This window comes from Mastacembelus armatus, chromosome 3 (genome assembly GCF_900324485.2).
Source record: "Mastacembelus armatus chromosome 3, fMasArm1.2, whole genome shotgun sequence".
NCBI lineage: Eukaryota > Metazoa > Chordata > Actinopteri > Synbranchiformes > Mastacembelidae > Mastacembelus > Mastacembelus armatus.
This window is the reverse complement of record NC_046635.1, coordinates 22,227,716-22,288,663: the sequence shown is the minus strand read 5'-3', so window position 1 is coordinate 22,288,663 and position 60,948 is coordinate 22,227,716. Positions and strand designations below refer to the sequence as shown.

General features: G+C 40.7%; 3 protein-coding genes across 8 annotated transcripts in view; all 3 read left to right on the top strand.

The window, feature by feature from the left end:
- The first annotated feature begins 12,654 nt into the window (after positions 1–12,654).
- Positions 12,655–43,332, top strand: nkd1 (NKD inhibitor of WNT signaling pathway 1). Its single transcript, XM_026293316.1, has 10 exons — positions 12,655–12,816; positions 12,932–12,964; positions 13,164–13,303; positions 31,230–31,287; positions 34,836–34,939; positions 35,066–35,161; positions 36,765–36,912; positions 37,783–37,864; positions 38,307–38,434; positions 39,018–43,332. Exons 1-10 carry the CDS (start codon positions 12,792–12,794, stop codon positions 39,548–39,550), a joined length of 1,347 nt encoding a protein of 448 aa, XP_026149101.1. The 5' UTR covers positions 12,655–12,791; the 3' UTR covers positions 39,551–43,332.
- Positions 43,333–52,780: 9,448 nt separating this feature from the next.
- nod2 (nucleotide-binding oligomerization domain containing 2) lies at positions 52,781–58,089 on the top strand. Of its 2 annotated transcripts, XM_026294262.1 has the most exons (12): positions 52,781–52,903; positions 53,175–53,393; positions 53,529–53,725; positions 54,264–54,390; positions 54,652–56,431; positions 56,547–56,630; positions 56,722–56,805; positions 56,925–57,008; positions 57,088–57,171; positions 57,319–57,402; positions 57,503–57,586; positions 57,852–58,089. In XM_026294262.1, exons 2-12 carry the CDS (start codon positions 53,192–53,194, stop codon positions 57,922–57,924), a joined length of 2,883 nt encoding a protein of 960 aa, XP_026150047.1. In that variant the 5' UTR covers positions 52,781–52,903; positions 53,175–53,191; the 3' UTR covers positions 57,925–58,089. The 2 variants fall into 2 exon arrangements, with proteins under 2 accessions (XP_026150047.1, XP_026150046.1); XM_026294261.1 differs by having other exon boundaries at positions 53,175–53,725.
- A 755-nt stretch (positions 58,090–58,844) lies between these two features.
- cyld (cylindromatosis (turban tumor syndrome)) overlaps positions 58,845–60,948 on the top strand; it is an 18,920-nt gene continuing 16,816 nt past the window's right edge. For 3 of the 5 annotated variants that reach the window (XM_026293584.1, XM_026293583.1, XM_026293579.1), the window contains exons 1-2: positions 58,845–59,176; positions 60,588–60,948. The exon at positions 60,588–60,948 is cut by the window's right edge and continues 199 nt beyond it. In XM_026293584.1, the coding sequence (XP_026149369.1) occupies positions 60,656–60,948 (293 nt within the window). In that variant the 5' untranslated portion in view covers positions 58,845–59,176; positions 60,588–60,655. The remainder of the gene's footprint in view (positions 59,177–60,587) is intronic. The other 2 variants (XM_026293581.1, XM_026293580.1) reach the window with 2 other exon arrangements.

The window sequence follows — 60,948 nt, the reverse complement described above, 5'->3', positions numbered from 1 at the left end:
TTCAACTATGCTGGCTGTCAACAACTCTGGCAGCTTGGAAGAGCTTTAGCTTTGACTCCAAATCTTAGCAGAGGGGCTGTGGTCGGCAGTGACAAAATCAGTTTGAACTCCTGTGTGGAAAAAGGGGTTTTGGATCAAAGCAGGCTAAGTGGGTCAAAATTACCTTGACCATCTGAGAACAGTCACATTTTGAAGGGGGAGGAGGGTAATGCAATGTAGAGGTTAGATTAACATTTTGCAGAGAAGATTCCTCCAACAGACGTCGGATCAAAGCAAAGTGAAGATTTTATTTCTTCTCTTTCTACATTCCCCTGACTCAGGCTTAATTTGGTAATTTGGCTGGTGCATTACAACAAGGTGAAAACGTGTTTACCTTTTCAGTGTTTGGATAAATGTGTGGGGCCTCGTTTGCTTTGCTTTCATTATGAAATAGAACGAAGAATCAAATATTTATTTAGGTCTTTAAGAATATAAATGTGCTCAATACCATCTCCAGTATCTGGCGCTGTAAACTTTTCAGAGTCAGAAATGCTTTACTGTACACTTCTGAGAGGAATTACTTCTCATTGGACACAACATGCTTTCATTTGGAAGATATACTGATCTGCAGAATTACAAACAATAGGCAGATGGGTGCAGTTGGCACACGAATGTTTGTAGAAGTAATGCAGTTTTTATATTTATGTTTTGTTATTTTTGTCTTTTTATCCATGCTACCTGCATGACTAACACTGGTCAGACTGTAGTATGGCAACAATTATTGGATGAATTGTGAAATTTTAAATAGGCATTTGTAGTGGTAGGATGTATCCTAATCACTGGGGTGATCTTTTCCTCTGATGCCACCATTTGTGGTTTTAAATGAAATATATTTAAACAATTTCTCACAGACATTCATTACATGTAGTTCAAATGACTTACTGTACACTGAAGTCTTTTTAAAGTAACTTTTAAATCAGAATTCTTTCTTTTTTTCCACTTTTTTTTGGTTATCTAATCCTAGGTTTGATTTAAAACTAATCTAACGGGTTTTTTGTTATTGGTCTCACATTACTTATAAAAGTCTGGATCAGTGCTTTCTCTTCTACCACCAGTGTGTGCTTTCGCGGAAAAGAAGCGAGCTCCTACTGCCTGTGCAGGCAAAAATGGTTTGGAATTGAGGCAGTAATGAGCCATGTCGGTTACTCAATGGGAGCTCTGCATGAGCAAATGGACAAGAGGAGAGGCGCCATAATAGATTAAAATCAGACAGAAGCTTGTATTGACAACTCACTGTAGCTCTTCCTGTGCTTTCAGCAAAATCACCAGGAGGGAACAAATACCTGTTTGCCTTCAATCCCTCCTGCTCCCGAGGACCTGTCAGCTCCATTTAGACCACCTTTAACTATACTGTAGTTGTGGTGTGTTCTTTTAACTCTTGGATTTGTATGAAAATTTGTTGAGTGTATATAAATGCACCCCCCCCCCCCCACGTGTATTATATATACACACGTGTATATATAATACATTCTTAAGAAAATGTTATGTAACCCAGACAAAATATTTTACTTTAGTGGAGGAATTACTGAAATCATCTTGCCTCCGTTCATTAGTAGTGGTTATTTCTGTTTTAACCTAGGCCGTGCTAATTCAGGCTTGGCCTTTGGTACATGCAAGGCAGTCCTTTAAAGACGGCTTGCTTTTGAAGCCTGCTGGTCGAGCTGTTCAAAGCTGCAGCTGTTTTTGGTGGTGTTTGACAGCTTTAATTGATGTTTATTTTGGCATCCAGTTCCATTCCTTTCATGCAAATGTCCTGCATGCAGTGAAATGGGTCAGGGCAGCACTAGGTGGGCACAGTTTGTGTGTACCCGTATAAGAGCAAAGTGCTTAACGAATTTACATTTTAGATCACAGAAGCTCAACAAGCAGAGCACAACAAAAAGCAGCCACACTAACGCTCAAACTGAAAAATTTGCTTCCTAAGTGTCTCTTTGATTAGATAATGGATGGGGAAAACACTACAGCATATTGATACATATTCTATTACAATGAAGCCTTTTCTTCAGTTTCCAGATCCAGATAACAGTGTTATAATTCTCAATTTCATCTTAATGTTTGTGAGCAAAATATCTCTCCTATGTGTTTCTTCCTTAAGATATTTTTATGAGGGTTTTTTAAAGGAAAATGTTTCTCCATGTTTGCTTTCTGTGTGAGCTCTCTTTTACTGCCAGTCTGCCCACCTGTATTCCTACAGAGAGGCGGTTGCCTCTCAGACAGTCTGGCTCACCGCATAAACCCTCTCCTCCTCCATCTCTCACTCCATCCCACCATGCTTTTCCCTACACCAGGACTGACATCACCATGGAGGCACGCAGGGGCCTCCTCATCTGCTCCCAATTACACCCTTGCAAACTCCTCCACGGAAAAGCCTTCAAACTGTTATGAAACTGAGAGGAACAACCTGAGACCTTAAGAAAACAAACTGATGACAAGTCTTGCCTGGCAAGGTGTGGATGTGTGTGACACTTTGCTTCAAGTTAAGGCATCAGAAAGGCTTAGATATATTATTAGAGGCAGTATTATGTATGTGGATGTGAAAATATAAAATGTTTTGACACAGTAAGTGAGGCCTGAATGAGCAGGCAGCGCAGGGAGAAAGAATGATGCTGTTTGTGGTTCTGTTGCCACTGAATCTGTGTGAGAATAAACAGGACAGTCCGACTGACTTGTATTTGAACCCCAGTATTGTACTTTGCCAAGTACATCGGAGACCGTAAAAATCCAGAGAGGTCAAAAATGAAATGACACAAATAGCCTTCTTATACTTGTTGCTGTTTTTGGTTGAACATCAACATCTTTTATCCTCTCAGATTTATCCTGAGCCATTTTTCAATTTTTCAAAAGCATTTCAGCTTTGATAGATTGAGGGAGATTTGTACTTTGTACTGAGAAAACATGCCTAATCTTGGATTAAACTGCACTACCATTTTAAAGTCAGGGGTCTGCGAGCAGTCATTATGCATCAAAGTCAGATACAGTAGAATGGAAACAACACAGATACCATAGAAGCCCCTTTTTAGTCTCATGTGGTTACAATTGCTTTTACATGTAGCTATTTTCATATTGTATTACTAACCTACAAAATTAAGTAGATATGTATTTTATCTTTCGTCATTAGTTGAAGTGAAGCCACTGTAAGTCTGTCAAGTGCTTGTTGGATCATAGACTCTGCCCACATAGACTCACACCCACATGTTAGCAGATGGGACAAAACTAAATAACTGTGTATACATTTGTGTATTTGGGATGACTGACAGTTTTGATTGGTGACCTGATACTCCATTTCTGGTCACTACTGCACAAAATGCTTCACAAAAGCAAGATGGTAGCAACTGTATCTTCGATACTTTGTCTTCACTTTTGCATTGTGACGTTGGTCTTTATAGTCTGTGGTTGGGTTATTTTCCTAATGCTGCACAATACTTAACCTGTGCCTAGCAGCTATTAACAACTAAGAATTATTTTTGGTAACTAATAACCATTTTGATGTGGCGTGCTCTGTGCAAGTGCAACCCGTATTTCAGTCGGCACCAATGAGTCTCACTGGTAACAAATATGTATGAAGTTGTTGGCACACAACTGTTGAGAAACAGATGAGGGTCATTGACATTGATAATCTTGCTGTGAGTGATTGTGCTGTGACCCATATTTTCTCCAGCTGTTTTCCAACATGCAAAGGGAGACAGACTTGAGCGGGCTCTATTTACCAATACAGTCCAAGTGCAGTGCAGCATTAGGCTGTCGGCATGTGTTCCATGGGTAAGAAATTTTACGTTATGGAAGAATGAATTTAAGCTAAAGGCACTTTTCTGGAGACGTGTATTTTGAACATTAACAAGTTTATTGTGGTCTTTGACAACAAAGTGGACAACTTTTAGCATAAACTGCAAGACCTAGTATAGCAAACAACATACAATTACATAGGTTGTTGTCAAATACTGTCTCTACCCTTTATGCCCCTGTCCCCACTGTTGCCAAGTAATGTCTTTCATTCTGTCCTGTTGGCATTATTTCATGCTTTAATTCGAACACATTATAAATTCATTTCAATTAATTTGAACTAGAATTTTTTTAAAAGGTCAAAGCCCTAACACAGAGGCAGACAGTCACAGACAGACAGTCAGTTAAATGCAGTTGTACGTGATAATGCAATATATAATGTTTCAAACGCAGTTGATTCTGTTTCATACCACATCACTTGTGTATTAATGGCCTATTGGTTTGGGTGGGTATTATGTAGTATGTTTTAAAGTGCTTGTACGCTGTGTCACTATACTCTTGTATTACTCATGTTCTCAATTTGTCTGTGCATCTGATCAACTTTGACAAATTCCAGTTCCTGCTCCAGTCCAAATTTTTCCCTGTACCAGTAGTGAACAAAAGGCACAACAGGATGACATCACTGGCCTCTATGGACCCTCTACACCCTATCCCCTTTCCTCTACCCCACCTTCAGAGTTGGTAGTTGGACCACCAGCCATCCAACAGGCCAACCTTTCTCTCTCTGGGAACACGACTTCATTACAGAGATGAATTGTCTTATTGTGAAGACTGAACTGGCCCCACTTGCAGGAGAGGCTGGAGCCTTGCCGGACATCGGGGCATAATGCGGTGACCTGGCTTCAGGGGTCAGTTCACCCACTGTTTGAAAAGCATCTCACATAACGCATCACTGGATGACTTCCCTCTTTTCTCAGCTGAGGGTCCTCTCATAGCCACAACAAGCACTGCTGCACAAAACACAAAAAGAAGTTTAGAATTTCTTCTGTTGATTTTTTTTTATTTTTTATTTTTATTTGATATTTTCCCATCCTTGTGCTCTCACTTACAGTACCTATACTGGAGCAATATTTCAGTGCTTGCCAGTACTTAGTATTACATTTCTGCACTTTTCAGCATGATTCTGAAGGTACAACCTCTTCTCATGATGTTTCATTAAGTGAAGAACCACATTTACTGGCCCTGACCAGTGTTGATGATGGAAGTCTGTTGGAAGACTAATGGCAATGTATATGAAAGAGTTTGTCCCAAGTCATGTGCAATGTCAGGTCCAACCAGCTCTATCAACTGGAAAACCGGTCATTTATTGTAAAGTAGACTGTGGCAGGTAATTGAAGGCTTGTTAGGGAGTCATCTCCTGGATGAAGCAGCAGTTCTCAGCTGTGGAGGACACAGTCTATGTATACAGGACAGTAATTCTTAAAATTGCAAGTTAAAAAAAAAAAGGCATATATGCTTTTTGTGGTTATGGCCTGGTTTACTTGTCTGTAGCTGTGTCAGCACTGTTGTTTGTGCTTTGCGCTAAAGTAAAGTAAATAAAGTGTTAGCACACTAACACATTATTTAAGATGGTGAACATGCTAAACATTATACCTGTGAAACACAATTACGTGCTTGTTGCTTTGCTGACATTAGCATTACAATTTATAGCTCTGTGCTGCTTCAGAGCTGGTGGTTTGGCTGTAGCCTTGTCTTAATAAACCTTTGTTTTAGCTGTGTTTTGTTTCCAAAACACAGCGTCGTTAATGTGTCATATTCATCAAGTGACACACACTGGTGAAGCTGTCTATTGCAAACACAGGTTCCATAAAAAGGAAAAAAATGGACTCTTGCTATAATTAATATGTCCATCCATCATCTCTACTCGTTTATTCCTATTTAGGGTCACAGGGATCTGCTGGAGCCTATCCCAGCCCTCTTTGGGTGAAAGGCAGGGGTACACCCTGCACAGTCCATCACAGAAAATTAATAGATGTAATATTTAAAAGCCTTCCGTAAAGAGTGGACCACATTCAAGTATTGAGACTGACACTTTAGCTAGTTTGGCTTGTGCCAGAAATACTGCTACAGGAGGAACTGGTATACAACAGTATATTATTTATTTATTCATTGTAACATACAGTCATTTTATACAGGTAGAAATCAGCCAGAAATTCAAATTGTTTTGTTGTTACAGTCCACACAGCTACAGTCAGAATTCTGTGGGAATGGATGTGAGCCAGCTCAGAAATGTTTTATTGTTGTGGCAAAATTATTTTAAGTGGTTGCTTTAGAAAGCAGCTTGAGGCATGCCTGTTTCCGTCGACAGCACTCTGTAGCCTTTGTCTGGTTAAATGATAAGCTTCACAAGATTTTTTTTTAAAGTAAACATGTAAAAAGAGCAATGTCAAAATACTTTCCCTGTTGTGAAATGTTTTTTGGAACAGTTCTGTTCAGACAACACTTCAGATAATACTGCATTTTTCTGTTAAGCAAGATCATTGACCACGTGTCTGCCAATGTACTTGCTGCCTTCTCATGAAAAGCTTAAAACAGGGTTGTGTTTCAAATTGTGTTCCAGTCACCCAGCAATTGCTCACCAGTCACACAGTGTAGATAAAGAATTGTTGCCACTACACTGATTCAGGGCTGAAGAACAGGGCTGCAGTGGCCATAGCAGTATTGATGTGATAGGCAACTTTGATGATGATGCTTTTTTTTTATCTACATAAAGATCCTTAAGGGTTTCCAACTTGGGATTGACTTATCACATTCTCAGCGTCAAACTCTATAGGAGCGATTAGATTACAGTCTTATTAGGATATGTTTTGACTTCTGTCAGTAGAGGTCTACATTGTGGTTTTTCATTTTTGTAAAAAAAGATAAACTGCCCTGCATTCCTGTGGCTCTAAAGATAAAATTGCAGAGGTCTGTGGACAGGAAGCCTTTTTGCAACAAGAACTGTGAAGCTGTCTCTGTCGGTCCGTGATTCTGAAACTGGCCTCTTTGCTGTGAAACATGCTCCTAAATATTTGGGTATTAGCTTGTCTCCTGTGTGGACCTCAGCCTCACGTCCGTCGCCAGATGCCCTGAAAATGATATAACACTATGTGCAATTTGATCGTTAATCGAACCCAAGCACAGAGTGCGATTTCAAAGCCTACTGAAACTATTCAAAACACCAGCAGCCTGCTAATGGCCCAGCGTAATGAATTCCATGGCAGTGCAGGCCTCAGTGTGTGGGAGACTCAGAGCTTAGCTAAACAAACCTTGTCTGGCTGAGTGGCCCCACTGGTGCCCGGCCCTATGGGGATGAGAGCAGCCTGGTCTGTCACAGGTCACTGGACGGGCTCAGTGTTAATGACAGCCTCATTTATCCTAGACTCACCATGACATCCACAAGCAACATCCCCCACGTAACACCTCTTCTCTGTCACAAAGGATAGGCTACTTTTGGCAAGGCCATTGTTAGTGGCTTAATTTGAATTGACAAACTGCATCTACATAGGAGGTTCATAGGAGTTGTGCTGGTTGAAGCTGATAGCAGAGATCACTACTCTTCCTGTGGTGGAAGTGACAGGCTCTGATTTTTTTTCTTCTCACTTCATTAACTATTCACATTTGCACCTTATGTGCAGATCACCATTGCCACTCGACATGAGTCCAAGCAGTTCAAAGGCAGCATTGCTTGGAAGTGTTCACGCCACCCCAGGAGTCGCCGGGCCTCAGACACCTGCGGAGTGGTGGGTGCTGAGAGCTTGGGCGTGTTTGGATCAGGGACTGAATTTTCCTCTGAAGATGAGGAAAAGGTTTATGGCACGCTCCCATGAGAGTGTCTCCTGCTCTTTGAAGCTCCTGTCTTGGTGGCGGCTCTTATCTTGGGAAAGGATTATTTTATCTCCTCTCGTTCCTTTCTTTCTCTTCTTCTTTTTCTTCTTCTCTGACTTTCCATCAACTCAGGTTTTTTGACTGATCTCTTAGGAGATCTTCTCCTTGGCCTTTCTCTTTCACTGCTCATTTCCAATATCCCCCTTTCAGAGTACGCCCTGCCCTCTTTTTACCACCACCCCCACTCTCTTCCCTCTCCTTCCTCTGTTGCACCCCACTCTCTTTTTCTTTTTCTCTATCTCTTCTATTCTACCCTTCCAACACATGACAGACTGTGTAATTAATGAGCATCATAAACCTCTCTTTCTATTAGCTACCCATTAGTAAACCTGGCAAGCCTGTCATTTTGGACAAAAACACACAGCTCCTTCATTTGATCCCCACATCAAAGGGGGAACCCCACTGTTTTCGGCTGAATACACTAATTGTGCCCTCGTTCTGGATGGGGCTACACCCCCACCGCTTCAAAAAAGTAGCTAGTGCTGAGTGCAGATAGTAAAGAGAAGTACAGAAGCAGAAAGCATTGATTATACAAGCTAAATTTGGAGAGTTTTGACACTGAAAAAATTACCAGTCATTCAGTGGCACAACTTAGTGTGTGTATTTATTTACACACCTTAGTAATGTAAGACACATTTTTAAAAAAAAAAAAGAAAAGTAGTAGGCTTAAGGCCATATTATGAGTGATTTTTGTGTTCTTTTTATGCTCTGAAGATAAAAGGGAATTTTTAAACGGGACAGTAAGGATTCCCCCATTTTACACCACAAACCAGTAATATAAGAGCTAAGATCAGCGATCTTATTAATATATGTCTTAGAATTTTGTGTTTCCGTCCTTTGGTTTTCTGTGCATATATTAAAATTTCACTACCTTCATTGAAATTTTGCAGCTTAATGAAACTTTGTGCTAATAGGACATAATTAAGAACCAAAAAAGCTGTGTGATTTTGAATTGCAAATGCAGTTCTTCAGTATTTGTCTGATGGATATGTATAGACTTAATGTTATTGAAACCACACTGATTTACACAAAATAATTCGAAAAATCAATAATTAGGTGTTTTTCTTTAATATTTGGATATTTAGAATAAAGACTCAAAGACTCAAACGTAAAAAGTAAGTAAGTAGCTGCCTCCTGCCAACTGCAGTAGTTCATATAAGGTGTTACCCAGAGTATATGTTTGAATTTTACTCCACTAGGAAAGTGTTTATGTAAAGAAGGGTTATTACGATAACAATTTACCATTGTTTCCAGGAATATTGTGAATCAAATATGCAGAAAGGCAAATGCATGCCAGGCTGTCTTTCCATCCTGGCAGACCCTTCGCCTGACACATCACATGCTGGGCCACCACAATAGGTTGAGTCACCACCGCTGCAGGAACCAACACTGTATTTCAGTCCCGATTGTCTTCTGCCCTTTACAACATCTATGGCCTTTTGTTCCTCAGCATAAAGGCAACAGTGACATGTCTGAGCTTTAAGTGCCCATGCAGCAGCTGCTCTTCTCTCTCTCTATATACTTCACATCCCCCTTCTCACCACCAGGCAACATTCCCTCCGGTGGACTCTCCAGGCATCAGACTCCTAACATTGTTACAAGGACATAAACACAGACAAACCATTACATCCTTCTGACACTGGCCGTCTGAATGCCCCCCATTATGTCTGTTTCCAGGGAGGAATTCTGGGTTTTATGGTGGTGGCAAGCCAGTGTTGGCCACCAAGGTAGGTGCTTCCCTGGGTCAATAAATACCTACATCAATCGGGCAGGTGTCTAGAGAATTTAGCTTTTGTTCTATGAAAGCTTTCCACCACAAAAAAAAAAAAAAAAAAAAAAAAAAAAACACAGCAGAGGCCAGAAGACACAATTCCACTGGATTTAACAAATGCTTCAAGAACAGCTGAATATTTACCTCATTTATTCTATGATTTAATGGTGTATCAAACATCCCATGATTATGTAGATTGATTGGAGGTTTGGGGGTTCATATCCCTGAGATGGAACTCTGGCTTTAAAGCCCTGCCACCTCTTCTCTCACAGGCATCAAAGGCAAAGTTTGGAAATGGGGCCTGCAAAACCATCTCTCCGTTGGCCTCTTCAAAGGACAGGAAGTGTGTCAGAGGGACAGCCTCCTTTCCCAGCAAATTCGGGCGAGTTGCTATAATAACAAGCTCATCTGTGTGTCTGTGGCAGAGTAGTTCAAAGGGTAGCCTGATTCCGCTTGGTACAACGTGTGATGATAGAGTCAGGGTCCAGTAACCAATGTTTAGTCAAAATGCAACTGGAGGGCTGCATTAAAGACATGTGTCTAGTGTACTGTGATATCCCTAAAGATATGTGAAATCCTTTCCTGAAAATTGTGGCCAGATTACATTTTTGATCTGACCTTTCCCAGAAATCATTCCAATGCATTTATTTCCATATGTAACCTTTGGCTATTAGCTGTTTATCTATGAACTCTATAGGCCTTTATGTGCAAGGGGTTGGCGTATTCTGACACGTGTGCCCTCTACGGAGGCTAAAACTGAATTTACAGTTGTGCATTATGCTATCCCTATCACAACTATGCACAAAAATGGTTACATAGCCTATGACATCAATACAGTAGATGACAGTGTAGCTGATATGTACCTTTTCAAAAATCCAACTTCGTGTTGCGGCTATGGAGACACCATGTGGGGGACACTAGAACTGTGACTGGTTAGATTGGGCTGGCAAGGTTTCCAATGCAACTGGAGATGGCTGAGGTTTTCAGTAACACAAATCCAACAAAGAACTGGTGCTCATCACCATCACTGCTCTCATAATGTGATAATGAATGTTGTGGAAATTATAATTAAAGCACTACACAAACCAATCATACCCAGTACAGCCTTCTTGTGTTGAGATGGTGCTGTCACTGGGTGAAATATGGCAATATGGCACCACATATCCTGATTCCCACTTGAGTTGCTTCAGTGCTTTTGCAATTAATACCTACAGCAAAGGAACATGCATATATCAAATAAGGTAACGTGTCACACTGAAACAATTCTGCCTTTAGACTTGTGAGGTGTGAAAAGAAACACAGAAAAATAACACAAATGAGCAACTTTGTTAGCAACTTTCTACTTTCCACATGTACTAAAAGGGATCTCTATCCCTAGTGTACTGGTATTTCCAGACAAAGAGTCACTTTCAAGAATTTCATGTGGGAATATTAACTTGGCACAAGGGAAGATTTCTGGAAATCATAAATTGGAAAATTGTTGCATTGACAAACCTTATGTGATCGTTACATGTGTTTCAATTCTGCAAAACCGCTTAAGGTGCATGTTGTAAATTGAACAAAATGTAAAACTGTAAACTAGTTTAATTTAATAATCTAGACACTTTGGTGTATTGGAAACATATGGCTATAGGTAGAAAAAACAGGTTAGTGAAAACACTATTTTGACTTCTAGATCGCAAAGGGCATTTCTAATTTAGAGTCCATAAAGGTCCCCCATTGTGTGGGCCATCTACTAAAATCCTTTCTTTGCTTTTACAGACATTTAATTTTAAGATTATTTCATAAATCTGAGTCCCCCTGAGATTTAAAATTTCTGTTTTTAGATGCAGCAACAAGAGTTGCTCTAAAATTAGAAAAATGTGTCTGTGGAATATTATTAAAATGTTTTAAATGTAGCATTTTTGAAGATGGACTTTGTAAAAACCGAACAAGACTTTCTGAAGATGCTGCAATAACAAGAAAAAAGCATAGCAAATCCTCATTATCTTTAAATTTAACACCACTGTGCATTAAGCTTCTTTTGGTAGAAATAATCAAGGAAACAGAACGAATTAATTTGATCTCCAGGAATTATTATTTGTTGAGATGATTTCCAAATAATCTCTAATATTTCGACTATTCCATGCAACAATATAAAATTTCATTTTATATTGATTATGACTCTGTGTGTTTTCCCCTTCTCATCAGATGATGCACAGCGTGTGTGTGTGCGTGCGTGCGTGCGTGCGTGTGTGTGTGTGTGTGTTGCTGTTACACTGGCAGGCTGGCATGAAATGGCACAGTGGCTTCTGTCTTTTATTATATATTTGAAGACTTCAAAAGAATCTTAGCCTGCTTTCATCTGCTGCCTCAGCCCAATAAGAAAAACCTTATTCTTATGTCAAAGACCCCAAACAGACAGACACATGCTGACCACAGAGCCCAATATGATATGATTCTGACCCGTCTGAAGGGGATTATTGCTGATATACTGTTTATTATTAAACTGAACAACTTTATATATCAAGAGATTTGATAAATGCCCTTGCTTTATCAAGGATGTTAATTCCTTCTAAATTATGGAAAAGACCTTACAGGTGAACCACTGACAATAATGGAGAGACGCCAAGTGCGTTGCGTGCACTTGCTTGCAGCCCGAGCTGAGGTGAATGGTTTGGCTCTTCTGCGCTCTGAAGAGGCAGGGAAAGCCTAACGGGCTCCGTCAAATAAGCCAGAAAAAGTCAACTAACACAGGAAGTTATGCCATTTAGTCCAGTTTTCATAATAAAAATATGACTGAAACATACGAAATTAATAGGACGTGGTCTTTTCTAAATGGCTGGGTTCGTTGTTTCAGTCTATCATCATTATCATCGTCTATATTAAGCTACCCTATTTACAGTAGGCATAAATTAAAATTAGCAAATTTCAAAATTGCAGGCTGAACAATCTTTGTGAACATGATATAAGATAGACTTTTATATTATAAAGTTATCATGGGCCCAGTGTTATACATGTTTATTTTTTTCTTTTACAATACAGTATAGCCAAACGTGTGTCGTCTTTATTTTCGATTTGATAATCAACATTTTGTTAAAATACTAATGCGCCTTATCAATGAGGTCTTTTATACTGAAAGCATTCACAGGAAGTCGTGCGTTTCGTTGTGTGTGTGTGTTTTCGGCGCACTGGATCAGAGGCTGGTCTGGCTCTCCAGTCGCGCAGTCCTGTACTGAGCGCAGTCTGCTCTCGGTCTCCACGGACGCTCCTCAGTCTGGATATCGTTCAGGTTTCTTTATTTCTTTGGATTATATTCCTCTAATGGTTTTTAACTCCATCTCGATGCACAGAAATGGGTAAACTGCACTCGAAGCATGGTAAGGTTTCTTATTCCTGACAACTGAAAACTGTGGCTGTTCTTCTGGGGCTGCGATACTTTCGAGTAACAGTATTAATTGACTCGTCTTTCTTTCTTTCTTTCGCTCTCTCAAGCCGCTATTTGTAAACCGAGGGAGAGCCCCGAAGGTAAGCGCACTTTCCTCCCCCCTCTCTCTCTAATTACTACTCCTGTTGTGTGGTTGTGATATTTCTCTGAGCATTTCGGTCAGTTTGCGAGCAAGCAGAGCAGTTTTCAGGCTCTGAGCTCATTAGAGTCCGACTCATTAGAGTCCGACTCTCTTCCCAATGAGTTTGTAGGTGCTGTTAACGCGCTTGTGTGTTCCAGGCGACAGTTTTGTAGTCAACGCCTGTTTGGCCAGGAAGGGACTCGACGACTGGCTCGTGAAGCAGAAATACTACTGCACGAGCTCTCGCCTCGAGCAACAGGACTGTCACCACAAGAATAACTGCGGTCTGTCTGCACGGGTGAGTACGACGCTGCCCACGAGGTTTTTATATTTGTGGCAAAGCTTGTTAATTATTTTTTAAAGTATATTTCTAGATTCCTCACCGAGCCTGTACGCATTTCACGTATTTACAACGTTTTTTTTATTATTGCGGTTTTTTTTTTAACTGCGCGCTTCAAAGCTTATTAGCACTCACATTATTACATTGAGGTCATGGCTAGGCTCCAGCTTAAGGTGTGTCCTTTGCTGAGGCAAACTCCAGCGAACCCAAAGTTCTGACACATTTTCCTCAAAACTTGGTGTTGGTGAAGAAGCTTGTAACACCGGTGGCGGGAGTAGGTCTGCGTGTACACTTTGTGATGCCAGTTGAAAATTTACGCATACCTGCAAAAGTAAATAGATAAAGCTCAAGCTCAAGCTGACACTCCTAAGTAAACCGTCAAAATTGTCAGTTCTGAGTGTATCGCAGTTTTCACACTCCTTTGGTAGAGCTCTCTTCTGATCATGTAGGGAACAAATGTTGGTGTCGTCTTATGCGCGGATCAGAGGGATTTTTTTTTAAGGTAACAATAGATCAAGCCTGAGTTGAAAGCATTGCAGTGTGACAGTTTGGTGACAAGTGTGGATTGTAAAGGCTGGGGAGAAATGTTGGAGGTCATGCCTGTTGTGTATTTTGGCATTGCTGTAAACATTGCTGTTGTTGTCAAGTGGGGAGATCCTTTGGAATTACTTCAGAGGAGCCTTAAGCCTCTTTGGTTAGCAGTCCCTTCCTCAAAGGCAGCGTGTTTGAGGAATTGGAGCCCATCAAGAAAAAGGAAAATCAGTTCCTCCACCCACGATCCTCACACTTTGAGCAGAAATGCATCTTTCTATTGGATGCTGTCCTGAATTTGAGAGCTGCTGAATTTTATACAAACGTAATGTGCCTATTGTAGTAATAATAATGTTGTTGTTGTAGTATAAATTTTGTGATGTTGTGTGTGTATGATTTTTGCATTATACTATATATATATATGACAGTTTCTTTAGTGGGTCATCATTTTGGAAAAACTAGAATCCGTCTTCCTTATTTGCTTTTTATGATGATAAAGCTTTTGCTCTTTTATATGCAGCAGTTCTTGTGGATAAGTTTAAACTTATTACCATGCAAGGAAGCCACAACTGCACATGCTGGGTTGGATTCTTGGAAACTGTGCCTTTGTTCTGAGGATTTATCACATGCCTGTTAGAGAAGGCAAACATAAAACATGAGGAAGTCTAAGGCAATGATTCCCTTTAAGTCAGGTCTAAAGTCCACCATTGTCTTGTCTTCTTGCGTGAGGTGTCTTTGATACCTCGGCTTTGCCTGAAGGGCCGCCATGGTGTTACACGGTGAGTCAGTGAAGAAATAAGCAGTGGTCCTATTACAATTGTCCCAATCTGTGGTGGCGTGTGAGTGTTTAAATCTAGTGCAGGAGTGTTGGAAGGTTATTGCCCATACATGTTGCCCCCATAAGATGTCAAAGTTGCTAATTCTGAGATGTTCTCAAAGTTGGAAAATATTTCTTCATATAGTAACAGGGTCCCACTTATAGCAGATGCTGCGTGTACAGGATGTTTTTTTTTTTTTTGGACTGGATGTATGAGAAACACCTGAAACTGTTTATTATCTAAATCATGTTGATGCTGCTGCAGCAGAAAAGCCATACCAGGGTACAAGGTTATTTGTGTGTTAAGTAGGGTGTGTATGCTTTGAACAAGTTAAGCATTTAAAACCCCATTATTATTCCAACACAATTAGCATACATTATTACGAGAAAAAGCAAGCATTTTTTGCTTACTTACTGAAACTGTTCATATGATTCTTTTGCCAACAAACAGTGGCGTGTGAAGTCTTGGGGCAGATGGAACAAGAGTCCCTGCTGAAAGGTTTGAATGTTTTTGAACAAGTCGGGGTGCCTAATGGCTTTTGTAGTGCAGAAGGAAAATTAATAGAAGAAGAAAGGTTTTTCCACCATGAGTTTTTTTGAGTGTTTTTCGTTTATGACAGTGAAGTGAATCCAAATTTATAATGTAATAATAATATATCATCTAACTTTAAAGTTTAAGCAATTTGTTTGATCATGTTTTTAAACATTTATAAAGTCAAAGTTTGTAGAAGAAATTTGTAGAGTAGAAAAATCATTGTTGACTGCTGAAGTGACACACATTGAATCAATCTAATATCCAAGACTTTCTTCATTCAGATTCAGCTTTCTCAATGGGGCAGTTGCACAATGATCTTGCCACAGATGTATTCACATTCTCATCAAGGTGGCACCAATTCTCCAGGGCAGTGTTGAGCTGTAATACGAGCTGTCAGTTCTCACACATGGTTCCTCGAGTTGACTCCATTTATTTTGTAGCTGGATAATCTCACCAGTAGGATTGAACTTGCATGTATTTGTGGTCCCATGAATTTTCACTGCATCCTAAATAAATGTCTTTATCACTTAGACACAAGAGTTTTTAGATGTGTGTTTTAACACTGTTGCCCTGCACAAAACCAGTGGTAGCTTTAAGTAGTTGTCAGCAAAGAGAGAGTAAAAAAATCAGAATTAAAACTGATTAAAATTAGTTTAAATCACGAATTATGAATCATTCTTTAAAATCAAGCTATAGTTGTCTGTGAAAAAAAAAACTTTACTATATTGTGTATCATATTGCTCTGTGACGTGAGTGCTTTCAGAGTTAAACAGACGCTAATCTATTCAGTGAAACAATACAAGTTAACTTGCTTTAAAAGCTGGCTATATTGTATGGGATACCTGGAGAGACAGTTATTTTTAGCCCGTTCTTTGAGCCCTCTTCCCAGCTGAATCAGGGTCAAGGAGAGTGTGGTTGGGTGTTGGCTGTGGGCAGTGTTTCAAAAACAAAAATCCATAGTAACAATAACAATTTTGCAGAAGTCACTGGTTTTTGGAGGTGCTCAAATTATCAGTTTGTTGACATTAATGTCTTTGTATTGCGATTGTGACAGACTAAGACTTGAATAAAGATCTACTTAATGATGTCTATGTGTGGACCCTGTAATCATTTGTAAGTTGAATGGAGTATTAGTTCAGTGAAGCAGACAGTGAGTGAGCAGTGTGGGCAGGTGGATCTGTGGGTCTCGACACATAAGATCCAGGTCATGTGAGCCTTGGCACACTTTCTCCCCTGTGGACAGCATGGTGTCTACACCTACCAAGAAATCTGATATGCGATGTGCACCCTGAAAAATTATGTCGTTGACATAGACATTGATAGCGATGAGGGCTTTAACAACTTATGACTTATGAAGTTCAAATTTCCGATGGCGGATTTATCAGATGGTTTCTCTTGTCATCAGAGGAGTCTGATGTGTTTGTCTTTATGTCCATTATGAAGTGAAACTAAAAAAGTAATTTATTTTAATAATTATTTGTCACAAAGTTACCCCATTATTGTTTTGAAATTCCCCTCCCCCTCTTCTGGTTCTCCCTTCTCCTCTCTCCGCCCTCCTAGCCTCCATCTGTTTCTTGCATTTACCCTGTGGCCCTGTGTTGGTGTGGCTGATGAAATGAGAGTGCATTTGAAGTGGGCCGCTCAGGGACGTGTTTGTAGATACACTGATGGCTCCTCCTCTGCAGTGAAGCCCAACCCTCTGTGTAGTAAAAACAGTCCCTCCACTTTACCTTCCCAAGTCACTGCTCTTAGAATTTTATGGGTCTTATTTTTTTTGTCAGCTGAACTTCCATCAGCTTGTCTGGAACGTAGACAAAAAGCAAAGGTACATCTGATGACAGAATGCAACTCAAAAGTGGATCACGGTGAAACTTCTATCCCAAACCCCCTTGTCTCACTGTTGGTTGCCAGCTCTTTGATTTTTTTTTTTTTTTAAGTAGAAAGGTGTTTTTGGAAGTAGGCCTAAAGCTTTTAAACACATTCACTCAGCCTCCAAGTCTGATAAAAGACATGACAGGTTTTGTGACCCCTTCATTTTTCGCTTCTGCTGTTGTGATTTTTCTCCGCTTGTCATTTTTATGAAGCAAAGGCCCTTGTTTAGAACCTGAAAGCACTGTTAAGATGCAGACTTCTCTTCCTCCTCTTTCTCTTCTTCTTTCTGTGTTTTCCCTGTGCATTTTCTTTTCCCACCGGCTGGCCTCTTGTTCATGCTGTGTGACGTATGCCCCACTCCCATCGGGCTCTACCCCCTCTGTGCTCCCAAGGGACAGGGAGCCTGTTGTTGCTCTTTGAAGAGGCTGAGAGAAAAGTTTGGAGCCACGCTCTAAAGAGAAGAAAAGCTTAGTCTTTGGGGAGGAGGGGTAGCACCTGGCCATAGTGGGCTCTGTGATTTTTTACCCCCTTTTTTTAAAATTTTCCCATGAGAAGGTGGGAAGTCTTGGGCTGATGTCAACATAGCTGGGGGAATGGGAGGTTCGAGGACCTGCAGGTGGCTTTAATGTCACATCCGGCATCATATATCACATAGATTACTAAAAGCTGGAAGAGTTTCTCCTGTGTGACAAAGCAGAGTGGAAAGAATTTCTGTGAAAGAATGATATTGGTTTAGAGTCAGGTAAATCTCAAACGGCATGTCGACATTTTGGTTTCCACCACGTTTTGGTGGATAAATTTGGGGGGTTGGGGTACTGTTTGAACGCTTACTTCTCTGTTTTCAGCAGAGATGGATGTGTTTATATTAGTCCTCTGCATTAACACAAGGAGCAGTACTGTGCTGTGCTGTTCCAACTCTTTCTTTTTTCTGTTACTGGTTTTAAGACATCTGCTCTGCTGTGTAGTTTTACATAAGGTCGTCAAAGTTATTATTAGGCTAATTATGTGTATTTTGATGCTGATAAGTGCCCTAGCCCAAGAAGTTCCCACATAGCCCTTGTGTTTTATTTTATTTGGATCAGTTGTGATGATTCCAACCAAAGTAAGTGCATGTTTTTATAATGTCATTAACGTTATTGTTGAAACGATAACATCAGCATCATCAGACAGAACAGCAGGTATTAGCTAAGCTAAGTTTGCAAAGCTAGTGTGTCTTAGTTTTTTCCACCGTCAAACAATAGCACACTACTTACAGCATTCAGGTGCCTTTTTATGGTAGTTGCGCCACTGTGGTAGGCCAGCTTCAAATGGCATATTTGGCACACCACTTTTGTCTTGACGTTCAGTTTAAAGTGTTCCCACACAGCTGAGGTCTTTGGCATTTTGCCTTCCCTTTAATTGAAGCGTGACGTTCACTGCTGTGAGATATCAGTGCATTTAAAAAGTATAAGTATATTACAAGAATGTACTGACAAAATATATTTTTACATTCAAATATCCAAATACCAAATTGAGAACCGCATACTGACACAAAGAACAAATATTTGGGCGTAGCCCTAAATAAGCAGTGATTTGTTTTTTTAAAATTTTTAAGTAACTTTCACTTGTATGTGTCATTACAAATAAAATTGTGCATATGGCACCTTAATAGTATGAGTGAATTGGTGTTCATGTATGTGCAAATCTGTTCATGCATGTGCATGTAAGTGTGCAGTATGTCTGGAGTCAGATGTCCGGATGCACTCCAGAGATCAAAGGCTTCAGTGGGAATGTGCTTAGAATCTCAGGGGATTAGCAGCTGAGATTGTGCTTTGTTTTCCCAAATATACGCTCAGCTCAGGATAGCTGTTGATCAAAGTGTCTCTCATCAGCCCGTTCACAGTTTCATTTAGACTGCAGGGTTTTGTTCTGCATTGATGGTGGCTTTTTTTTTTTTTAATACTGAGAAATAGATTTGGGGATGTATGTGTAGTCACTCTTATCTTGCCTTTCTTTTGAAACTGGACTAAGTGTGAAATTACTAAAGATAAGCTTGTTTCTAGTAAATAATTCATATAGTGTGACATTCTAAGCACATAATCAATCTAAATATAGAGTTCAATAAAATCATTGTTGAAGTAATGCCCACATTTCTTCAGCCTTTTGATGTGTGTTTATGCCTGAGACACACTAATGCCTTTTGAAAAGCTTCAGGAAAGTGTTTCCATTTTTGACTTAGTATTTTAACTTAGGAAGGAGAGCAATTAAGTGATAAATATTTTACCGGATCGATAATGGCTAGTTTCGTGCAGCCAGTGTTTGATCAAAGTTTTTTCCAACACTAGGTGATGCAAATTTTATATAATTCCTTAGATAGACTGTCAAACCCAAAACCCCCGAAAACCCCAAAACGAACATGAATGTCATATTTCCATCATTCTTTTCTACTATCACAGTGGGATCTGGGTGTTTCCAAAATGTGGGTGATCTACAGTTAGTACTTTGCTTGAATGCCTCCAGTGCAGCTGCTCTGTTGACTTGCTCTTCACACTTCACTGCCTGTGTAGACAGGGCATCAGGGCTATCGGTGTGCATGTGTGTGGGACTGGAAGAAACTCTAGGTGACTGGAGCTCCTGTTGGGCTGCTGAACTCCTCTGAGCTTTCTGTCGGAGCTCAGTGCCCATTTTAATCACCCACTTAAAAGGCTCTGCTGAAGTGGGTGTTTAAGTGTTTAAACCCTGAATAATTCTCTCTTGTTTGTTTATCACATTCCCCTGTGGGTTGCGCTCTGGCCCGTGCAGTAAGTGCTGAATAATTTTACTAAGCACTCAAAGTGGTGTGCAAATGGGTCGAAATCGACATCTGCATAGAACTATTGCACTGTTGTGGGGTGCGCAAATGAACAGGAGTGTCCATGCGGACTCAAACACAAATATACATACAAATATTACACTTTGGTATACCTTAATATGAACATCCATTAGCTCTGCCAATAGATGCAGAGTTCCAGCATGAAGCCCTTCCACTTTCTTACAAACTGGACATAGGAAAACACCAGTGATGGACTCAGCTTCCATTAACCTGTTGTATTTTTCCTCCTTGTATTTGAGAGTTTTAGTGACCAGGGCTCTAGGGCCACCTGAAGTAGATGGAATGGAGGAAGTGGATTTAGGTAAACAAAGTTGGGAGAGTATTGTGCCTCTCACAGACAGAGGTTGCAGGGCTCTTCAGTTCTTCCTGTGGCGCCAGGTCTGGTGGAGGTCTGGATTGTCTGTTAGGGGATGTTTTTGGTGGAAGGAAAGCCAAACAGAGGAGTCAGTCTACTGTAAGGAAAGCTGTCCTCCCCTAGTGTGTTTATGCACCACAGGTGCCACAAGCAAAGCAATACCTTATCCTCTAGATGTTTAATGGAGAAGGCAAACCCTGTGCTGCCTAAAGGGCCATGTGTCCTGTATTTTATCTTTACCATGATTCAGTTTTACTAACAGCAATCTGTAAGCTTTTGTCTTATTCTGAGGCCCACACAGGTCACAAGATGCTAAATGTGATGCCGTTTCTATGTACCTCAGTGCATTTAACACTTTTTTTTTCACTGGCATTAGTTATAAATGGTGTTATTTGTCATTGCTGTGGCCTTTATGCAGATGATGTGATTACTTAATTTACAGTCAAGACTACAATTAAAGCCAAACCACTAAAAGGGACGTGCTTTTACTTTTCAACAGTTGAGAATAAATGGACTGAACATGCTTTCCTGTTTTCATATATTATATGTATATGTTATCATGTATTATATATAGGTATAATTTTATCTGCTTTGCATATTTTTATCATTGTTAATGTTTAGCATTGTTAATGTTTCCATAAGGATCAGTAGTACAACTTGGTAACAGTTTGCACCAAAGTGAAGTACTCTTCTGCAAGTTCATTATGGTGAGCTGTGACACAAGCCACTAATTCCAGTCAGCTATGAATAGAAACATGTCTCTGGCACCAGTGTACTTGTATATAGTAGTTGAAGTATCTATTTCTGTTGCTGTGTTTACTTGCTTAGTTGAAACACTCTATAATTATAGAGATTTTAGGTCCACAGTTAAAAGGTCAGATGTGAGGGATGTTTAGAGGTAGTGGCTTGTGGCTGGAAGGATGTCTGATCCAAACATGCTATGTGTGTGTATGTCTGGATGATGTGTATGTGCACAGTCAGAGAGGAAGAATGGCCACCTTGGTAGTGAGGTCATGTCCATGTGGTCTATGTGCACACGTCAGCGGTTTTCATCACCACCTACCACATGGAGCTCGGTCCTCAATTGCAGTGACAAGGTTTAGTAGCTGGCTATGAATAAACATTACCAACATGTGCCATTTGGAGGAGTTGTAGAGCTCTCATTATGAAGATTTTATTTTGACATCTTATCTACAGTTGGCTTTTCTCTCACTATGTGTGCAGTGGCTGGACTCACAGTATAACTCTAACAACTGAAAAGGTTCAGAGGATCAGATTATGATATGAGTAAAAATCATTGTTTATTTTGTGCATTCCAACTTTTAAATTGTATTGACTGGATCAGATACTAAAATCCACATTAAAGAGAAGAATGATTCTCCTCTGAGATGTTCTTTTCATTAAAAACATTCCAACTTGAAGTCTTGTCTTTGTCTGTTGACTTCTCTCCAAGGTAACTTGCAAGTCACCAATATGTTTTAAGTAATATAATCTTATGAGCTTTTAAAAAACAATTGACTTTTGTGATCAATTGTACCAGCATGGATGTATACAGTTTTAGAGTGAGTTCCTTAAACTACAACTACTGACAGCCACTTCACAGAGGTATTTCTTACCATTTAGCTGGGGTAATGTTGAAGTACCTGTCACTTTCTTGCTGCCCTCGAGGTAGACTTCCTGACTAAAACCTTGTTCTTCCTACACTTTGCACCACTTGACACTGGCGTCTGAAGCTACCCAGATGACTGATGGACTGTCTCTCTTTAAAGAGAGCTTTGACTAATTACTAAGACCTTTTAGACAGTACACTAGACACACAGTTAAAACACTATGTTCAGACACTTAAGCATGTAAGCAGACATGATGCCATCCATCTATTCTGAATGAATAATCCATTCTATTTTTGCAGTAATGTTTGACACACACGCACACACTTTCTCAGCCCATGTCAACTTAGCATGGTTGTGCAAGGTTTTGAATATGAGGTCTGTCTCTTTGTGTTGGACTCCCTCTGCTTTTCTCTGTTTTTAATTTTTTCTCTGAATTCAAGCTATGGTGTTGTGATTTGTTACTGTTGTTAGGTGGACACCCCCTGTAAGGCCACATTTACACTAGACGATCCATATCATGCTGTAGCACATTTGACCCTCAAACTCCTGTTAGTTTAGTTAGTGTTGTTGTTCTGCACTGTGCCTGGGAACAGAACTAGAATCTTCTTTAAATCAGTGCATAATTGATAAAGGGATGTGAGAGGGCTGTCCCTCACAAAACAATTCCGCATAAGCCAAGGTAAACCAAATCATAAACTGTGTTGTGCTATGCAACATAAATATGCTCAGCCCCAGAGCGTTTTTAAGCGTAGTGTGAGGACACACCAGCAGGGGGGTGTGGAGGGGGAACAAATCTGCTTTGACATGCCACAGGGCAACTGTGCCTGGTGTGAGTACACCCTGAGTCACTCTCTACTAACAAATCTAAGAGAGAGTAAGCAAGCATTTTTAAATGAGGCCAGTGTTTCTCTCATTGTAGAAAATGAAAGAACACTGAGCAACTGGTGTCTGTAAATTGCTGGAGGGTAATCACACAGTTTGACTCTTGATCTTGACACCTTGTATCCTTCCCTCTCCTCCTCTCTGGAAAGATAAGTCTTTGATAAACAGTGTGATAAATGTTAATTGCTGTGGTTACACGTTTTTCAAAAGATAATAAAGGCTGTTACCTTGAGTAACAGGTAGGGCTTAGTGCCTGAGGGTCTGGCTGAGTTGTTAAAGCTTATCTTTGCAGGTGTAAAAGTTTTGTAAATGGGTCATTAAAGTGTTAGGCAACTTCACACCTAAAACACAAAAAAGGGAGAGGGGGATGGAGATTACTTCAGATCAGCATGTTTCTGAAGCATAAAGATGAGGGCTGTAAATCTCTGCTAATATTCCACTGAGCCTTTCAGGAGGCAGCCTTTGATGTGGGTGAGGTAATGTGACCAGCAGTGTTTGCAATGTTAATCTGACACAGAGAAATCACTGGTGGCTGTGCACAATCGCTTTATGAAAGGAAGGCATCCAATCAGGGTGCTGTCAAGTCTGGTAAAAAACAAATCAATTCAGAGAGCAAACAGCATGTGTACAGAAATTTACGCATCCACTTCACTAAAGTGTTTAATGGTCTGTGTGTGTGTTTGTCTGTGTGGAGAATCCCTGCATGACCTGTGTTATGTACTAGAGTTAACACAGTAAGCCCTCTGGAATGTGAAGTCTCCTCAAACCCCTCTAGTCTTGGTCTTGCTGACCATGCAGACTTTAATCATAGAGCAGCTTTCTGCAACCTGCCTGGTGATGGATTCCAATTCCATCCATCCATCTATTCATTCACTATCTATACCCACTTATTCCTAACCATGATCACAGGGATCTGCTGGAGCCTATCCCACTCTCTTTGAGTGAAAGGCAGGGGTACACCCTGGACAGGTCACCAGTCCATCACAGGGCCACATAGAGACAAACAATCTTACACACTCACACTCACTCCTAAGGGCAACTTTATAGTCACCGATCAACCTGACATACATATTTTTGGACTCCAGAGTACCCGGAGTAAACCCACGCAGGCACGGCGAGAACATGCAAACTCCACACAGAAAGGTCCCTGATGGGTTGTAAACCCGGGTCCTTCTTGCTGTGAGGCAACAGTGCTAACCAGCTACTGTGCTGCCCGGATCCCAATTCCATGACTACAATTGCAGGAAACAGGTAGAGATGTGGGCGTGCAATGACTGAGGGTTGTCAGACATGGGCAGTCTGCAGAGAGGGTGTATGACTGCGATGTTCTCTGTGAGATGTCACATTACATGTTATTCCTCTGAAGTTTGCAGAGTTTAGACTCTTTCGCTTTTCAGTTTGTTGTCCACTCACATATTTGTTTAAATGGGGTGTAAAAGCATACAAAAGTGGGGCCTATATGTGGTTTCAAAGTTTGGTATTGTAACTGCCTGATGTTACACATTATTCCCACCTAATTAAATCCCTAAAATGTGACTTTATTTTGGTTTTAGCTCCTTGATGTTTGTAAAATAATGGACCCCTGGAGAGGCACTAAGTTTCTTATCATAGGCTGATATGACTTCCTCCTGGCACAGCAGATTGCTCATCAGGTCACTTTTATGTATTTGTTCAGTTAGTTGTAAAATGTGGACAATTTAGACAGCCCAAGCATCTGCTCTACTGGAACAAATTCTAGAAACTACTTCAGTGCATTATCTGATGATGAGTTTAATAGTCATTTTGTAAAAAAAGAACACATTTATCTTATTTGGTTAGAGACTGATGCACAGACATTAATTTGCCATGGCTAACTCTGAAGGCCTCATCTCCCCTCCCTCCATAAACAGGACCTCTTGCATCAGATTTGCAATGGTATATGATTATCTGCGATCTTTATTTGATGTGTGAAAATGGATCCCCTTTGAAGCTTCACGCAGGCAGTAGTGCTTCACTACCTCACATCAACACCCCCTATCTTGGCTCCATCTTGGATGTCATGTTTTATTGCTACGTGGTCCTTTGAATGAAGCTGTTTAATGGTGCTGGAAGGTGAGGGGCGCTCAAGTGTAAAGAACTGCAAAAGAGTAGATCCAGGTTTAAACTGCTGATTGGTGGTCTGTCTAGTAGTGCTTTTTCTACTTCAGCAGCACCACAGTACATTGCAGGATAGGCACTGCTCCAGATTCCTGCTTGGTCCTTTGAAACTGCCTCCGGTGTATCTCAGTTTACTCTTTGGGATGATTGAGGGGGGTAGGTATTTCCTCTCTTGAGGTCTTCTGTAAGTAACACTACACCTATAAGTTAATTTGCAGCTCTAAAACTAACGAGTTTTTTTGTTGTTTTAGCTCTTGGTTTACAGCATTGGGGCTGTGGGTGCACAAGAGCTTTTGAAAATCCCCATCCTATACAGCTGTTTTCTCCATTAGTAATTCATAAAATTTAGCTAATGGCTGCCATCCAGGTTAGTCAGAATCAGCCAAAGTCACTTTATTTGCCAAAAAGACTTAGTTTATGGGACGTTGGTGACGACCACACCATCATATTTGTATCATACTCGTATCAAAACACCTTGTACAAAGATGGCAAGAGTATGCCTTACACTGTTCTATTCTATTTTATCTTACTGCCTGTAGTCAACCGTATTTATCGATCTATATTTACATACTGATACTGGACATACTGTAGCAGTGAGGAATGTAGCACAAGTGGGAATAATCACTTCTCCTGGTGCTGGGTGGCTTTTATGTAAGTGTCAGTGACCTCAGTCATCTCCTGTTTGAGGGCCAGGGAAAGCAGACGTACTTGGAGAAGCACACCACTATTACGACATTCTCACTTGTCTCTGTCACTCTGTGCGTCTCGACCACTTTGTTAAATGGCTTTTCATGTGTGTCATACCCTGCTTCACATCAACACCATTGCTTCGAATGTTGGAGGCCCGAAGGTGCTTTCTTACGCCGGGTGGGGGATGGAGCAGGAAGCCACAGTCCTAATGAGATTTTTCCTGGGTTTTGATGGAGTGCCAGTAGTGCTGCCATTGCTCCAGAGGCCTGCCTCCACTGAGCCTTGGCGCATGATCAGGGGGAGCTGTCGGCGGCGGCATAAATTGTCAGCCAGTGTGGCTGGTCGTGGAAGCAGACAGCAGAGAGACCAAGAGACCTTGTGGGACTTTCCCACAATCACAAACAAGTACATATTACTTGCACTTAAATGTACCCTTTTGCTTTCAGACAGGCTCTTCAGGAAAAAAAAGGCTTAGTGGGTTCATATATGCAATGCCAGAGTGAGGATAACACTAGAGCAACTTTCTGTCTTAACTTGCCAAGTCAGATCTGTGCCAGCATGTAGTCATTGTCTTTCTAACTTCCCTGTCTATCAAGGAGAATAATTAAAAAAACGTTACCATATAATGTGGACACTTAAATGCAAAATGCAGCTCTTTTAAAACCTGCTAAAAAACCATAGAAATCATATGAGTGAAAATGTACTTATAGTCTACAAAGTAATTAAAGTATTTTAAGTAATTTTATTTTGTCTACTGCATCTGAGTGTAACTGAACTCAATCAGACAGACAATAAAAGGTCAAAGGATTGGTGTTGAATAAGCATTCCTTGCTATGATGTCTTAGAGTTGAGTTTTCATTAAAAAGGAAAACATACAGAGGGGAGTAGAGTAGCCACCATTCCTAAAGAAATAATTTGATATAGTGTTAGTTTAGTAAATATTATTATTCTTAAATATGTAAATCTGTCTTTGGCATATCCACATCCATGAATTGTGCCATTGATGAGCTTTGCCAGATAGGCCCAGTGGCCAATGAAAACACGACTTCAGGCACACTGTGTTCTGTGTTATAGACCTGTAATAAATCACGTCGCATGAAGGGTCTTGAGCAGTTTTAAAACACACAGGAGCCATACAATCCCTTGTCCTAAAGGCCCTGAAAAAGCCCTGAAGGACCTGGCTGCTCTTGAAAGCAAAATGCTGTATGCTCTAGTTTCCACACAACATTTAACATCATGTCTGGAAAATTGTTTTAGCTGGTCCCTGGTGCGGTAGAGAGATGTTTGTTTGCACCCTTAAACCAGCACCTCCGGCCTAATCTTGCAGAGATATGGGGAAGTGACACCCCACTGCAATAGCCAGTGTGCAGCAGTGTCAATCACCTCTGAATCATGGATGTTAATTTATCACTGCCAATATTTGCTCTATGGAACGTTATGTGAAATACTCTCCCACAGCAAGGGTCCCTGAAGATGCCTGTGACTAGCTCATTGCTGGACCAAAGGAGATTGATGGTTCTTTTGTGGTTAGAATTTTACATACATATAGTTATCACAGTCATTGTGCATGCATACCACGGGATGTGAATAAATGGACCCAGTTTTCTCAATGATAGCCTTGACCATTCTGATTCACTAACTACTTGTAAACGTTGCATCAGCCAAGACTCATCTTTACTCATTAGTGGAGAAATGAATTTAGAGGCGTATGACCAGCATTGCAGTATTGGGTAAAATTGACTTTGAACTCTGATTTCTTATGTAAAACTAAAAGGAGTGAGTTCAAATTTTTATTCTCTGTGGCTGGTTTCTGTTACTTGTATTGTCATTGCAACATCTCCTATAGTCTTGGCTGATAGATAAAGGAGATGAAATCAGAAGGTGATCTGATTTATGGCTGGACCTGGTGTTTCTTTTTCCAGCAAACTATAATGTTAAAAATGCAATCACAACTGTTCCTTCTAGCATTAAAAACTCCCTTTGCTGGAGCTGGACAGGAAATTTTCCTCATTGTTCTCATGACGAATTGGCATGTGGTAAAGCAGGAAACTCACACTCATAAATAAATACTTTTTATTTTTAGAACTCCCATGTTATTTTTTTGGCCCAGTACAATCACTGCCAAAGTCAGAAACCTTAGAGTGAGCTTGAAAATTGTATGTCATTGGGTTAGTTAGTGTGAAGGTGCTCCGTAGAGACTGTATTAGAACACACTGTAATGATGTGTATGTTTGCTCAATAAGGGCCATGATGAATGTCTGAGAACAAATGATTCAATGTAACCTAAACTTTATGCTTGAAATCATTAACACTTAAAAATTTCACACAAGTTTCCTTAATCAGACTGTGAGGGGAACTATGAAAACAATTGTTGATATGTCACAGGACAAAGAAAAATGTTCTTTAGGAATGATGACAAATACTTTTTTTTTCATTTCTGCTTCCTTGTGCATCCATTTCTATTTAGTGGTGAGATAGAGCAGGAGGAAGCATGTGTGCAAACGTCTATACATGACTTTTTTGTGATCATGTGAACAAATTTTAGCTTGGAGCTGTCCTTGTGATGAGGAAAACCTCACAGTGCTGTTTAAGGGTTAAATATTGGTCTTAGGGTTTAGGTTAGTGTTAGGGTAATAGTTGATGTTAGGCAATGCATTTTTGAAAGAACATGTGCGTGTGTGTGTGTGTGTGTGTGTGTGTGTGTGTGCGTGCGCGCGCACACTAAAAAAAAGCATGGGGTATGGTTTTTCCTAACACTGAGCAGAGGCAATCCCATCGTAACCCCAGCATGCTAATAATACAACTCCCATCCATCATCACAGACAACAACCAATTAGCACATTCCTCTTCCCCCTTTTTCTCATGTTCTTGGCTAACCCCTCATTAAGTTTGGGTCATTCATCAAATAAATGAAGTGCATTCAAAATGGTGCATTTATGTATATGTGCACATGTGTCTTTGTGCGTGAGGAATTAAAGAAACTCTGATTGTGGAGTTGGTTTATTTGGGGGGAGTCCATTGTAAATATTACACAGTCGAATTTACATACTCTGGCAAGGATCATACACTGTTCATGAAAATGGGCAGTCTATGACAATAAAAATGGACCAATATGCTGCAACCGACTCATTTTTTTGACCAACTTCCATATTTGGGTTAAACCAGTAACCTAAACTCTACAATTGCATGACAGAAGTACCTATTTTCTGTTTAATATGAATGAACTGAATGAATGAATTGCATATTGAAAACAGCATATTTCCTACTGACATGACTTATCTTGGCAGCAAACTCCAGTGTAAAGTGGAAATTTAAGTAACAGATTACATAAACAATGCAGCATAACTGGCAGGCTTCACTAGAGATCCAACAATTAAAACAAACTGTGCTTTCCTTTTATCAAAAGGACATTATCAAGTAAAGATGAAACAGTTTACACTGAAACCACCTGCTCAAATGCCTTGAGGATGCACAATACTGCTGCACCAACTTTATCATTCGAGAAAATGCTTTAGCATTTACTATCACCTGTAAAATGCATCTGACGGGGCTTGTTGCTTGTTGCTTGAGTAGAGTTCAGCTTGTTCTGAATAGCAGTGGTCTCTGCTATAAGATGATCCTCCACAGCATGTCAAATAGACACACTACACTAGACAGCCATCGGACAACAACTCTACAGAATGTTCAGTTTTATGCCTAGTACCACAGCGAACACACAAAACTACACTGGCACTGCTTTCATCCTTGAATGGCAAGGAGGTGTGTTGATTTTATAATTTTGCGGCCCATAAGGGTGGTCTAAATCTCCATCATTAAACAGTAAGAGGCAGCACCTACTAGTATAACCAAGTAGTAAGCAGGAAACTACAGCACATTTTCTGACAGTTACACCACATGTCCTTATCATCTTGAAGGGCTGGGAAATACAGATTTGATCAATTCTATTACTAATACCAGTTAATTGACAATCAGTCATTCACATTCCTAATGTGTTATCAGTACCGCTGAAGAAAACTGAACAGAATAGTTTTTATATTTGGTTCAGGATTAAATTCCAGATTCCAAGGTTTGTTGTTGTTCTAGACAATCGTTTATTTTTACATCAACAATCTGATGCTCTTTAAAACTTGCATGGTTTAATATTTGTGCTTGCTAGTGTCATTAAATGGTCTGTTGTGCAGCTAGACTACATGTGAGTAGTGGTGACACAAGTGTGTAGAGCTGCTCTTCCACTTTCTACGTACGCTGAGGCAGCACTCTTTTTGACAATTCTAGGACTTTAAAGTCACTTACATTAGATTTTGAAATCTACTGCTGCTGGAATTTGAACTAACTTCATCACAAGAAGCTTGTGTGCTATATACTGGGATGTTATCTTTTCAAATGGTGAAAAAGGTTTGTTGTGTTTCCCATCTTTGTTGGCACAAGTCACTAGGAATTTCTTGTAACAAATGTCACTTTGCTGTTTATCCAAGAATTCAGACCATTAAGAAATAATTGATGGCATGTGACCCCTCTTTGCCGATTTCTTCGTACTGTGTGGCTGTCTGACCCTTCTCACGATCTGTTTGTGAGAGTGTGTGTGTGTATGTATTTGATTGTTTCCCAGTTTTGGCCCTACAGGAGGCCCAAAACAACATGCAAACAGCTATGCAACCTGCATTAAAACCACCTCTGGAGGAAGGTCATGAAGCCAGGTCTGTTCATACTACAACAAAGACAGGGTATCCCAGGTCGCTGCTTCGGGGTATCAGTCTGACAGAAAGCTAGCCAGTTAGTTTTGTGGTTTGCTGTATTCTCTTCCTGAGGCCACCCACAGTGCTGTAGCCCAGCCGGCACTAGTCTAGAGGAGGGTAGGATCATACCAACTGACCTTTTCCCTCTCTGGATTACACAGAAATCCCCTCTCACACTGTCACAGCTTTGGCTCTGAGGTGTAACTAGTTTGTGATTACTAAAATGTTATTGCAGTAGTGTGTGTGCAGTGTATGTACTGTATGTGCAAACGTGCGCTGTATGTGTTTGTCAGCCTGTGAATAATAGTTTTTCAGTTAGATGACTATAATGCTGATATACATGTATATCTGAGGCAGACATTTGCACAGTGAAGCCTGGGAATCACATATTCCTCTAATTTCTATGGTATGCACTGGCAGACAGAATTACTAGAAGAAGGGATCTGGGTGAAAACGGCCCAGGGTAAAAACAAACTTCTGAATGTATTGCTGCAATAATAGTCTGCCAACAAAATAACTCTACTGCCAACACTCTTTCTCAGAATTTCCTGCAGAGCCAGTGGTGATTTACATAGTTATTTCATAGTCTCAGTTCTGACTGCCAGTCTTATGCTTAGTTTGTTTCAGTCCTGCAATTACAGTTCTCTTAAATTTTCTGCCTCTGTTTAAGCTCAGTGCACAGTTGTCAAACATTGTTCATATATAGATATATAAACATTATAATTTCAATTTGGGCATATTTCACTGCATTGGAAAGTAATGCTGTGGATTTGCACCGTTAAAGATGTTTGTTTTTATGTGACAAATATATGATACTTCACCTCTACATGACTTGAAACAGTGATAAATGTGTGTTGTTCTCTCTCCAGGAATCCATAGATGAAGCATGTGCTGAGAGGATTGGTGAAGAACATTACCGTTTAGAAGGTAGGCCATCTGTTCTTCATCATCATCACCAAAAGGCTATGTCAGCTTATTTTGTTCCTCTTTCTGGTGAGATTTATTGGTGTTTGAACCTAAAAACATCTATTGAAAATATCCTACATGTACATGTGTGGTTTTTATACACAGTTGTACATTGTTTCCTCTCTGATCACATCCATTTTCTAACTCCCAACAATGTGCTGATGAGGTCCCTTTTACCTCCCCCGTCTTTCTACCTCTTGAGTCTTGCATCCACCTCCCTTCAGTGATGTGCGCTAAATTCCCTCCATGCCTCCATGTTTTTTCTCCGATGAGGCGTGATCCTGGATTAAGCGCTCCAGTAAGAGAAATGCTCTCCCACCCATTTAAAGTCTGGACTGGACGTGAGGTGCAGGCTGAAGTGTAAAGATGAATGAGACCAGCGCAGAAAGTTGTGAAGTGGGTATTTCAGTGGATAATAGAGAAAGTATAGAGGCAAGTGATAGGATGATTGATAAATGAAGTTCAAAAAGATTTTTGATTGGGGTGAATCCAAGTCTGTGCTGAACTTGGATTCCCTCCAAGACAGATGTTACTAATTGAAGTGTGCTGCTCTCTTTATTCTCAACAATTAACAGGTGCAACACTAATAATTTACTTCTTTCAAGTAAAGTTCAAGCCAAGTATGATTTCGTATTAGCAGAGATTCTCAAGCTTCACACTTTGACAAAGATGTCAGAGTTTGGACCCTGACTTTATGAGCTAGGGTTAGATGCAGTGAAGTAACTTTGTCTTCCTAAGAAATTGTCAGATGTTTGATTTACAGCTAATTGTGTTAATATCCTGTAATAAAGACTTTTAAAAATCTAAACTATTCAAAAAACAGCTAGTGTATAGGATTTATTACATCCCCTGAATGAACTGCATTTTGTACAGTGATCAGATCCATTGTCTGTAGATCTAACAAAGCGAATTGAAGTGAAAACAAAGGAGGGAAGAGCTCAATGCTGAAAGTGTCTTTAGGATACTTCAAATCAGTGCTACAAGCATGCAAGAAGACACTACTAAGATTTTGTTAACAGGAGAAAAGTTTGAGTCTTGCCAGCACATTGTAGTAATTTTGGTCAGAAGTAAAGAAGACTTGGATTTTTAAGGGTCTTTTGCTTGTAGCTCTGAAGGAGGAGAAAAAGTAGCTTTCACTACAAAAATTATGCCGCTCCCAGTTTACCTTAGTACCCAGCGCTGGGCTTTCTGAATGTATCACAGAGGGCATACCTAGTTTTGTGTATACAATACAATAGCCTAGCTAAGCTAGATATGATTACCCACAGTGTGTAGCAGCTTCTCCAAGCTGCTAAAACCTGTGTTTACGTGTGTGTGTGTGTGTGTGTGTGTGTGTGTGTGTGTGTGTGTGTGTGTGTGTGTGTGTGTGAGAGTGTATCAATGCATGTGTATGTATCAGGATTGCTGGAACAGGCTGGGCTTGGAGGGTGCCAGACTCGGCTGCCCTCGTCTTGCCCCCTCAGATCTGATGTGCATCCAATCCCCTGGCAGCAACTTCTCTCATAAAGAGCTGGCTTATGTCTGTGGTGGTGATATGGTTAGGGGGAGGAGGGTGATAGCAGATTACTGTTACTCCTCCCGGCATTTCATTAGCTCTGAGATAAGCATCGCACCACCATATTGAGCCTGCTACGGAACAGATTTGCCCCTGCACACAATGTTCCCTTTGAGCACCTCAGATGATCAAACAGCGGGACCCCAAATGCTGCTCCTCTCCAAAAAGTTGGTAAAAGCTCCCTGGGATGATGCCTTTCATTTCTGGCATTTTCCTCTACCCAGGGATGAGACAGGTCTGCTTTGATCTGCTTTGGATCAGGAGGAAAGAAATTGGGCTGTTGTGTCTGCTCTGTTGGCGAGCAAACAAACAGTGTTTCAGATTTGACTTGGCTTAATTAATTAGTGATTCTGTTTTACAGACGGTCTGATCTTCTTCCAAAAGGTTTGAGAATGGAACTTCAAAGTGTGGCGGGAGGAGAGAAGCGCAGGGGAGGGTAAAGAGAGAGGGGTGTGGTTTATGGGTGTGTGCGTGGCTTGTAGAATTGTGATTGGATACGGGCTGATGCTTACCAAATCTAAATGATTAGAAGTGAAATATTCAGCGCATGTGGTTGGGTAAAGGCTGTAACAAGCTTCTGTGAAAATGTTATAGAGGATTGCACAGGAGCCAACATGTACACCTTCCAAATCTAAGTTGCATGTTGTGTGTCTCATGTCACACAAATGCTGAATTTCAAAGCAGAGAAACATAACCAGTAACATTAGACCTGGGCCAATGTCACAGAAGCTCCAACACTGAACCAGTCACCTGTAGTCGTGGTATTTTTGTCCACTAGGGTGGACCACCGTACATGATGTTGCAATCTACAATCTGCACCACCACTGACCTCGGACATTAACATAATGTTGAATCAGCCCTCACTGCACGGTTATGAGGTTTTTAGTCATTAAAGGCTCAACGCATCTTGACTCTGTTACTGTAATGCATGGTATTAGTAATAAGGTTGTCTTTTTGATCTGTTTATGAGTATCACCCTGTAGGGTAGCTTGGGCTTACTGATTTGTAACAAAGCATGCCGTCACATCAGTGGCCCACACATTTTCCTTGATTATCATGTTACAGAAATATTAAGGTGTAGTGCAGTGAAATAAGAAATGTTTTCTGACTCTTAGTTTAACTGGCAAAGTGCATATAACAGATTCATACTCCTTCTGGACTATCTCCCCATACTCTGGTAATACACAGTGAATGTCATTCAATAAAATGATGAGCTCTGCTGCACTGAGTCGGGGACTCGGGGGCTTTCTATTGGCCGTTTGATGTTCACATGCTGTTTCGGTTCCACCATTTATATTCAAATGCCACCTAATATTCTGTCATGTTTCAGGCATGTCAAGTCTTTCAGTTTCATGTTAGGACATTCCCTCTCGGTATGAACTCAATGGCATATGTATACTACGAGCCTTTAAACTACGACTATATCTTTGGCTGATGGAACAACCTCTGTCATAGGAAATTAGTGTTGTCAGTTAGTGTTTTTTTTTTTTTTGCTTTGGATTGACATTTTGAATTTCATTTTCCAGTCTTTTCCACCACTTTTGAATTGTACCTTGTATACTATAATTACATCCTGCAATTGCAAAATATTTGAAATATGAATTCTCAAATGCAGTTTGTGATACTGTGGATGTATCACTTTTGTTAGGTATAACAATGCCTGTGTTGCTGTTCAGAAATATGACAAACATCACTAACAAATATGTTAATTTTAATATAAAAATGGAATTTCATTGCAACACCAGTGAGGAGTTTGACTGTGTAGATTAATTTCCAACCAGAAGCACTTGAATGTGTCACACATCTTAATTGCAGCTGCCAAACACAGAAGTGTGAGCTTACAAGGAACACTTAAAGGTAACGATATATCCTCAGGTTACAACTGCACCCAGCGTTTCCATCCTCAGGCTCTTTCTTTTATCTTTTGTGTGTGTATGTGTGTGTGCTGCTGCAGTGGCTTTACCCCCGGAGAAGACAGACAGCTGCTGTGTGGAGGAGAAGATGCAGGAGAGGGACAGCCAATCTCCCGCAGGGCCACAGAAACAGCTCCAGTTTGAAGTGAGTGTCAACACCAAACAGGACGTTTATTACTTCCCCTCTGGATGAAAGTAGGGCAATGGCAGGACACACACAAATACACACTAACATAGACGCTGGATGATACTGATAACTGTGCTGTTTTAGGAGTTGGAGTGTGCTGTGTCTGTGGAGGAGGATAACAGGCAGGAGTGGACCTTCACCCTTTACGACTTTGATAACAATGGCAAAGTCACCAGAGAGGTAATGATCATCTGCTCTGAAACTCTGAATAAACTAACTCCTACATCAACCTGTCTTTGTCTGGATTTCACCGTTAACTTTTTCTGGTATCACCACACCCAGAAGTTTAAGTGTCTAACCCATTCTCACACCTAAGAACCAAATCCAGTAATGTCTGTGTGTTTCCGCTCCTGCGAGGTACCTTGTGGCTTGCGTCTGCCTGGTACAGATCTGAGAGAACATCCAGAAAGGGCCGTGTTTTTTTGAAAACAACTTGAAACAGCGCAAAGAGACTGGAGCTGTCCTCTGTGTGGTTGGCTGTGCACTTTTTCTGGCGTTGCCTGTGGCTCCACAACTCATGAGACAGCAAGCGGCGTCTTGGAGGGGGAAAGAAAAGCTTTCTTCTCAAACTCGCTTTTTTTATATCCCTTCACTCAAATAAGTATGAGAAGGAAACCAAAAATGACTCAGGAAGCTTTTATTTTATTTCATTTTATTTTTTTACAGTTCGTCTATGTCTGAAACCAGTATGTGGAACTGGTCCCTGAAGAATTCATAATAGTCCTTTTTCTTCTGAGTCACAGTGGTATAGTGAGCCACAATCATGCTGCTGGAGTCTTTGTGAAGAAAATGCTTAATTCTCAGCAGTTTTGTTTAAGGAGCTTTTATGGTGACACCGTGTTAGCTTCCAGAGTAAAATACTGATGAGATCTGAGATAGTGAGTCAGTTCATTTCACATCTATACCAGGTGTAATTTTTATGGACAATTAGATTTTAGTTTGCGTTGTATTTACAAGCACACAAGAGGGAGTCCTTAGCTCTGTATAGTGCACAAAAACACTCATCAGTGCAAAACATAGCTTATAAACAGCCACAAAAGTCAGCATATTTTACATGAAATTAAACTATCCAAATATCTTCAGGTGGCCTCAATATGAATTAAACCTATTGTCACTTTTATAGAAAGTATTGACATTAATAATTGTTTTTTCTTTGTTCCTATAATTCCTATAGTTTCTGTTTGATCCCTTCTTTTCCTTCATCTTTATTGAACTGAGGCAGAGTATTTATAATGGACTGTAGTTATATGAGAATATCTGTTTACATGCTTCTTTCTTACTGCATGTGTGGACATTGCCTTTTGTATGTTGATATTAACAGATGTTGCCCCCTGTGCAGATGTAATTTCTGCATTGGGGAATTAATCTGAGGAAGTACAGAGCCATCTCAGCCAGCCTTTTCTGCTACCATCTAGATGATCCTTTTCATATATGTATAACTTGTCTTTACACCATATCTTTTCATTTCACATGGAAAGTTGAACTAAAACAGCTGACATCTGTGTCTCTATTCACTGACTTCTTTAAATTCCTAGCTAGCATGAAGTTTATGATACATGCTCAAAGCCCAGAATATTGAGTTCAAACAATGTAGTGATAAGAATAGTCTTTTTGTTCCTGTCCTGAAGTTTTTTTTGTAATATATGTGCACTGAAAACTTCCTCTGCACCAACGTTACCAAGAAACTGCAAAACGTTTGTTATACTTATATTTGTGATCAAATGATAAATGGAAGCTGTGTATCAAAAAGCCCTGATAAAATACATTCCCATGACCTCTGCAGGATATCACCAGCCTGCTCCACACCATCTATGAGGTTGTGGACGCCTCTGTCAACCATTCTCCTGGCAGCAGCAAGACATTGCGGGTCAAACTCTCTGTGGCTCCCGACTCAAGCCAGCGCTGGAGGAGTTGTACGCAGGGTGCGGCAGGTAAAATTTGCATTTACGCAGTGGGAGGGGACGGAGGAGAAGTGAGGACGTTTTAGGGTCCCCCTTGTGTTGCCTGCTGTCAGCTCAGCCAGAGATGTGTTTGTTGTTATGCAGAAAGGCGGCTGCTTCAGGCCTGTCAGAGCTTTGTTCCTTGCAGGCTCAGTGTCGCTCCATCTCTCCCACTCAATGGGGTTCATTTTTAATGATGGGGGGAGTGACAGAGCCAAGAGAGGGCTCCCTCCCTCAGTGCCTTCAAATACGCTGAAAGAAACCTTAAGAGATGTGCCGAGTCCTTTTGATAACCACAGCCATTTTTCTTTTCTCCAAAGTTCCCTTTTTTCCCATCTTCTCCCCCTCCCCCCTTCTCAGAGCTGCGGGGAAAATATAGCTACATTCAACTTAACTTTTCTCACTGATGACTTGGTAAACAAGTAGTCAGGGAAAAATATCTCAAAAAGTATATATTCCTGTGTGTTTGAGTCCTATTGTTTCTGCTATAAATATCTGTGAAAAGATTCAAGTAGAGCAGGCTTTGAAAATATTGTTGGTTGCCTTCATGCTAATTTCAAACTGCATCAGATCTTGCGTCCTTAATAAACTATTTCTGAAGTCTGCATTTTTTTATTTCATTTCATGCCTTATAAGAGGCTGGGAGTTGAAAATAGAATAAATGAAGCATTGTTGTTTCTTTTTTCTATAGATCTTCAAAGTAAAACCCCAAAACAAAGGTTGCTTTCTTCCAAGGCTTGTGTGACTGTTGTCGTGGTTGTGTGCATGCATGTGTGTGTGTGTGTGTCTGTGTGTGTGTGTGTGTGGCTACTCTGTGTAGCTCTCTTTGATAGCAACCTCCTGTCTTTCACGCATACACAGACATGTCCCACCCCAGAGAGAGAAATGACAAGTGCATAGAAGACCCCAAGAGTGCAGACAAGAAGACACGAGCACTCCTAAGGTAAACCAACCTCCTCTGTTCACTTCACTTTCTATTGTTTAATCCTGTGGTGTCTACAAGAAGAAGAAAATAAAGTTTATTACTCTCAAAGTTCTGATCTGAAAAAGAAAACAAGGGGCAAAAGGGGCAGTGGTTGTTTTGAGGATTCTCACATCTGCAATAGACCTCAACGCTTTAATTAGTCCTGCCCAGATTTACCTCCGCTGTACTAAGGAGGAGTTAACAAGTGTAGGGGAGAGTCAGCCCTCTTACTGCACTGTTCAAATACTTCCAGTTGAGGTTTAAACCTGTGATTTTCCAGTGACAATCTCACTTCTGTAACAATTACTCTGCTTACTGCCTGACCATAAGGAACACTTGTGTTACTTTCTCCAAACGCTACTATACTGAACCTCACTGTCCCAAGCTGCTACCTAATGAGAGGTGCCGCTTGTGTCCACAGGCGCCACCACAGTGACCACCACACCCAGCCGGGCTGCCAGCGCCACTGTGTGGATGAGAACCTGGAACGCAGGAACCACTACTTGGACCTGGCAGGCATTGAAAACTACACATCCCGCTTCGGAGCCGGTGAGTGGATTGGTGCCAGGGGTGTAGAAGGGGAGAGGGGAGGGGAAAAACACAGACCATGACCCTTTGAAGCTGCATTCAGGGGCCTTCATTACTGTGGCACCTGCTTGGAGCCATTAGGTGGAACTACCAGCCCACTGAGCTCCTCGCCAGTACAAACATCTGGGCTCAGGCAAGCACAATACATCAAGTGTTCAAGGCTAAAGCCCATCAACAGAACAGGCTGTTGTGAAGGGAAATATTAGGTCTAATAAGCAGCAGCCTTGATCTGATGGTCAGTGATGACATGTGATTATTTTAATGTTGGTTCTGTTAGCAAGGTGCTAACAGAGATCTGCTCTGTGTCACACTGTGTCAGGGTTATGCACATGAAGAAAGCACCTGAAGTGCAGCTCTTTTTTGTGAGCTCTTGGCACAATACTTTTCTCATAGTGGGTTATGGATTTGAGTGTCCATCTAATGAAATTTGGAAATTACTAGTCCTGTTATTAAACTATTAAACTGTTGTTTCTTTGCAACCTTGAAGTTTTTCGTTGATGCTGTTTTCTCAGTTAAAAATACATATGTGTCCTCTCCATCACAGCTCTCACCACAGAGCCGACAAAGGCAGAGCCTCAGATCCGTTCGTCGAACCAGACTCGTTCTCGCTCCCATGAACCAGAAAATGGCCACTCCCATTCCCACCACCGTCGCTTGCAGGCTGTTGTGGACACTGTTGTCCCTGACAACCTCCATCCTGCCCGGCCGCGAGGCCAAGACTCAGGGAGACATGCCCTCCGTTCTCCCAAGACCCACAGTCGTACACCTCCCACACAAATCAGTGGCAGGTTGATGAGAAGCCGAGTAATACCTCCTCCCCCAGCCCTACCCAGTCAGACACCTCCTCACCAGTCCACAGCCCCTTACCGCAAACACAAGCAACGGTCCAAGGACAGCCAGGGCTACCGTGCCTTAGGCTCCATGTCAGCTTCTGGACCAGTGGTGGAGAAGGAGCAAGTTAGGGACCTGCCCAGCGTGCTGCTTTATGATGGGGGCCTGGCACAAGTGGTACAGCGGCATGAGCATCACCACCACCATGAACACCATCACCACTACCACCACTTTTATCAGTCCTGAAATTTCACCCTGACTCACACGTCTGCATTCTGACGGCGCCACAAAACCCAGCCAAGTTTGCAGACTGCAGTGATATTCCTCCACTCTGCAGTTGGCTCTGCAGTGGTTCTGTAGTGGACACAGGACATGGGGAGGAGAAGAGGGTCATGGGTGGGTGAGTCCAGTGCTGAGACATTATTAACCAGTGTTATAAAGAGGTTGGCCACACAAACAAAAGCATGGGTATGTAGCAGGACAGTGATTTAGGGCCTGAAAATGATGGCTGATGAGGCACGGACAACTCAGATGGTCCTCTCCCCCTAGCACTGTATTCCACTACTTGATGGACCAGCACCACAACCCTTCCAGACCACTAAGCCAAAATGTGTTTAAGGAACAGGAGGGACCTGGAGGAAGAAAGACTGTGATGTAAAATGAAAATATATGAAGGAATATAGATAATGGGAGAGCAGAGTATAGTGTGTTTGTAGAAAACCTTGTGGATGTGTGAGTGTAGCAAGTGCGCGTGTGAGTGTCAAGACACTGGTGTCTGTTGAAAACCACTTTAAATGCAGTCATGGGTGTGTGAGTATTTAAAGCAGGCTGGAAGGCAGGTTTTTGAAGATGAAAATGAAGATTCTAATCTAAGCATGCAATACGCTGTTAGCAAACATGGGAAGGAAAATGTTGAAATGTTTTAAAGTACAAAAGAACAGAGATCCCAAATCTGCTGCTACCTCTAATTTTAATCCTAATTGTTGTTGTAATGGTGACTTTAAATAAGCATTCAGAGGTTATTTTCAAATTACTTCAAAACCTTTTTGGTAGAGGAGAAATCCTGTCACAATCTCTAGTACTGAAGTGTCTAAAAAGCTCCTTACTTTTATTAACTAACATTTACTGTACATAAGGTATATATTATCAATTTTCTAAGCTTTATTGATAATGTGATATCTTTGTATTCACTATCTGATGCTTTTATTTTTTCCTTCAAAACATCATTTTCTAAAACCACTAGGAGCCTCATTCTGACTAGAATATATGTACAACTGTATTACTCAACCACACATGCTCCCTCATTCTCTCACTCGTTTCATGACATGTATCTGTGATGTAGTAGTTGTGGCTGAATGACTGGAAATCCCAACTCTAGACTGTACTGTTCAGTAGCTCGACCTCACATCACATACAAGTTTTACAGAACAAAAAAAAGCAAATTATTCTAAGATACGCGGCTGTAACTTTGAATCATATGAAAGCCTATTACTAATGTTTTCTTTCATGTGAGCTTATCTGTAATTTAATGGCTGTTAATATGTTTCAGTAATGTGTGTGTTCTGCTTAAAGTTAGAAACATTTTCTTTTTTTTTTTTTAATTTTTCTCGACCATGACTGTTTGCACCAAAAAGCTCTTCTTAATTTGAATGTTCAAAATATCCGCAGTTAATCAGTCCCATCACAAACACACGGTAAACTACATATGCAGTGAAATGTTTCACTAATAATGTATGTAATTTCTCACCATGTCCCTGCTCCAGATACAGCACTTACACATTTACACCTGAGAGCTGTCATTGGTTTCCTGACTTTTAATGGCAGAACTTTTTCCTAGCTAATAGCAGCTCTGTCATCCAACCCCTTGGCCTGGCACGGGGTCACTCGGCTGCTCCCTCTGTTTCCATGGCATCTTCTTGTCCCCCAGCTGTCAGCGGATCTTTCACCGTGCCGCCATGTGGGCTCTGTGCTCAGCCAACAAGGCTCTGTTTGTGGTGTGGTGGGGCAAGGGCTCTTTCAGCTGTCTCATTCCTCTTTAGCTGGATAACGCTGGGCCCGGCCCATAGTCTCCACTAGACCCATAACTCACCACTACTGTTCTCCTGCCAGCGTGAGGGATGGTCTGTTCATGCTGCCCAATGATGCTCCATAGTCACTGCCATAAAAATGCACATGGCACCAGCATGAAAATTTCTACCTGTGTTCTGACAGAGGCAGTGAAGTCAGAGCTGTATCAGGTTCTGCAGGACTGCTGAATGTTTTTTCTGCTGATTGTTCAGCGCAAGTTTTTATCAGCACTTTCCTGCTTCATGCTAGCAGAGCCAGTCGTCCGACCTTTGGGGAAACAAGTGCTTTGCTCTAAGGCAGCATCATATATACAGATGGGAGGTGATTTGAGTAAATCAGACCATCATTAGTGGGCTTCATGCCCAAACAGCCCCCTATGTTTTTAATTGTAATAGTCCTAAGTGTGTGTGTTTGTGATGAGCAAGAATTCAGTGAATGCCAGACTTGTTCTCAGCCCTGTGGTGTCGTCTCACAGCTGCAGGCCATCCTTTAGCAGAGGCACCAGTCAGGCGGGTCATCTCAAGGGACCCGGTGGTGAAAACGGCGTCGTTCCCAGAGGGGAATCACAGCTGCGCTTCATACCTCAGCTTCCTCACCTTACAATGCTTTTCCTGGAAAAGTCTTTGCTACCGGACCACTCGTAACACTATAACTGCTTTGTCAATGCTTTCACCTCACCCGAAACAGTACTGATACCAGTGTATAACTTTCCAAATATAAGTACTGTGGAAATTGATGTCTGGTTGGGTTAACTGACAGCAAGCGGGCAACTGTTTGACCTGCAGGGTGGTCTGATTCGACACGGTGAGAAAGGGCTTCTGAAAGAATTTGGATGAAATTCTCAGTCAGGGCCACAGCCGGGTTGAGACAGTTTTACAGAGCACACATAACTTTTTAAACTGTCCTGTTTCACTTCTTCACATCTAGAATTACCTGAACTACAAACATACCTTCATATGCTTGACTACAGGGTAGAGTCACTGGAGCAGCAATGGGTGATTTGCTTTGCTCAGTAGCACAACAACAGTATTTAAGGGTTGGGAAAGCAGTTATTTTTTTTTTTTGTCACACAAACTTTCTTAGAGGAAGAAAACTTCCTTTAGGAACCAAATGTTCTCTAAACCCCATTCTCTAACCTAGCATTTTCAATATGCCCTTGTGTATTTTGCCATAGGATGACAAAATACACAGTATATTTTGTCTATATTTTGAGAGGGGAGAAATGATTCTGTTCATATGTAGTTGTCATCATGTCAGCAGCCAAGTTGTCAGCTATCCCTCTCAATGTACCAGAATTTTTTACAAATAATTTAATACAAATTTTTTTTGGCCACGTTATGTGAGATCGTGTGTAACCTTTTATTACAACATATTGATGACTCTTTTTTTAACAACAAAAAAAAAAAAATTACAAATTGCTCTTCTGTCCTGTTGTATAGGATTGCCAGTATTCAGAGCTGCTTTTTCATGTTAATACAATATGTATTGCACCACTAATATCCAAGTATCAACATTTTTAAAAATCTGATGTATATAGTGGAATGCAGAAAGTTTAGATTAGCATTATGTAGAAAGACGATAAGGCTTATTTATAATTAAATGACTGTCTATCTCAGTTGCCTAGTGTCAGCTGGTAGTCCCAGTACAATATCCGCCATGCCAGTCTCACAAAGCAGGGAGGAATAATTTTGTCTATAGCACAAGCTGCTTCTTTCTCGCCACACGCAGACACTCTATCACTTGGTGTTTGTTGTAAAAGAAAATTGCTTAGCACTAGCTGTTTCTTCCCTTTCCCCTCCCTCCTAATGTTTTCCATGATTTGTTTAGTTTATATAGATTGTATTTGATGAATTGCTTTATTTATTTCATAGCAGATCTGTGCCAAGGGAAAATACCCTTTTATTAAAGTATGAACATGTTCCTTATAAACTGACTGACATCTGGAGTCATTTCATTTCATTAGACTTCAGATTTACATGGTTTATGTAACAACATATTATTTCTTAAACAACACCAAAGAAGGATGTTATGGAATAACATCCATTTGTGCTCCCGCATATAAGTATTGCATAACATTCAAAAGCACCATCTGCTGCCATGTGGAGTTTGCATTTGTGGGAAATAATAATAAACATTCTCATCACAAGGTTTTCAGGCAAGCAGCTAAGACTTCAGAAGTTACTGTGCTTGGCCAAGAAATAGTCCAACACAAAACAACAGCATCTAATAAACAAGATACTGTGTAGTCATTGTTAAACATGCAGGTGCTGGTTGGTGAAATTTGTTACCACTGGACAGAGCTGGGCAAACTAGTTCCTTTATTTCCAGTCTTTATAGTAGCCTAACTGGCTGCTAGCAGTACGTTCATGACGAGAGTGGAATTAATCCTCTCAGATAAGTCTCAAACCACATCCACAGTGAGTCCCTAATTTCACCCAACACTTGCAAGCACAGGAAGAACATGTATACTATGCACGGAAAGGCTGCAAAGGTGAGCTGTGAGGCAACATTGCTATCCCCCTGACCATATAGGGACTGGACGATGTCTATACTTTAAGACAATATTTTAAATGTTGCCTTGGTATACTTTTATAAAAACATAACACATGGTCTCCACCGCTGATTAGGTTTCTTATTCAGTTTGCATTGTTGCGGTATATATTTTTTTTAATGTACCTTTTTATCGTTAATTTCCATAAAGTAAGGTGGACATATGTGAAGTAAAGTAAAGCTCCTCTTCACTGTATTTTAACTTCAGTGTCATAGAGGGCTCCCAAATCTGGCTGACCACAGCTGCTCACTACACCACGCTCTCTACACACACACACACACACTTTCATCTGCAGCTTAGCAGCTTATCTCTGGTCAGGGCAACCACAGAGAGTTCGCCTCTTGGCAATATGATACGCCATCCTCTCACGAACACTGCTATTTGTGTGAGCAGCAGAACTTCTATTATCATGACAACACAGCTTACCAGGTTATTATTAACACGGCTTTACACATTTTAGCTATTAAAATCATTACTCATCTAATCTAAGTCAGAGTTGCAAAGCCCTAAAGAATCACATTATATTTAGTCTCTTTAGAGGATATAATAAATAGTTGTGCACTCAAATAATTGCATTTCAGTGCACCCAAGGGGATGTCTAGATCATCCTCATATATTATCATTCGTTGATGATTACAGATCTGTGAGAAGTATGTTTCGCATAATCTGCTCTGGCCTAGTCATTATATGATCTGCAGGAAGTGTGTCTTATAAAAGACTAGTGGCTGTCAATGGCTAGTGGTCAGTTGCAAGTCACATGGCACGCTTTTAAATGCAAAATATACTTAGATAAAATGTAAAATTTCTTGCGGTCTTGAAATTTTATAACTATCAATGCTGCTAATTTTCTTGCTCTCTTCTCGTTATACTTTAATACTTTAGCAATATAGCACATTTTTGTGAAACTAACTTCCCCTTGTGTTTGAAATATAAGTCAAAGTAGTAAGCAACCACTGACAAGGTTTTGGCTTTTTTTGAGAGGTGCAATGTGGAAAATGGGAAAAATTTTGCAGCATCTAGTGGTGAGATTGCAGAATGCAATCTTCTAAGTGCCCACTCATGCCCCACCAAGTTTCCAGGAGTAGGGGGAGGTTAAGGTGGCCATCACCTTAAACAAAATGCAATTCCCTCTCTAGAACCAGTGTTTGGTTTGTCCATTCAAGGCTACTGTACTGAAACATGGCAGCGCAACATGGCTGCCTCCGTGAAAACAGACCCGCTCCCTAAATTTGAAAAAAGCTAATTTTAAGATGAAGGAAATACAGTGGTTGGTATTTTCTAGTGATTATGATAAGATATTATGAATACTATATCCAATTTCCATTAATAGATTCCACTAAATATTACACATTTAACCTTTAAGTCAATTGACAAAGTTATTATGTTGTTGTTAGGGTTTAAACTGAGCCCAGTGTGGAGAATACTTGCAACCATTATTTTTAGGACATCTTCACATGGCCATTTATTTATAGGCATCATACACACTTTTAAAGTCACCTCATATGACGAAACAGGCTTACTTGTATTATCCTGGAGGTTTTCAAAGATATAAGAACAAGTATAGTCCTGACCTGAGGTGCATCATTAGGTGCATACAAATTACAAACAATGAAGAAATGTCTCTTCAGCTTGTCTGAAATTGAACCACAGCAGTTCCTGCAGGATGCTGCTATTTACATCTAATTTGAGCTCAATTTATCGCTCGTGCAGCTCTATTGCCTATTAGTCAAACTTTTTGTTAGTGTTGTATATCTAGACAGACCAAAAGATTATCAAGACTGCCCAAGTAAGCATAATTCAGTACAAAAAGACCCAACAAACCCAATAAATCCCATACATGCTGCGTATAAAACTGAAAGCCATGACAGTTGAGTGCTACAGCGAAAGGCAGACACATGGGAACCATGCTGTTGACCTCATGAATGCTGAATCTGTTATGGTGAAGGCACTTGAATGAAATAAAAGTTCTGCAGCCACAAGCACAGCAAACAGTAATGAACCATAAACTATGACAGAGTTATGGCTGCCTTTACTTTGAGGTTTGTTTTCTGAGTCACAGGATTCTGTGTTCACAGTGAATTGCTGACATAATGTTTTGTTGTTCCATGAAATTTAAATTGTGCGCTCAATCCACCAGGAACCCTGGATTGTCTTTGTCCTTTGGAGTGATCTTTGAAAAAAAAAAAAAAAAAAAAAAAAAAAAAAAAAAAAAGAGTTAAAAAAAAACTTTCCTTGCATCTTCATTGCAAGTCTGAAATGCCATATAGCCGAAGGGACCATTTCCTACTCCATGCTCCTGCATCCTCTCTGTAGTCGGACATGAGACTTTTTTTTTTGACATTTTCTTCATTTTTTTTTTTTACTTTGACTTTGATCTGCAGTCCTTTCAGCACTTCACATATGTTGGTAATAGCCTTGGTGTTCATGGAGATTTTCTTCTCCAGTGCAGGGTAACGGTTGGATAATGCATTCACGCCTTTTGAAATGACAGCAGTGGAGACAGTGTCCTTCCCCCCATGTATAAGCCTGTCTCTGCTGCTCAGTCTGTTCGGTTCAGGACTCGACATATGTTTGTTAGGTAAAGAAGAAATGGGTGTATAACATGTTTTACAAGTTCAGACTAAATTTTACTTGAAAGAGAGATGATCTACACTTAATTATTACGGTAATTACCACACCACAGTAATATACATTTAGCGTTTTCTTTATACTATATCAGTTCTTTCTTTTTGCTGGAAGCACTGCAATCTTTAATCTCAGTCTAGGCTTCAACAAACTAACATGAGTATATAACATGTTGGATCATACTATAATACGTAGCATGTAGTCACCAGAAATTCATAACAGTAAAAGTCAAATTCTGAGGTAAACTTGTGATCATAAGAACTACAGCTGTTAAAATGGAATCCTGATATAGTGTTGCATAACCAAAATACTGAAAGTAGACTGAGTCATTTCTTTAATGTGACTGTGGTAAAAATACACATGCACGCACAACATTTAGATCAAAACATTTGAAATCGTATTATACTAAATGCACAGATGTCTGGGGCAGCTGATTTCCCAGTCAAGCATCCACTGTAGTTAACCTCTAATAAACCTCCGAACAGCACTGGTAACCATCGCAAGAGAAAATAACTCTTCAGAGAAACAACTACCAAAGGGCAAAGGATGATTAAATGTTGTCCAGTGAACGACTATCAGTGACTTTTGAGTAAAAGGTACATGGTAATTTATGGATGAGCACTACCCACAGCAATTACAGCAAGCAATTACTCTGAGAATGATCCTCCAGAGAGCTGTGCGCCTTCAAATGAAGAAAATAAAGAGCAGCAACGGGAGTAATGCTCTGTGAGTACTGCACGGCACAGAGGTACTTAGGGCTACAATCTAAAAATACTTATTCACTTACAGTAATAACTTGTGCCCCAGAGGATATTATTTTATAGTATGGGAAGTACAATCTGTTCGGTGTAATTGTAGGTGTTTATCAAGTTATGCAAGGTATAAGTAGTTCAACACAGTTAGAGCATAGGGCTTACTTTTGTTGTTGAACACTAAACTCCCATCCATCCATCCATCCATCCATCCATCCATCCATCCATCCATCCATCCATCCATCCATCCATCCATCCATCCATTATCTACACCCGCTTATTCCTAATTAGGGTCACATGGATCTTCTGGAGCCTATCCCAGCTCTCTTTGAGTGAGAGGCTGGGGTACACCCTGGACAGGTCACCAGTCCGTCGCAGGCCACACAGAGACAACAACCACAAACCCTCACGTTCACTCCTATGGGAAATTTTATAGTCACCAATCAACCTGACATACATGTTTTTGGACTGTGGGAGAAAACCAGAGTACCTGTAAACCCATGCAAGCGCAGGGAGAACATACAAACTCCACACAAAAAGGCCCCTGAGGGGTTGCGGGGGCCAATGGCCAATGGGACCTTCTTGCTGTGAGGCAACAGCACTCATCCACCGTGCTGCCCTAAACACTCAACTATTTTAAACAATTTCTTTTACATCTAGTTTAATGCATTTTTTTCAGAGAATAATACTAATCTTTGGCTTTTCCATATTAAGAGCAATGAACAGCTCAGTGACTGCTATGGAAATATTTCCCATTACTAGGGACGCCAATAAGATAAACTTTTCCTTTGCCATGCGTACCATGTTGGATGTGTGTTGTCGGGAGACGCGGGCGTAGGAATAAACCATATCTGTGTGTTGCCATTGGCAAAAAAAAAAAAAAAAAAAAAAAAGCAATGATGTTGACTTAAATATGGGGAAATGAGAGGCTGCCATAATATGTTCTGTGTGTTTTGTTTCCAGTAGATAGGCAGAGAGCTTTGAAGTGCGGATTGGCTCAGCAGGGTGCTGGCTTCTGTAAAGGCAAGATGCTAAACGCTAGAGGATGAGAAGGACATGAGGTAGTCTATTACCAATACAGGAGCAAAGAGAGAGAAAAAAAAGGCAAATCCAATGATAATGTACATCTGTTCCAGCGAATTTATGAGCTTTGAACATTTTTTCATGTGGGATAAGTGGATCTTTTTTTTCTTACAGAATCTCTGAACTTCAAAGCAGATTCGCTTTGGATAATGCAAATGATTGGAATATGCCGGTTCCTGCCTACTCAACAGCATAAAAAGCAGGAGGGAAAAGGGAGAATTAAAGCTAATTGGCGTGGCAGTCTTTTATGTGTGAAAAGAAGGGCAAAAATAAAACACTTCAATTATTGTCAAGTTCATTCAATTAAGAAACAAGCTGACAAAGTCCTAAAGTTCAGTGTGCCCAACCCAGTAGCCGTTTGCATCAAATGTCACTTTTACACTGTTGACATTTCCCTTGTTATATCTGATAAAATTAGAATTAGCAGGATTAAATCCACTCTATAATCGCCAAGCCCGAACTGGAAAGAGAAACTGTTTTGTTCAGCTGTGACGCTGTGGCGGTCGGGGTCGGGGAAGTCGTTCATCTGTTGGTCTCATATCTTTCTGTTGCATGCACAGTGCTTCTACAGGCCCATTGACCCCATGCCCCCCAAACAGGCGCAAAACATTTAAAAAGAAATCCGTCTGGAAAGTTAAGGATCGTGACTGAATATATGGAGCTCATATAAAAGTTATTCATGATTACTTAATTGGGCTTGGCTGTTTTATTTTAGAATCAGTGACAGACTGAAGCACAAACAAGCCATTTGTGGTCCAGGACAGAGTTTTTATCTTGCAGTGTCTTCATCCGTACAATATTCGCTAACTAATTTAATTTGTCCCAATGGCAAAAGCAAAACACTTTTGTCATCCACAAAACACAAAGGTCCTTGAAGAATACAAGCCAAAATAAGCTGGTTTATGGAAAAATATGTCATATAGAGACAGAACAGTTTTTTTTGTGCTTGCATGCATGTGCTATTATATCCATCCATCCATCCATCCATCCATCCATCCATCCATCCATCCATCCATCCATCCATCCATCCATCCATCCATCCATCCATCATCCATCCATCCATCATCTATACCTGCTTATTCCCAACTAGGGTCACAGGGATCTGCTGGAGTCTATCCCAGCTCTCTTTGGATGAAAGGTAGGGGTACACCCTGGACAGGTCACCAGTCCATCACAGGGCCACACAGAGACAAACAACCTCACACACTCACATTCACTTCTATGGGAAATTTAGAGTCACCAATCAACCTGACATACATGTTTTTGGACTGTGGGAGGAAACCAGAGTAAACCCCTGTAAGCACGGGAAGAACATACAACTCGGTGTGGGTTGCAAACCCAGGAACTTCTTGCTGGGAGGCAACGGTGCTAACCACGGTGCCATTATATTCTTCTCTTCTACAGGACATCCCATAGTTCTTAGTTCCTTGGTTTTATGTCTTACTTTTTATTTAGACACACACAGACAAACTAGAGAAAGAGGATATTACTGAGAGACGATTCTCTTATAAATAGCTATTTAGTCCACCATAGTGAAAGTTTGCACTTGTCATGACAATGTATATGACCTTTATACTTCAAACTCAATGACCATACAACTTTATGAGTTCTGATTCTCACCATAGGAAATATAATGCTGAAAAAGACAAACCACCAGTTGTTCAATGACTTCATTTTGTATAGATGTATGAGTATAGATCAACTTTTCCAAATTCCAAATCTGCTGTGTGGACTTCTAGAGACTTACGCCAGACTTCTAGAGATAGCGAATGAATAAAACAAGGCTCCAGAAAGTTGCATTGGTTTTTAGTAGATCATTGGAGCTCTTTCTTTTTGCAACATCAAAGGCAGCCGCAGCTCTTTGATGTGGCAGCATGCTGTTTAAGGTACAGAGTGAATGGAGAGATGTCAAGCTGCAAGGTGCCTCTGTAGTTTACGTTGAGTGCTGCAGAGAGCTGCAGATGAAAGGAGCAAACAGAGTTTGATAATGAATGTCCAACAAGTAGGACCCATCTCAGAGAGCGCACACTCAGCGGGGTGCCCACGCTAACCTTGAGCACAGCACCCCAAACCTTGGGCAGACGCTGGAGACCAGACTCCTTCAACTTGGCTACTCCTGACAAAAAGGGGGCTCTCAGATGTGAGCTTTAATCTTCCCGTCAATTAAATTCTGATTGACCCCCCTCCCCAAATGCACACATGGTCACACATGTGCTCCCCTTAGCCAGTTACCTCTAAAAGAGATGCCATCCACTTCCCCTGCTGAATGCCTCCCGTTCTGGCTTTGAGAGGCCTTTTCTAATTATACACTAATCCTAATGTATGAGTCAGTTCGAGGCCTGGATATCCGCATCGCTACGGTTTTGCTGTACATAGTGATCCACTTACAGTTAATGTCTCCATAGATGAAATGAGGTAAATCATCTATTTTTGCCACCCCCTCCGCCTCAGAGGACAGTGAGATTACTCTTAATGTATAATTTACGGCTTTTCCCCTAACATCACTGATAAAGCGGCTGTCATTGTTCTTTGCATTTTAGGGCCTACTAACCAGAAGTTGTAGCTACCCTTTGCAAAATTATCTGCATCATAGGACAGTTCAAAACATGTAAAATCTACCAAGTCTCTGGCTTTTTAATAGCAAACATCAAACAAAATGTCAAATCTCTATCTGAACTCGTTGACATACATACATCCAATACCCAAACAAATTATTATTTCTTAGAATAGTAACTATTTAGTTGTGGAATAATAAGAACTGATGTTTGAAAGTAAACTTAAAGCGAGAATTTGCTTTAATTTGAAATTCCTTGGCAACTTCCACACACTATTCATACACTCATCCACGCCTGTCTTAAAACAAAACTTCCTGTACACACCCAAACAAGTTAAATACAAGGCTTCAGTAGCCTGATTTATACAATTTAAGTGGGTATCGCCTGAAATTAAAGACTTTGTAGTATAAAATTTCCTATTTATATAACTAACTCTTCACTGAAGCTCACCAGCATGTGTGTGCAGAATGAAGACTGGATTTAATTGAAATGACTGGTGCCAAAGTATTCCATCTCTACTATGGGGAAGGGGAAAGATCCACCACTAAACTGTACTGTTATTCATTAACATTCAGTATAAAGTGACTGTGAATGAGGCTATTTAGTGTAGGGCAGCAGTTTTAGCGGCATACCCAGAGCTAAGCTGATTCCACATGGGGAAAGACTCAACTTTCATACCCACAAAAGTGCAAGCTGGGGAGTAGCAGTTTAAAACAACCTATCTGTGTAGAAAAACTACCTCACATCCTAATATTCTGTAATTTTAAGGAACATAACTACTATTTAACAGGTCCAAGGAGCACTTTATAAAGGTCTAAGATCCAAATGCATGATGGTGGAGCTACATACTTCCTAAAAATGTATATAAAAAAAAACAAAACTCTGTTGGAGAACAGAAATACCCACAGCTGTCTTTGGAGATTATATCTAATTTTTTATTGACAATATCTTTTTTTATTAGTCATCCAAACCCGTCTGCATACCCTACTGTGATTTGGATGACAGAACTCAACATTAAAGCCTAATGCCTGGCAGAGGGTATTCTGCATTACGCTGTTGCTTGGTGGAGTTGTCTGTTTCCGAAACAAGACGTTTTATTCCAGTCTGTCTTTGATTACTCCTGCATTTGTGTGTTTGAGGCTCTCCTCCCACAGGGCACAGTGAAGGACCACAATAAACTAATCATGATACTCATTCTTGCACATGTTTTATCTTGGCATCAAAAAATATAAAAGGAAAAATCACATAAACAAAACAGTTTCCAAGGTTGTAATTCATGTGCAGAAAATATTTGGAAGTTTTTGTCAGATAAACAACATGTTGGCTAGGCAGCAGGTTCTCAGTAGATTCAGTTAGAATAGTACTATTATAACACTGTAGAACTATTACCATACTCATTAGATTTCTTATTCCAACAAACCCCCTTGCTCACTATTATCTGTACATAGTGCAAAGAAATTTGTGGGCAGGATGACAAGCAGAAGTTGGTCTCAGATATAAAAAGAAAAAAAAGGCATGTGTCATAAAGAGGAATAAAGATGTGTGTGAAAAGGGAAGAAAATTAAAGAAAAATACCCTTCTTCTGAAAAGGCTGTGCTGGTTTATTTATGCAATAGTTCCATCAAGTGGATGCATGACAAAATTGCAACCAGTGTGGAGCTACCAAAGAGCAGCCCCCTCCCCTACAGTATATTTTTTCTTGGGAATAGGCAAAATGAATAATAACTGAAAAAAATATGTTTATTCTATTTATGAACACAGAGTGATTCCAGCTGTTGAATTGTAGTACCCATGCACATAGTGGATTATTTCATTTGCAGTTTCCACTTTACGGGAGGGACTTGGAAATAGTCCAAGTTTCACTTTCATCTGTGGAATGAGGAAGAAACAAACTTGAAGTAGCAGCGTCTCTGCCCATATCAGAGATGACGGGGGAAGCGAACACTCTGTTGTGGGGACCCATAATGTGAGTAACAATTTTACAATGGCCTTACTGTGTGTGGCATGCATTTGCAGATTATTGTTCTTTAGTTTACTCTGAGCATGTAAACGTGTTTTAAATAAGCATGTAACACTATGTACACAAACACAGTGTGTGTGAATGAGCAACAAAAAGCTGTGGTGTTAGTAAGGACAATGATCTTGCTCTATCTAATGAAAAGTTGAACAAAATGAAATTGAACCTCCAGGGGGCCTAATAGCAGCATCCTGATATGTGGGTGCATTTTATGTGACAGGTTGTCAGAATCAGCACATGTTCGTGCTGGATGTCTCTGAAAATGGAGGCTGGCAATCAGAAAGCATGTTTGCACAGGATCTTGTACTGAAACAACGGACAGAGATACTGCATGCACTGTGCAGCAGCGGCTCAACTGAGCATCTGGAAAAGGTTCTGGATATACTACTGGCCCAGGGGGAGCTCACATGGGAGGACTACCACAACCTACGCATACCTGGTAGGGCACTGTATACCAGTGCCAGACAGTTGCTCGACCTGGTTCATACAAAGGGTGTGGACACATGTAGGCTCTTCCTCGCTGCTCTCGAACAAGTTCTGCCTGATGGGCAAGTAGCTGGCATCTCCTTCTCAGGAATCGGTTCAAAACTTGAAAAGAAAGAAGAGTGTGAGAGCACATCTATTCAGACTCTTCTGACTCAAAGACCAGGACTTGTCAGCAAGCTTCAAGACTGTATTGATGGTGCTCTGGAAGCGCTGGTTGAGTCAGGACACTTCACCTCTGGAGACTGCGGTGAAGTGCAGCTGCCTATACACACCCCCTCTCAACAGGTACTGCCCATGTTTGATATTAAACTGTGGCTTGAGAACTTCCTGTTTTGTTTTTCGCTTGTTTTAAAACTTGGGATGGTATAAAAGAAACAACATGTTTTTTGCTTTTATGTTTATTACACTTACTGTTAAGTCAGTTTTTTTTTTTTTTTTAACGTTTTATATTTAAATGCTCAGTTAAAAAGAATCTAGCCCGCATTTTTCCCTGTGGGCTAGATTATTAGTATTCTCACATCTACAGAAAATATGAATCTACCACCAGCCACTTGTTAGCTTAGACTGGAAACAGGTAAGCTAATTGAGCTTTAGAGGCGCTCACAGGCAGGATGTGCAACATTTGACAGAGCCCAGCTGGTGGTTTCCTCATTTTGAATAATCACGTAAGAGCATTTTCTGCTGCTGTTATCTTCAAACTTAGATACAGTCATCTGATATCTCATCTGAGTGTTGACACGGAAGCAAATAACTGTCCCTCCCAATATAAATAAATAAATAAACAAATAAATGTATAAACTGTTGTCATTCATGTATCAATTAGGCAAGGCGTCTGCTTGACCATGTCAGATCAAAAGGTGAATCAGCGGCGAAAGTGGTACTGCAATACATTCAGCAAAAGCAGGAATCTGTATCCCCACAGAACCAGGAGAAACTGACTACTTCAAGAGGTATGTCATTATCATTTTCACATCTCTAACAGTATGTAAATTTACAGACAGTCCCTTTTTGAACTTATTGTTCCCGAAATGTTTACACATTTCCTATACTGAATATTGAAGTGGTAGAGCTGCAAAAATAGAAATGACTCATTTAAAAAATGTGATCAGACCAGTGGACACCATAATTTACTTCAGAATATACAGTAGTAATTATTTTGAGGTGCTTATTATATTTATTGATGTTTATCTTGTGTACACTTTCTGGCCCAGAGCTCTTGAAGTACCAGAAGAAGTTGAGCAGTTCTGTGTCTGCCCAATCCTGCTTTCTTAGTACTTATGGAGGAACCAGTCACATGTCTCTGGATGACATCTACACTGAAGTCCAGCTGGAACTAGCTCATGACCATGCTGATGTGCACAGACCTTTGGGCCTGGAGGACATAATTGGTTCGGCGGGTACAGTTAATGAGGAGGCTGACACAGTGCTAGTATCTGGGGAGGCGGGCAGTGGGAAGAGCACTTTACTCCAGAAGCTACACTTGCTTTGGGCTCGGGGAACTGCCTTCCAGGATGTTTTCCTCTTATTCCCTTTCAGCTGTCGCAGGTTGAATTCAGAGCAAGGGGAACTGTCTGTCCAAGAGTTACTGTTTCAGCACTGCTGCTGGCCAGACAGGGAGCAGGAGGAGATTTTCCAGTTTATCCTGGACCATCCGCATTTTATCCTCTTCGCATTTGATGGCCTGGATGAGCTCAAACAGAGCTTTTCCGATGAACACAGACTCTGCTGTCCCACCCAGCGTGCACCTGTTCACATACTATTGTTCAATCTGATCCACGGTTCTCTGATGAAGGGGGTGCGGAAAGTGGTCACTAGCCGCCCAGAAGCAGTTGGACCTTTGCTGAAGAAATACCTTTGCAAAGAGGTCTTCCTGAAAGGCTTTTCTCCAAGTGGGATTGACTGTTTCGTGAGGAAGCATCACAGTGACTCCACTGTGGCTGCTAAGGTGCTGGAGTCCCTACAGACAAACACAGCTTTGCTTGGGCTGTGTCACAGTCCAGTACTCTGTTGGATTGTCTCACAGTGCCACAAGGAGCTGCTGGGCTGTGGAGATGGCAGCCCGCAAACCATCACAGATGTATACCTGATGATCTTACAGCACTTTTTACAGCACCAGAGTCCACTGAAAAGCACCATAGGGTTAGGTTGGCTACAGAAGCACCTGAAACCAGTCTTGCATCTAGGACAGCTTGCCTTTGAGGGCATAGAAACCACCTATTACATCTTCTCGGGTACAGACCTGGAGACTTGTGGTGTAACTGAACAGGATATCTGCATGGGCTTTCTCATACAAAGCAAAGATATGACCTCCACACACAGTAAATGTTATGAATTCCTTCATGTTACTATGCAGTGCTTTTTTGCTGCTTTATACATTGTTTTGTCAAGCAATACTGACCGTTCAACTATCCTTAAGCTCTTTGAGACACAGGACATGAAAGAGACAGGTCTGAGAAGCACATGCTTCAGGGCCTGCTTATCCTCCACTGACCAACACAAACACACTGTAGAAGGGATATCTACAGCAACAGAGACATCAAATCTGCAAATCACAGCCACCTTTGTGTCTGGACTTCTGTCACAGCGGCATCGAAGCCTGTGGCTCCACTGCTGCCCCACTGCTATGATGGAAAAAAGGGTCAGACAAGTGGTGAGGTGCCTGTCCAAAGGCATGCAGAAACACTTCAAGTCCATCCCTCAACCTGTAGAGGGGGAGAAGAAGAGCATGCATGCAATGCCAGGCTTTGTATGGCTGATCAAATGCATCTATGAGATGCAGGAAAGCAGAATTGCAAAAGATGCTCTGAGTAAGCTAGAGGTGGACCACCTGAAACTGACCTACTGTAACATTGGTCCTGTGGAGTGCACTGCACTAGCCTATGTGCTCCAGCATTTAAGGAACCCTGTAGGCCTACAGCTCGACAACAACTCTGTAGGCGACGTTGGTGTTGAGCAGCTTCTTCCCTGCATGCACATTTGTAAATCCCTGTAGTGAGTATGCTTATTGTCCTTTGTTAATCTTTTACCAATCTTTTCATTAGAGTCAACAAACTCCCCCTAATAGCATTTATTCTAAGGCTTGTGTCCCGCATCTTTCCTTTTTCAGTCTGAGAAATAACAACATTACAGACGAGGGCATCGGCAAACTGATTGCTAAGGGTATCCAATGTGATAACTTCCAGAAAATTGCGTATGTACTGTCATTAAAATTAAGAGCACCATGAGGTTATGACATTTGATCAGTTTCCTTGAATTTACATAAGCATTTTGTTTCCCTCTAGACTATTCAACAACAAGCTAACTGATGCGTGCACCCAGCACTTTTCTCATCTTCTGAAGACCAGGCAGGATTTCCTTTCTCTAAGGTCAGTGCACACAATATTTTTAGCATTCATCAGATGTGGCACTAATATGGGACTACACTAATAACTACATCTGTGTAGTGTAAAGGAGACAGCAAATTAACTGCTGTATATTCTTTCAGGCTGGGCAACAATAATATAACAGCAGAAGGAGCAAAGCAGCTGGCAGAGGGACTGAAATTCAATCATTCACTGCAGCATTTAGGGTATTTTTTTTTCTTGTAAACCTAAATGAATCTTACTGATAAATTATTTCCATCTGCTAATCTTTCTTTGTATTTACAGACTTTGGGGCAATAATATAGGTGATGCAGGGGCAGAGGCCTTGGCTAGTGCCCTAGAAAACAGCAAGTCTCTAGTGTGGCTTAGGTAATATACTTCTAGACTTAAAACTGTGGAAAATATATGATACATTTCAGGCAATATATACATCTATATGCATTTATCTATTAGCAGTCCATTTACCTGAGACTATGGAATATTATGGAATATAACTCCAGTCTCATGTGATGGCAGCCTTGTAGGTAATGGAATAGGGAGTACAGGAGCACGTGCCCTCGCCAACATTGTCAGAAATAGCACATCACTGGAAGAGCTTTGGTAAGATAACTTACATAAATGCTTTGGGTGATTTGACATTTGAGAACTGATTGAACAGTATTGCATAATTTTTTTTCCACCCTCTCATTTCCTGTGACAGGTTGACAGAGAACTGCATAACTACAGCAGGAGTGGAATGTCTGATTCAAGCCCTAAAACACAATATTCGTGTGAAATCAGTATGGTATGCGATTTAAACTGAGACATACACTCACAACACAATGATTGCTACTGTGTTTAGTACTGTACATCCTCTTGGTAGCTGTTTGCATCCTGAATTTGGGGCATTGCACTCTGCTGTTAGTTTCAGTGCCAAGAAAACCGGTTGCTGCTGACGTGACATCCTGTTTTCTCAACTTGAATTGCGTTCTGGCTTCTAACTCCCTCTACATTTCCAAACCAGCTGTGCGTTGTTGCTGATTGTTTTATTTTTTTCTTTTATGCTCCAGGTTGAGAAACAATGACCTGAGTGTGGAGGAGGTCGAAGAGATGACGCAGCGTGAAACCAGACTGATCTTCTGATTTTAGATTAAAAAACAAATTTTGGCCAAATCCTATATTATAGGAAAGCTTTTATATTAAAATGTGAAATGTTTAAATTGTGTTTTCTAAAGTGTAGCTCAATTTTATTATGTCTCTGTATTTAAATGTATGTTAGGATTTATCTGAATACACAAAATATTTCCACCTTTGTCTTCGTTTTCTTTTGTAAGCGTAGGTGGTGCTGGGATCCTGTAACCATAACCATCCTCCATTCCACCACCACTGCTACCACAACTGTTACTACCACTACTACTACTGCTACTGCTACTAATAATAACAATAATAACAACAACAATGAAAATAAATTGTCTGTCGTGAGTGGCTGAAAATAACTATAGGGCCTACTTCTATTCCACTGCATTTTAGAGAGAAATACAGTTTGTGCTACTCATTTTAGTTTAAGCACTTTAACATAACACATGATTACTGAAAATATGATGCTTTATACTATGTGTCTCTGCCTTAACTAGCTGCAGCATTGAAATCTTCCTTACAAATAGCATAATGGCATCATTTATAATTACTTCAATAGGATGGCATAAACACTGTGAAAGGGGCCTATTCTGCATATTGAACCCTTTTTACTGCTAAATACATGTTTTTGAGAAAGTGAGTAATTTTATGTTGTTATCACTCAGTTATACTTAATACATAATTTTGTTCTTTTTTTCTCCCACAAAATATTCCACAGCAAATATTTGTTTGGTAACAGTTTAGCAGAGACAGCATCATCCGCTCAGGGCTACACTTCAACCTAACTACGTCTTCTGCCATTCATGGGAAAACCCCACAGAGTGGGACATTTGTACGGACACACTGAACAGCCAATCAGCGCTTGAGAACGAACCAAATATCCAATCACTGTCAGGCAGTGCGATGACATCATGCTTTAAGTTTCGTGAGGTCGTCTCCTGTAAATAATATATGTCATAGCTGTAGCGACACGCTGTGTTATTTCACTTATTTCCTATGGAAAACAGGTTTATTTAAATGCTGGTAGCAAACTGTAGAGGATGGCAGTTTTCTGCCAGCCCGTTTGCTGCTAACCAGCTCGCTAGGCTAACTTCACCGTAAGACTTGCCTGGTCAGGACGCTAGCGTTAGCTAGCCATTTAGGTAATCAGAGGTTATTGCAGGAGCTCGTCTTGTATTTAGAGGCCTGTATCTAATTAGGATGGACATTTGAAATGACAGTCATCTCTAGCCTCTAATTGGACTGACGCTTTTTCAAGGTAAGGCGTTTGTGTCGTTAGCACGAAATGTAAATGACTATGTGCTGCATTTGAGCTTACGGTACGTTACGTTAGCTACTTCCCTCTCATCATAGGCCTGTGACTGACAGCTTTCTCCTGGTGATGGCACACTGTTTCTCAGGCTGCCAGGCAAAATGCCAGCTTAATAAAACCAGTGATGAAATCGATGTCAGTGGAATAAACAACGCTGCAACGAACTAGTTTATGCGCGTGCCATGCGTCAAATTCATGTGAAATCAGGTCAACCATAGCCAGTTTGAAATTGCTTTTAATATTTTTGTTTCTTAACGTTGGGCTTTTACCTCTGTGTGTAGTTAGTTAATGTGACGTTACATCGTTATATTAAAAACATCAACCTAATAAACCAAGCTAATGTTGTAAATCAGCTTCTGCTGTCATGCTTGAAAAAAAAAAAAAAAAGACAGTGATGAGTTGTTGACTCACTACTATGTATTGGGTGGTTGATCCCCTTATCTGGAGTGCGATCAGGGGAAATCCATGCGTCTGGTATTAGTCTTTGCCCTGGGTCTCAGAATAAGCAAACTGTCTGAACTGTCAAATAAGTAGATATGAGTAATGTCATATGAAGTCTGCTATGATGACAGGCGGAGTACACTGTTAAGTCAAACTGGATCACAGATTTTTGGGTGAAAGTTTATCAGTTTATCAGATTTTATTTATGTAACACCATTCCTACAGGTTGATATAATCCAAAATTCTTAAAATGACTGACAAGCTGATAATACCACAGAACAAATCCAACATTAAAGGTAAATTATCAAAAACAATTTGACACTAATGTGTACAACATATAAAAGGCAGTACATGTGTAATAAAAAAACAAAAATAAAGAGATAAAAATAAAAGTAGATAAAGCAAATGTAATACAGTGCCAACCAAAATAAAAAAATACACTCGAAGCATAGTATTTGTTGCCACAGGCCCAGCTTAAAAGCTCAAGTAATCAATATGTGAAGTTATATTGTAAATTTGAGTCTCCTTGTGTGCCTATAGCTTTGCTTGAGGTCATATTCATTATTATTCAGAAATATTTACTTTACCCCAATGAAGTTAAGAAATGTTCATTCAAGGTTAGTAGTTTCTTTTAACGACTAATTAATGAAACTATCTTCAGTTGTCAGCATCAAATACTGTGCTGGTTAGTCCGTTTTGGTCTGTGCTTAGGAATGTGCTATGCAGTGGTACTAACAGAAATACTGTATGTTTGTTGTATTTAATTTAGAACTTTAGTAACCTATATGTGCAGTTCTCCAGTATGTGCTGCTGAATATATTAGTTGACATTTGCTGTTGGTTTGCCTGTCAGTTGGTTGGAAAATGCTAGTGTGCTTTTAATGTTTAACTGCACTTTTTAAATTATTTTTTGAAAGGTTATTCTTTACCACAGACCACAGGTCAAGCTTGCCTTGACATTGCACCTCCTGTCTAGCATGCAGCCATGAGCTCTGTCTTGTGGAGCCAGGAGAAGCCCAGTGGGGGCTTCAGGGAGGACTGGCGCTTCTACATGGTTATGAAGGAGTGTACGGTTGAGAAGCCTCCCCAGAAGACCTTGAGGATCCCACGTGGCAGTCTTGGTCAGGCCTGCCAGGAGCGCAACAGCCTTGGGCGAACGCTGCCTCCATGCAAAGGCAAGAAAAGTCTTCGCATACTGGACCAGACCAATGTGGTGCTGAGCCTGGATGAGCGGGATGTGTTGGAGTTGGATGAGAAACTTGCTGAGCTACTGTTCCC

Excerpts from the sequence above, each read along its gene's own strand:
- nod2 (XM_026294261.1), top strand. The coding sequence starts at position 53,192 with ATGTTCGTGCTGGATGTCTCTGAAAATGGAGGCTGGCAATCAGAAAGC. Across the intron at positions 53,726-54,263 it reads TACACACCCCCTCTCAACAG|GCAAGGCGTCTGCTTGACCA; the intron begins GTACTGCCCATG and ends TGTATCAATTAG. Across the intron at positions 57,172-57,318 it reads AAGTCTCTAGTGTGGCTTAG|CCTTGTAGGTAATGGAATAG; the intron begins GTAATATACTTC and ends ATGTGATGGCAG.
- nkd1 (XM_026293316.1), top strand. The coding sequence starts at position 12,792 with ATGGGTAAACTGCACTCGAAGCATG. Across the intron at positions 13,304-31,229 it reads ACTGCGGTCTGTCTGCACGG|GAATCCATAGATGAAGCATG; the intron begins GTGAGTACGACG and ends TTCTCTCTCCAG. Across the intron at positions 35,162-36,764 it reads ATGGCAAAGTCACCAGAGAG|GATATCACCAGCCTGCTCCA; the intron begins GTAATGATCATC and ends TGACCTCTGCAG.